General features: G+C 44.0%; 2 protein-coding genes across 2 annotated transcripts; one reads left to right on the forward strand and one right to left on the reverse strand.

The window, feature by feature from the left end:
* Positions 1-10,646: 10,646 nt before the first annotated feature.
* Positions 10,647-12,275, reverse strand: LOC123428501 (SKP1-interacting partner 15). The gene has a single exon (XM_045112722.1). The coding sequence runs from the start codon at positions 12,169-12,171 to the stop codon at positions 10,954-10,956; it is 1,218 nt and encodes a 405-aa protein (XP_044968657.1). The 5' UTR covers positions 12,172-12,275; the 3' UTR covers positions 10,647-10,953.
* A 19,603-nt stretch (positions 12,276-31,878) lies between these two features.
* LOC123431292 (vacuolar iron transporter homolog 5-like) lies at positions 31,879-33,204 on the forward strand. Its single transcript, XM_045115114.1, has one exon. The coding sequence runs from the start codon at positions 31,939-31,941 to the stop codon at positions 32,740-32,742; it is 804 nt and encodes a 267-aa protein (XP_044971049.1). The 5' UTR covers positions 31,879-31,938; the 3' UTR covers positions 32,743-33,204.
* Positions 33,205-72,089: the final 38,885 nt, after the last annotated feature.

Consider the following 72,089-nt stretch of genomic DNA (forward strand, 5'->3'; position numbering starts at 1 on the left):
AATTAAAGTTGCCATCCGAAAAGCAAAATAAAGCCAAAAAAAACTAGAGATTGCCATCCAAAAAGAAAGTCTTCATCCGTGTCACTAAACTTGTCTAAAAATGTTCGGAGTTGTCATATGCCACACGTGTGGCACTTGTCAGGGCCCTTTTTTTGCACCGGTGGTTGCATGTACTATATTGATGTTACAATATCACATATTACCGTTTCTTTTTTTAGTTGGTGAGAGTGCACGAGATAGATTTGTTATTATAGGCTGATTGTTGCTGATTAATTTGAAAACTCGTTGACTCGTTCAAAATCGTGAACCAAATCAAATTGAATACCTCAATCGAATAGGAGAGCTTGAAAATTAGGGAGCATAGTGAATTAAAATAATTGAATGAGAGAACTCTTTGATAAAATAATATATTGTCGACCAGTTAAAGTTGGATGACCTAATTTTAAATTGGAGACCTCAATTGACTTCATGGCCTTAAAAATCAGGAAGCATAGTGTATTAGTAGACCTCAATTGACTTCATGTTTTGACTCATTTACATCGGAAGTCATAGCAGTGAGATTTGGGATGAATCTTGCAAGTACTGTTGGGTGTAGCAAGATTAAAATTAATTCAGATAGTGTGGAGGTGGTCACAACATTACTTGTTGGACTTTCTTCTTCATTCGCTTCTGTCGTCTTCGAGGATTGTTATTTCATGTCTCTTGATTTTATCCATGTGGTCTATGAACATTGCAATAGAGAGAGAAGTAATGTCGCTCATGAACTAGCTAGGATTGTTAGGTTTTTAATCCGAACTTCTAGTTAGAATCTGCATCTGAGGTGGTAATTTCTTTTATTGTAACCCAGGCCACGATTGTCATGAGTGAATAAAGGAGGAGTTGATTGTCAAAGAAAAACTTACCATAGTATTTATGCCCCCATTGCAACTTAGGGACAATTATCTACTCCCTTCGTCACAATTTAGAAGGCATGCACGTATACCTAGATCGTAAATTTGATTTATATAAAATATATTATTTAACATAAAAATTATATCATTAGAAAATATAACATCTAAAGTTTCTAATGATATATTTTTTGTTATATATGCCTCTCATGAAGTTGGTCAAATTGACGACCTAGATACATGTGCCGGATTTGTAACCTAAGACGGAGGGAGTAGTTCAAACTAAAATAATAAATAAAATAAAACTTGTATGTTACGTCGAGTTGGCGTATGTACATAGGTAATTCCGGTGAAATCAAACTCGCGGAGTTGGCATATGCAGATAGATATCACACTATGTGGATAGAGCACACTAAGCTGGCGCACATGCACGATACATGATGCCTAGGTAATTCCAATGAAACTACCTCGTTGAGATAGATAATCCGAGTGAGCGCATTGTACCGATCTACCTAGCTATGGTGTTTACCTTTCATTTTCACCACACCTAGCTATGGCCGGGGCAGCTTTAATTGCTTTGTAATTACCACCACCGAGAAAGTGAAAGAGATCTTGTGATGCGGGATGAGATGAATGGAAAATGCGGGATGAGATGAATGAAAAAAAAAAGCAATGAAGCAATAGACCCGATTCGTAATAAGAACCGGGACTAATACCCCTCTTCCCTCGCCCCCAACCCCGTTACATGAAGGACTATTAGCCCGGTTCAGGGATGAACAACCGGGGTTATAATCCCTTTTTCTACAAGTGCAAGTGACGCGACGAAAGAGAAAGCCCGATTAACAATGCGAATTAACAGTCTCAATTAGCCTTTCTGACTTGTACATACACTAACTAATGTGCGTGCCGCCCCATGTACGCAACGCAGGCAGGCGTTAATAAACCGGCCATGACGGCGATGTGGAGCACTCTTGAGCATGAAAAGGTAGAGGCAAACGACCAATTAATCCGGGATTAGGTGTATGCAGGGTAGGGGGGGTCAAGTGGAGCCGGATCGGACGGGACATGCTGATCGGAAAGGATCCGCTGCCCAGTCATTTCGGATTAGTATATACATGTGCGCCACAATGCAAGCTCAAAGTATTCATTCACTCTGGACGCACCTATCCAGTACGAATTGACAAACGGGCCCAGCACAAATGGCAATGAATTGGCAACAACATATTAAGCATTGTTGAGAAAATCGTTAACCGGTAGCTGCTCGGTTGGTTGATGAGTAGGGAATTAATAAGCACTAAAATCAGTAGTTTAAGAGAAGAGTACCACTCCATCAGTTCCATACACCTAACATGGACCAGTTAAAACACTGTAGAAAAAGGATATCTGTACCAGTTAAAACATTGTAGTATTGTACTCCATCCGTCTCAAAATATAAGACATTTTGGTAGATGGGTTCAGGATGCAACCATGGGAGGGCGGGCCAGAAACAAGCAAAACATATATATATAGCTCAGCACGTTGCAACTAGAGAAAACTCGTTCCCTTGAACATCAACCCACCCACAGTGACGCAAGCGCACACGAACAATGGTCTCTGATAACTCGATCGATGCCGCAACTACTTTTAATTTGTTAGTAACCATCCACCACCAAAGCATTAGTTAAATTGGGAAATTAACAATAAACTGAAACCACCAACACTACTGCTCTCATCAAGTTCAACGCACCAGGCCCTCTTGTTCCGACCCATTACAAAAATGGTTGTAGCTAGCTGCAAGATTCAGTTTATAAATAGACTCACCTGGGCGGGCGCATGGCTGGCCTCGGTTCAGCAAAGTCAGGCGTGGCGTGAAACATATTCAAATGACACAACGCAGCGTCGTGATCACAACTTTGAAATGTCATGTTTGTTTACATTGCATGCTTTTGCACGCTTCCAGTTTTTTTATATATACAACCAGTACATACAGTTGTGCTTAAATAGTCCAAGTGTCGATTTGGTCTCGTAAATACTTGACTATCGAAAGATTGAAAAAACATCTCCTTGCTACCCAAACCGCAACAAGTTTGCCAGTAATTGACGGGTTTGCAAGATTAAAAAACACCCATGCATGGCAGAAGGAGGGGACCAAAAATGGAACGAAAAGTCACAACTATGTTGCTCCTCCTATATATTGACACCGTTTTTTTTTTTTTTGGTGAAAGTACCTCCTATTGACACTTTCTAGATGTAGCCGACCAACAAATGTACAGGAGATGCCTACTAGTGTTGGCGTATCTTCGAGCAAGTATAGTAAGATGATGTAGAAACAGGTTATAAGACTTAAAACATTATATTTTTACTGCATTAGAGGAGAGATAAGAGGAACGAGCTACCAGCTGCAACACTTACTCCTAGAGGCTTTTTGAAAGAGTGAGGTGGACTATATATCAATAAGGTAGTAATGTATGTTTATATCTAATTATTATACTTGTCCGAAAGTACCTTTCTACACCTAGGAACAAATTATCCTGATGTGAACAGTAAAAAAGCAAATAAAAAATTTGATTTTTTTGTGTAATACACTTTCACAAATGTTTCTTGTGCATGCAAAATTTCATCATGAAATCACATTGATGGAAATCGTGCCAAAAAAATAAATTCAGAGCTTCAAAATGCTTTTGTAAGTAACATTTTCAGATCATCAATTTTTTTTTACCACGCCTTCCACGAATGTCATTTTGCGATGAAATTTTACATGCATAACAAACATTTGTGAAAGTATGCCACAAAAGAAATTCAGAATTGTTTGAATATTTTTTGAATTTTTTGGTTTTACTGTTGACACCAGGAGCAAGTGTTGTTGGTTGTAGAAACTCCACGGCACTTGCCCGAAAGTACCTTTCTACACCCAGGAGCCGGCTATAAGTTTAACTATAAATAATGTAACAACAACATAAAGTCAGTGTTTGGCTATACTATTAAACATGCTCTTAGGATTATAGATGGTCGAAATCTTGAGCTCGGAGCTGTCGTCGTGGTAGACGCGTCCGTCGTCGCCGGGATTCAGTGCAAAGCTGCATGCACATGCCAACATGTCCCATCCATCCACCCGTCACAACGACTGCCATGATTAGAGCATGGTTAATAGTATAGCCAACTGCTGGCTATAAGTCATTTTATAGCTCATCTTATAGCTAGCTTGTATAATAGTTACCTCTAAAAGAGTACTATTTTTATTATATATGGCCCACCTTTCGTTCTCACAAAGCACCTAGGAGCACGTGCTAGAGTTAGCTCTTCACGAAGAGCCCGCTTCCCTTCTCTCTCCTCTTCTCTCTCATCCAACTCAGCAAAAATATAGTATTTTAATTCTTACAGCCTGCTGACTGTATCTTATTGTACTTGCTCTTAACGTGCCTCGTCGATGGTCGTTACGGTTGACATGACATGTGACGGGTCCCATAGAGGAGGAATTCTTGAAAGAGAAGAACGACCCAATGATGACAGCATCAAACGGAGACGGTGTGCAGGGACGTGCAACTAATTTCTTCACCCGCTTTAATGACGCAGACCGAAATATATAATTTTAAGTGGCAGAACTCGAATATGCAACTTCAGGCTCATAACAATTAACATGAGAAAAATTTCAGGCTTGTATGCATATCAGAGCTGAAATGATGCATGATTTTGTATCACAAAATTAAACAAATGATAAAGATGTAAAATGGGCTTAGAGTAGCCAAATTATCGTATATCCTTTAGCCGTAATACTAGCACAACAATCATGAGTTGCTATGGAGTCATCAAAAAGATGAGGAGTTAGTCATCAACCTAGGAGATGATCAAAAGACCCTAGTGCATGCGGTTGTTGCATGATTCACGATAAAAAAAAGAGCAAAAGTACCTAAGTGGCGTGCAAGTTTTAAAGTGAAACAACACTCTGAATTTTATAACATAGGAGAATGTGCATTAGCAAGTTAATTGCTCAAGGTTGTAGATTGGGTAGGGGAACAAGGTATATCACTACGTTGGAATACAGTTTTTTACTGTCATATGCTATGATATGGAACTTGGAAAGCTGGTTGTGAAGAGAAACTTGGAAAACTAGTTGTGAAGAGAAACTAAAATGAAGAACATTGATTTTGAGTTGGAGTCTTTTTCGCATTTGTTATTTGTGACTTCTACAAGACTTTTGGTTTAATGTCAAGTAGTAGTGCATTTGCTTATTGTGTTAGGACCCACATGTGAATAGAGCACAAATTATCTATATCTCTCTTGAATAGTTGATATTCCGTCATGTGGGGAGGATTGCATTTGTTATTGGAGGATGGACCCACATGTGAACTTACCACATGTGGGGAGGATTGCATTTGTTTGCTCTCTTATGCCATGATATGGAATTGGAGAATTAGTTGTGAAGAGAGATACTAAAACCAAGATCATGATTTTGGGTTGGAGCCGTTTTTTGCATTTGTTATTTGTACCTTCTACAAGTTTGTTGGTCTCATGTTAAAGTAGTAGTGCATTTATTTATTTGTGTTAGATTTCATGCTGTGAATAAAGCACAATGGCATATTTCTCTCCTCATCTTAAAAAGGGTTTATTTGTTTATGAAAGGTTGTTGGGCTTATTGAAGGTTGTTGGGACTACGTGCACACTCACAACCAACTTCAACATTTATAAGGAATAAGAAGAAGGAAATATATGGGTCCCTATATAAAGAAAATATAATGGCAAAGCTAAGCGACGAACTTTGCAAGCGGCCAATCTTGCGAACACGCTCTCTTGTCGGATTCATTGCATGAATCTTGGGTCAGGAATAGGAGACAAGTCAGATTTATTAACCTTTTCAAATGTTATAGAATTAAAACATTACCTGCATACCGCACACCACACCAAACCTGGCCAAACGGACCGTGCTTGCCGGGCCGGCCCGACTGCCCGCAGGCCAGGCACGACACGGGCCGGGCCAGGCACAGCCTAATCGTGCTCGGGCCAGGCACGAGCACGCCATGGGCCGTGCCTGGGCCGCAACCCCCAGCCCGCATGCCAGCCCGACACGACACGATTAGGTGGGGCGAGGCGACCAGCGATCCAGGATTCAGCGAGGCGGGGCGGGCGGGACGGGGCCAGGGGGCGTGGGAGTCTGGGAGATGGGGCCGACCAGCGATTTCAGGCGGGGCGGGCGGGAGTTGCGGGACCGCGGGAGGGGGGCGCGACCAGTGATTTCATTTTCAGGCAGGGCGGGCGGGAGTCGCGGGAGCGCGGGAGATTTGCGGGAGATGGGGCCGACGCAGGGCTCGAGGGAGTGGGACAGGCGCGCAGGGCTCGAGGCGCGGGCGAGAGGAAGGGGGGGTGGTTTTTTCAGGTTTTTTTTCCGTGACGGGAGTTGGCGTGCCGCGAGCCTAAACGTGCCGCGGACCGGCCCGATTCGGCAACGTGCCGTGCTTGGGCCTGGACCCCGGGCACGCGGGCCGGCACGACACGACCCGTATATTAATCGGGTCCAGGCGGGCCGTGCCATGCCTGACACGATTACGGTGGGCCGGGCCGTGCCGGGCCGGGCCGGCCCGTTTAGCCAGCTATGCACCACACACCGCACTCACTAGGTACGCGAGCCTCTACTAGGGAGACCATAGTTCAAATTTTGATCCCTCCTTTTTTTCTCCTCTCTTTTACGAGATGGAAAAAATATGTTTTTTCTGCTTAGATACATGGCATTTATTCTAACATAATTTAACAAGGTTTTTCTTATAATTTTTTGAAACTATGTCATATGGCAAATTTAAATATATTTTTCCTAACATTCACAAGTCAAGTTTGTTTTTGTACATGACAATTTTATTATTAATAGTATGACATTTTTTATTAGTAACAGGTGGCATGGAAGTGGCATTTTTGTCATTTGAGAGGATGCCATGGCAATTTGTATTACTAAGAGCATGTCATTTTAATTATTAAGAGGATGATATTTTTATTATTTAGAGGATGCCATTTTTAATAGCATGCCAGTTTTTATTGGGGCTTATCAGGATAAAAAAATAAATCTAGAGGATGACAGTTTTATAAAGTAGCATGGCAGTTACCACATTTCAGAGCATGGCATTTTATAAAATTTATAGGTTCATGTGTATTTTTTTTTGTTCATGGAATTTTCTATTTAGAGAGGAGGCAATTTAATTATGTTTATTTCGAGTAAAATGTATCTTTTTTTTTTTTTAGTAAAATGTATAATTTTTATGTTTTTTTAGGAGTAGGGGTAAAGCCTAACTTTATTAATCAAAAACCATAGATAGTGGGATACAATTTAAGTCATGTGGTTGGCCAAACCAAACATGACGACCTGGACCTAAAGAAAGGGAGAATATTGCTAACTTATGTGCGTGAACGTTGATCGCATGGCAAATGTTTCATGTAGAAAACCCAGGCTCGAGATGGACTTTGTTTTCTGCGGCCCATTAAGGCTTATCTGGGTTACAGCGAATACAGGACGACGACCTGTTTCTCGACCAAAAAAAAAAAAAAAACAGAGGAGGACCTTTTGTTCGCTTCTTTAGTTTCCGTAGCAAAGGAAAAGTTCGCTGCGAGCTGAGGTCAGCAACATATCAGGGTCCAAATATAAACATGTGATATTTTGCTTAAACATCCTTGAGCCTACAAGGGCCCCGTTCGAACCACGTAAAATCCACATGATTTTCAGATAACTGTCTTCCCGTAGGAACATTACTACCATCTTTCACTGCCACATGAAGAATGAATAGCATTCCACAGGAGTAGCAATTTTCACGGGAATCCTGTAATATACTCCAACCGCATGTTTTGCGCGGAAACCAGAGGTGAGCCGCGGGCTGGCAGCTGAAAAATAATTATGCTAGTTGAGTGCAGTTCAACCAAACATGTTAGTTATTTGATCATCATTGGTAAACAATGAACCCTAACCGTTAGATGCGCTCTGCTTCACTAACACAAGGTTTTTATTCCTGCACTTCAGGAGTCCCATGGTCTTTTTTTCTGTACAACCAGCTCCATTCCAATACATTTTCCTTTCCTCTGTTTTCTACAGCCATGGTCCGAAAAAGCCCTGAACGATAACACAGGGCACTACAAGAGCACATCTGAGAGGCAGTATATACATAGCAATTTGCGAAATAATAAGACAGACAATAGCACTAGATACCGAGCACGACCCACCCGTAACCCAATATTTGAGCTAGTAGTATAGAATTGTTAAACAAAAGCTGAACTATCATCAAATCTACTGCCTACAGATTATAAGTTTTGAACAGTACATGTATATCCAGTTGGGGCACTCAGGTGGGTTGACAATCCCTCTTGAAGCATCCACCTCCAGGCTCTTATGACTCGAATGCACGATTACCACAACAATTTCATCAAAGTATAGTGAACAATGACCACGGTTACCTAGTTAGTTCATATGTAGTGGGGTTCTTCATTCAGTACAACCCTCGCTGCCTAAATTAACCCGTCCATTTGACCATTTGACTAATCAAGTTGACATATATGTGACCCAGGTAACAAAATGTAGATCAAACAGCAGCAGCAGCAGTAGTTGATACCATTTTAAATCCGCACATAAAGATGGCATCATTAACAAACAATATCTACAACTTCAGAAACGTTGGTGAATACTTCTACGTCCATGTGGCTCATAACAAATTTAAACCTACTGCAGTTCCAAATAATCATGCGCATACACCACTAATATATCAAGTTGTCAACGTAACATGAACATGTGCTCAACGCACATAAAAAACAAGCAGACTAGTTACCAGTTAAACACACTCATGTTGTCCCTATAAATGCGACATTTTTATCATCTAAGCATAGAAAGGTCTACATCATTTGAATGTCTGAAACAAACTGACAAATGAAAGAATCAAGTTTGTATGCACATGACACTGTTTGGTGTATCAAAATGGATGATTCCATACCATACAATGCAGTCTCTATGGTTACCGGCAGTTAACAAGAAATATAGACGCAACAGTGTGCTTTGAGTACCAAAATGATTAAATCTTTTTCAGCATTAGTAAATATATGCCAGTTCACACAGGATACTATAGGAGTCAGAAGCACATCTAAAAGGCAGAATAAATAGCAATTATGAGCGCAAACAGGCTTGTTTATCAAGTACAGTTTTGGAAATAAGGCCAGTAATAATAGTAGAAACTATAAAGAGTAACCGACCATGCACTCGTAAATCAAATCCGAGCAAGTTGTGCATAAACTAAAAGCTTGACTAGCTTACTCAAAACTCAAAAACAGGAGTTCGTCAGTACCTACAGCTACAGGTAAGTTCTGAACAGTTATATGTCCACGGAGGGTGCTCTACAGTTCTACAGGTAGGTTAAGGACTTAAGGGGCATCTACCTCCTGGCTCCTATAGGTACAGCAGCAAGTAATTGTTACCACTCTAAATACGAAAATAAAGATGAAGCTAACAAACAGTACCTAAAAAATTGTGGAGAGAAGCAACCATAACATAACATGATCATATGCCCAACATACAAGAGGAAGAGCAGACTTGTTACCAGTTAAACACACTAATGTTGTTCCTATAAATGTGGCATTTTATCATCTAAACATAGAAAGGCCTACAACATTTTAATGTCTGAAACAAAGGACCGACAGATACCTTGAAACCATCAAGTACAACCAAAATTCAAGTTTACATGCTTGTGACAGGGTTTGGTGCATCGAAATGGATGATTCCATAACATACAATGTAGTCTCTATGGCTACAGAAAATTAAACAAGAAATATAGACACAAGAGTCGGCCTAGAGTACCCACACCGTTTTAGAGTCGAACGACTAGTCGACGAGTTGCAAATGCAGGGTCGCTAACCCAGAACGACTCGTCGACTCGAAAACCTTGAGTACCCAAATGATTATATCATTTTTAGCATAAGTAAATATATCCAAGAACAAAATATAAGCATGCAATATTTTGCTTAAACATCACTGAGTACATTAAATGGTAATAGTTCATACAGGGACTAAAAGAGCGCATCTAAAGGCAAAATAAATAGCAATTATGAACCCCAACAGGCTTGTTTATCAAGTTCAGATTTGGAAATAAGGACGATGATGACAATAGATAATGTCCATGCACTTGTAAACAAAAATTGAGCTAGTCATACATAGATTATATAACCTAAAAGCTAGACTAGCATCAACTCAAAACTCCCAAATAAGAGTTGTCCGGTGGCTAATCTACAGGTAAGTTTTGAACAGGTATTGGGATTTCCTACATGTAGTTTCAGAATCTCTATCAGGGCATCTACCTCAGGAATCCTATCACTCAAATGCATGACTACCACTGTTACGGCATCAAAGTATCGAACAATGACTACAGTTATGTAACTTCCAGTTAGTTCATATGCAGTGGCTCTGCAATCTGAGCGGCCAGTATAAACACTCGCTGCCTAAATTAACCCGATCATTTGATGAGTCATGTCTCAAATGAAAGTCCAATCAAGTTGACCTAGATGCAACACAGGCAACAAAATGCATATCACGGCACTAACAGGAAGTAATAGTTGATACCACTCTAGATACGAAAATAAAGATGGCATCACAGAAAAATATATACACAGCTTCCAAAATGGTAGCTGATAAAAAAAGTAAACCTGATCATCCAAATTTAAACCTATTAGACTACTAACAGTTCAAAGCATCCATCAGATGCACATCACTAATATATCAAGGTATCATGAGCATGTGGCCAACACACATAAATAATGCATACTACGTAGTTACCAGTTAAACACACTAAAATCGTGTTCCTATAAATGCGACATATAACATTTTATCGTCTAAACATAGAACAGTCTGCATCATTTCAATGTCTGAAACAACGAACCAACAGATCATTTCATGTTCATTAAGTACAACAACTGAAGTATTTCATCAAGCTAAGAACCAAGTACGATGTAAATAAAATGTATGGAGATATCAATTCCTCTTGAGGCAGTCGATGGATGTCCCGGATCAATGGAAAACCATTAGTTGATCGGATACGCACCAGTCTGGGATATCTTTTTTCCATCAGCCTTCACGGGGTCACGGCATTGCTGTGAACCCACCATCGAACACAAAGCCGCGGTATACACCATCGCCATATCCAGGAACACCGTCCACCCAGTCCCACTTGCCGCCGCTGCTCCCTACGTCGTCCTCCTCCCACATTGCCAGCTTCCCGCGAACGCGCTTTCCGCCAAACCACACCTTGCCATCACCCCCAAACACCTTTACCTTGTTGTTGCCCCCGGTAACAGGGGCGGGGGGCATGGCGCTTCCCTGCGCAGCAGCCTCGCAGAGGCCAGTGAAGCAGCGGTACATATTGGGGGGCATGCGGCCAGCCTCGTCCCACTCCATGGTGGCCAGATCCAGCCGGAGGATGAGCACCGTGGAGCAAGGCGCATCGAGGGCGAAGGACGACCTGAGACCGCCGATCATGAGGACGCGGCGGCCCCCCGCGCCGGGCAGCAGGCGGGGGCGCTTGAGGATCTCGAATACGTCGCCCCAGGAGGCGCGCTCGACGGGCGCCCAGCCGCCGGTGAGCCTGGCGAGCGGGCAGGAGAAGAGCTTCCACTGGCTGCGCCAGGGTGTGCCGACGTCGCAGAGCGCGAAGACGGCGCGGGCGCCGGCGGCCAGGATGGGGCTCCGCGGCTTGGAGGGGAGCGAGAGGGGGTGCTTCATCCACTTGCCAGATCCCTCGGACGGGGAGTAGGAGAGCGCGGCGAGCTCGGTGAGGACGAGCACGACGCCGCCGGGCCCCGCGAGGACGGTGCCGTGGCGCGCCCAGGCGGATCCGAGCGGGGGCAGCAGGCGGTAGGTGCCCGCCAGCGGGTTGCAGACGGCGAGCGCCTTGGGCGGGTGGGCTGCGGGCGACGACGTTGAGGAGGAGGAGGAAGGGAGGGGCGCGGGGGATGGGCCGGTCTCGATCCAGAGGTAGAGGAGCGAGCCGGAGGAGGCGACGGGGGAGAAGGCCTGGTGGGGGAGGAAGGAGGTGAAGGGGAGGCGGAGCCAGCAGCGGCGGTCGGGGTCGAAGGCGTGGAGGCATCCCCCGCCCTCCGGGCGAGGGTGGCGGAGCAGCAGCAGGCGGAGCGCCGGCAGCAGCGCGAGGAACGGCGCCGTGAGGGCCTCCCGGAAGAGGCGCGACACGGGGCGGCACGCCACGGCGTCCCGCAGCTGCAGCCGCAGCAGCACGTTGTGCAGCGCGTCGGACGGCAGGCGGTGGATCGGCGCCGCCGCCTCGTCGTCGTCGGAGCCGGCCATGTCCGGCGGCGCTGGGCGAGGCGGGTTGGAGAGGAGGAGCAGCAGATGGGGGACAAGAGTGGTATATTGGAAAAGAAATCCAGCGGGCGGAGGGGCACTCTCGTCATTTCGGATGGCGTGGCGTACGATACCGCGGGCGGGTCCATCGGTTCCAGAGCATGACAGTGGGCCCGCCGGGGCCTGCCTCCGTGCCGGGCCCACGGTCAGGGAGATGCGGGTGGACGCGGTGGTGCGTGGAATTGAGGAGCCGGTGGTGTGATCGGGCCCGTTACAGCTGCCGCGGGTACGTGGGGGTGCGTTTGGTGCAGTGGATGACGCGTGGGTCCGGGCGGTTGTGGGGCGTACGCGGCATGAGTGGGGTAGGCGTGAGGCCGGGTGAGAGGTGGTTAGCGGGCGGGAATGGAAGGCCGGGTGAGAGGTGGTTAGCGGGCGGGAATGGCGCGTGAACTGATGAAGCCACGCGATGACGCGCCTTTGCCTGCCCGGTGGGGCAAGAATCATTCGGTGGGCCCACGTGGCCGTTGAGATCGATAGGAAATACGAGTATGGCTCTTTATTCTTCTAAAAAATAATAGTTTTTTTCCTGACACATTAGAGAAACAATTATATAGCTACCTAATAATTATTCTCGCGGTATGTCATTAAAATTGGCCCTTAAATTACAATAAATATTACTCATCGATGTCATTTATAAGCGACACTCACTTCGTCCATATGCAAAAATCATCTTACGAAAATTAAATAATTTTAAAATACTTAGACATGCTGCATTAATTTTCACATCGTTTCTTATTTCTTAATATAAATGAAGTAATCAATCAATAAAAGATATATGACTTGTATGTTTTCAATAACTTGAGATTACTAAACACGACCTTAGTTTATTGCATGTAATAATATTAATTCTCAAATAGACATTAAGTAATCTCGTTTCCCCCTTCATCTTGATGAGGATGCACAACCTAAAATGACTAATAAATCGGTACGGACGGAATAAAAAAGTTTCACACAGAGTAATCCCTGCATGGGCTGGCCCATGCAAGGGGAACCTCCTATACCGCGCTCTGGACGCTCCGAGAAGATGCAACTCCCCAGTTTGTACTGGCTATGTTCGGACAGCCTCTTTTTTAACTTTTGTTTCTAATTTTTCCTCTTCATATTTTTTACTTTACATAACTTAGAAAATTTCAAAAGTTCTTAAATGGAAAAAAAATGAAAGTTTGCACATAAAATGTTCAATAAATCATAAAACGTTTGTGCATTCAAAAAATGTTCGTGACTTTTAAAAAATATTTTTTTAATTAAAAAAATGCTGCAATATTTTAAAAAAAAGTTCGGGAATTAAAAACTATTCATGATTTTTTTTAAATGATAATGAAATAGAACTAAAATTTCGCCAATTCAAAACAATCATCATTGTAATAATGTCCTAAAAGTTCAGAAATTGTTTGTGACTTACAAAATAGTTTATTCATTCAAAACATGATTTTTTTTCCATTTCAAAAATTGTTTGTTCAAATTAAAAATGTTCGTTAAATAAAAAATTTCCGTGAATTTCAAAAATTGTTCCACAAATTTCCAAGAAAATGTTCATCGATTCTAGAATGTTCACCAATTCAAGAAAATTGTCTATTTCACATTTTTTTAAATATATTTGCGAATAGTATTAAATGTTCATGAATTTAAAAATTATTATTGATTTTAGCAAATGTTTGAAAAATGGTATAAGTGTCGGTGAATTTGAAAGATGTCCATAATTTCAAATATATGCACGAGATTTAAAAAATGTTCATGATTTCCTAGAATTGAAAGAGATAGTGTTTCTCGATGATGCCGCAAAATGTGTTCATGGCCATTGTAGATTATGATTTATTTTCTCCATTGCAACACATGGACCCTTTTACTAATACTCCGAAAAGTAGTTGACACTCATTGCAGGCCCAGTTTCGTTCTTGCTAAAGGCCTCAAAGGGCATAGAGAGCGAGTCCACGGCGCAAAACTCTAACCGGGTCATCTCGTGATCCGGCGGATCTTTTTTTTTTACTTTTCATTTCATGTTCTTCTTCTTTGATTTTTCCCTAAAGTGGGGTTATTTATTTATTCGTCAACAACCAAGATGGAGTTCATATCGCCTTCTCCCAACCAACAGGGAGGTTGATGTTCTCTAAAGCAGGCCTCGTCGATAGAGAGATAAAACAAAGCATCGTGGTTCTCGTGCAGTGGGAAAGCACTTCTCGTGATGGCATGTGCCACAATGTTGGAGCTTCTAGCAACATGGATGGCCCAATCTGGTCCTTGTCTTGAAGTGATGAAAAAGTCGACAAGAAGAGGTTGAATGTTCCAATGTCCCACTAGTGGGGACGGGACCTTTAGCCCCGGCCCGTAAGGGGCTTTAGTCCTGGTTCACCAACCGGGACTAAAGGGACGGGACTAAAGGCCTAACCTTTAGTCCCGGCCCTGTTACAAGCCGGGACTAAAGGTGCTCCACGTGGGCGCCTCGTAGCGCCCCAGGGGCAGGCCCTTTAGTTCCGGTTCGTTACACGAACCAGGACTAAAGAGTTTCAGGGTTTAGGGTTTTTTTTGAATGAAATTATTTTAGAGTTTTAGGGTTTCAGATGCCTCGTTTGGTGTTCGGGAATTAGTTTTCATATAATTTAAATAGAAATAATTATGCATATATATATATAATATTAACTTATCTTACAAGCGAGTATATATATACAATTATATGGAGATCTGAATTATCGGGACTAGAACCCGTCTATTCGATTACATGGATGAACATCAGTAATGACCCCTAGCTACACTAAATCTTCATTTATCATCTATAGCTTCCGTCCTCAGAAAGGTCGCAAGCTCCTCTGCAACAGCAATCGCGCGTTGCTCTGGTAGGACCTTCGTCCTCATGACCGTGTATTATATAAGAAGAGGAGATGAATATGAATATCAATCATGATAACAAAGAATGACGGGTAAAAATAGAGGTGTGAATGTTCGTTACTTACGTCGAATCTGTGATCCTTGTGCTCAGAGATAATTGTGCGAATGGTCTCGCAAACATATTACAAGTGATTGTCGAACTTCATATGTATACCTCGTCGGACTTTATTATTTCTTCACCGGCTTCTCCATTAGTGGAGCTATCACCTTCTCCGTCATTGGACCTATCTCCTGCCCCATCGGCTTCATCTTCGTGTCGCTCGACCTCCATTCCATATCCGGAGGGGTTTAGATATGACGACGGAGATTCAGCTGGTTCAACGTCGGGGCCGTCTTTGATTATATCTTCGAGAAGTTCTTCATCTTCGAGGTTCCTGATATGTGGATCCATAGTTCTGCAAAAAACGGACATTTGATTAACTAATAAACTAACAAACTATATAAGAGGGGTTGGAAACTTCGAAGTGTCGTTTTATATAGGAGGACCTTTAGTCCCGGGTCTTGGCTAGAACCTAAACTTCGAAGTTCTATTAATTTTCTTGATAAAAATAAGCTATTAACACTTAAGCATATACAATAGCAAAATTAAACTATTAACACTTAAGCATATACAATAGCAAAATTAAGCAATAATCTAAGAAACACTATTAACACTTAAGCATATACACTATACAATAGCAAAATTAAATGACAAAAAATATATTTCTTCTTCTTGTAACCCTAAACTAATTTTTCCTCTTCTTCTATTTCTCCTCTTCTTCTACTTCTTCTTCTACTTCTACTTCTCCTCTTCTTCTACTACTTCTCCTCTTCTCTTCTTCTACTTCTTCTCTCGTCCTCTTCTAATTTTTTCTCTTCTTCTACTTCTACTCTTCTTTTATTTTTCCTCTTCTTCTCCTCTCCTCCTCTTCTTATTCTCCTTTTTCTTCTTTTCTTCTCCTCCTCTTCTTATTTTCCTTTTTCCTAATTCTATATATTACTAACCCTAATAATCTAGCACAAACCTAATAACAATAGGAATTAAATGATAAAAAAAAAAATTTCTTCTCCTTTTTCTTCCTTTCTTCTCCTTTTTCTTCCTTTCTTCCCTTTTTCTTCTTTTCTTCTCCTTTTTATTCTTTTCTTCTCCTTCCCTTTTTTGATCCTTTCTTCTCCTTTTTCTTCCTTTCTTCTCCTTTTTCTTTTTTTCTTCTTCTTTTTCTTCCTTTCTTCTCCTTTTTCTTCCTTTCTTCTCTTCTTTTCTTCTACTGGCCGGAGTGTTGGGGAGGAGGGGGCGGGGGGCTTACCGGCCGGAGGTGTCGACGGCGCGCGGCGAGGAGGGCGGCGTGCGGCGAGGAGGACGACGGCGACGGCGAGGAGGACAGCAGGCGGCGGCGAGCAGGACGGCGGGCAGCCTGGCGGCGTCGAGTTCGTCGGTGCCGCGCTGGGCAGGAGAGTCCGAGGAAGAAGAACGAAATGGTGATTTGGGTTGGAAATTTCCAACTCCCGCTTATATAGTAGGATATTTGGTCCCGGTTCTGGGCTCGAACCGGGACTAAAGACACCCTTTAGTCCCGGGTGGAGCCACGACCCGAGACTAAAGGCCATTTTTCGTCAGACCAAAAGGCGGGAAGCAGGGGCCTTTAGTCCCGGGTCGGGGCTCGAACCGGGACTAAAGGCTAGGCTATTAGTCCCGGTTTTAGACAAAAGCCGGGACTAAAGTGTTGCCTATATAAACCCTCGCCCCTGCCCACCATCTCCCCTGTTTTTTGGTTGTTGAAGTGTGACCATGCCATGCTCTTGCCACTCTAGTTCATGCACATGACGTGTTCGATGAAATGCCCGAGCCACTCTACTTAAGCTTTCTCCTCTCCAAGCTCGACCTCCAAGCTCCATTTCCCTTAATATTTGTCTAGGTTTGGCCGTGCACCAACTGCACAAGTGTTTTAAAAGGTTAGGTACTTCATCCTTTCATTTGTCACTGCTAGTGTAGCTCATTTGAAATGCTCAAATTAACTTCTTAGAGTATGCACATGCGTAGGGTGTCGTCCCGTGCCCGTCCTCACCATTGTCGATCGCCCCGCGCCGATCTCGTCGCGAGCACCACCGTGGTGAGTCTCTTGTTCTTATCTTCTTTTTAAAAGAAAAAAACTTACTTGTATGATTTAGATACATACTTGTATAAATTACTCACTTTCATTATTTTTTGTTATTATATAGTGTGATGGTTTTGGTATCCACCTCCGTCGGCCCTCGTCCTGTCTATGATTCGGATGTGGTATATATTATCTTTTATAACTATTTGTTTTATTTAGTGTTTATGACAATTATGACGACCAACGTGACATATATCTTTTAATCTAGGAGGTATGTGAACCGGAAATTCCAACCCACATAGAAATTCTTGTCGAGAAGTTAAATTTGGTTGAAAAAGAAAACAAATACTTGAAGAAAAAATTGAAAATAATTGAGGATAAGAATATGGAACTGGAGTTGCATGTCGCCGATGGCATCGATGATCGCAAGATGAAGATCGATGCGATGCGGTTGAAGATGGATGCAATGCGCTTGAAGATGGATGAAATGCGCTTGAAGATTAGGAATATTAGAAAATATGCCATTGATAAAGAGGCTTGGTATCATTATGCTGTTGGGTCAACTGTTACCTTAGTTGCGATTTTGATCGCATTTTTTGTTTTATTTAAATGTTTTACATAGTTGTATGTTGTTTTATGAGAGAACTTTATGTATTTAATTTTTGCAATAATAACATTTGATCACTGCTGTTCTTTGGCTTTAATGTGATGATGAACTTGTATTAATTTGGTCATATGTTCTGCAATGGTTTTTTGATATATTTAATTTCATAATAGAGATGAATCGCCAACGATAATATTTAATTTCATAATATGGTTTTTTGAACTTATTTGAACTCCATACTTTTTGTGTGTTCAAAATGCACCATTCAAAGGCACATCACAAAATTTCAACAATTTCTGACTTCACTTGGTATATTTCGTGCATTTACTTTTTTTTTAAAGTTGAGAGGCTACGACAAAAACTGGATGCACTTCGTGTACAAAACGGACAATCTCTCTCGAAGTATCAGGGTTTCGAACGAGAACTCATCTCTTACAAAGGTTTATTAAAATTCTTTTTGCGTATTTGAGAATTTGACAAAACTATGAAAATGAAAAGTGTTTGAAATTTAGTACATTCCATACATGCATTACATAAAGGGTTTAATACATTATTACATTATTGCACCAATATTCCCCTCTATTATTTCTGTTTTCTTCTGGGTCGTAGCCATGGAGAATCTTTATCATTCAGTAGGATGCTTGGGTCAGTTTTCACTTTGAAGGGCGGAATTTCATGAAACTTATTATAATCTTCTGACATGTCTGTCTTGTCATCTACTCCCACGATGTTTCTTTTCCCTGAAAGAACTATGTGGCGTTTTGGCTCATCGGACGATATCTTCTTTTGCTGATTTCTTTTTCTCGTTTTTGTAGACATGTCCTTCACATAGAAAACCTGAGCGACATCATTGGCTAGGACAAATGGTTCGTCCATGTACGCAAGATTGTTGAGATCCACTGTTGTAATGCCGTACTTTTGGTCTACAACTACCCTGCCTCCTGTCAGCTTCACCCATTTGCACCGAAACAAAGGGATCTTAAAAGTAGGTCCATAGTCAAGTTCCCATATCTCCTCTATGTACCCGTAATGTGTTCCCAAACAGTGCCCATTCTCGTCTGTTGCATCAAAGCGGACACCACTATTTTGGTTGATGCTCTTTTTATCTTGGGCAACCGTGTAAAATGTATTCCCATTTATCTCATACCCTTGGAAAATACATATAGTCGAAGATGGTGGCCTGGCCAAACAGTACAGCTCATCTCCAACGGTGTCGTCATTCATGAGATGTGTCTACAACCAACTGCCGAAAGTCTTCTCTTGTTCCCCTTTAATCCAAGAGTCAGCCTTCCCCGGGTTTTCGGAGCGTAGAATATTCTTGTGTCTCACGATATACGGAGCCACCACGGTGGAATTGTGTAGAACTGTGTAGTGTGCTTGAGAGAAAGAATGTCCGTCCATACATACTTTTGCTTTCCTTCCTAGTGTGCCTTTTCCTGTCAGCCTACCCTCATACCGAGATTCAGGAACACCAATCGGCTTAAGGTCAGGAAGAAAGTCCACATAAAACTCAATGACCTCCTCTGTTCCATAGCCCTAGGAGATGCTTCCTTCTGGCCTAGCACGGTTACGAACATATTTCTTTAAGAATCCCATGAACCTCTCGAAGGGGAACATATTGTGTAGAAACACAGGACCGAGAATTCTAATCTCTTTGACTAGGTGAACTAGGAGGTGTGTCATTATATTGAAGAAGGATGGCGGGAACAACAACTCAAAGCTGACCAGACATTGGACCACATCAATCTGTAACCCTATAGACTTTCTCGATCGATTACCTTCTGAGAAATTGCATTGAGGAATGCACATACCTTCACAATTGCCAGGCGAACATTTTCCGGTAAAATTCCCCTCAATGCAACCGGAAGCAATTGCGTCATAAGCACGTGGCAGTCATGAGACTTTAGGTTTTGGAATTTTTTGTCTTTCATATTTACGATTCCCTTTATATTCGACGAGAAGCCAGTCGGGACCTTGATACTGAAAAGGACTTCAAAGAAGATTTCCTTCTCTTCCTTAGTAAGAGCGTAGCTGGCACGCCCTTGAAACTGCCCTGGATGCATGCCATCTCTTCCTTTATGACGTTCCTGGTCCTCCCGTGCTTCCGGTGTATCTTTTGACTTCCCATACAAGCCCAGGAAGCCTAGAATGTTCACGCAGAGATTCTTCGTCAGGTGCATCACGTCGATTGCCGAGCGGACCTCATGGACTTCCCAGTACGGTAGCTCCCAAAATATAGATTTCTTCTTCCACATGGGTACGCGCTTATCAGGGCCGTTAGGAACAGGTTGGCTGCCAGGACCCTTTCCAAAGATTACTTTTAAATCTTTGACCATATCAAATACTTCAGCACCAGTACGGATGACAGGCTTCCCCCGGGGTTCTGCCTTGCCATTGAAATGCTTGCCTTTTTTCTTTAAGGGATGCTTGGGCGGAAGAAAACGACGATTGTACGGGTACACATTCTTCCTACATTTGTCCAGATATATACTTTCTGTCTGATCCAAACAGTGCGTGCATGCATTGTATCCCTTGTTTGACTGTCCTTAAATGTTACTAAGAGCAGGCCAATCATTGATGGTTACGAAAAGCAACGCTCGAAGGTCAAATTCCTCTTGTTTGTGCTCGTCCCACACACGTACACGTGGTTCGGCCCACAGCTGTAAAAGTTCATCAACTAATGGCCTTAGGTACACATCAATATCGTTGTCGGGTTGCTTTGGACCTTGGATAAGCACTGGCATCATAATGAACTTCCGCTTCATGCACAACCAAGGAGGAAAGTTGTAGATACATAGAGTAACGGGCCAGGTGCTGTGACTGCAACTCTGCTCCCCAAAAGGATTCGTGCCATCTGTATTCAAACCTAACCATAAGTTCCTTGCGTCAGCTGCAAATCTCGGGAACTCTCTCTCGATTTTTCTCCAATGCCGACCATCAGCGGTGTGCCTCAACTTATCGTCTTTCATACGATCTTCCATGTGCCATCGCAACAACTTTGCATGATCTTTATTTCTGAACAGACGTTTCAACCGTGGTATTATAGGAGCATACCACATCACCTTGGCAGGAACCCTCTTCCTGGGTGGCTCGCCCTCAATATCACCAGGGTCATCTTTTCTCATCTTATACTGCAATGCAGTGCATACCGGGCATTTATCCATATTCTCGTACTTCTCACCGCGGTAGAGGATGCAGTCATTAGGGCATGCATGTATCTTATGCACGTCTAATCCTAGAGGGCAGACAAGCTTCTTTGCTTCGTACGTGTTGGCGGGCAATTCGTTCTTTCTTGGAAGCATCTTCTTCATCAGTACCAGCAACTTTTCGAATGACGAGTCAGTCACACCGGTCTCTGCCTTCCACTTCAGCAATTCCAGTGTGCTACCCAGCTTCTTCTGGCCATCTTCACAAGTTGGATACAACAATTTGTTGTGGTCCTGTAACATCTGCTCGAACTGCAACCTCTCCTTTTCTGTGTCGCAACCTCGCCGTGCATCAAAAATGACCCGGCCAAGATCATCAGCGGGCTCATCTGGTTCCCGTTCTTCATCCTGATCTTCTTCTTCATTGTCTTCCATTGCGGTATCAGCATACTCAGGGAACATAGATCGATAGTTGTCATCATCGTTCTCTTCTTCTTCTTCATCGTCTTCCATCATAACCCCTCTTTCTCCGTGCTTGGTCCAAACATTATAGCCCGACATAAAACCGGACCGAAGCAGGTGGCTCTGAATGACTCTTGAGGAAGTGTAATCCTTCTCATTCCGACATTCAACACATGGACAAAATATAAAGCCACCACCATGCTTATTCGCATCGGCTGCATCTCGAAAAGAATGCACTCCTTCTCTGTAAGCGGTTGTGCATCGATCACCGTACATACATGGATGGCTCATCTGTGTTATACGACAGTATATCAAATATAATCACGATCCTAAAAATTAGTATCGCACGGTCTAAACGAGGAAATATAGTTGCTAACCTTTTAGAATAAGTAGAAATAAAGAGGAAGAGGTTTAAGCGTGGCTCGGGCATCTCATATCATAGTTGTGTTCGGTGAACTGAAGCGGCATCGCTCTAACACACATTTCAACAAACACCTCTAGTGCATCAAAAAAAAGTGGAGAGCTAGCACACACCCACAATCCTCCATCCAAGAAAAATGCAAGGAAGAGGGGAGAGGGGGGTTGTGCTATATATAGGCAGAGGACTTTTAGTCCCGGTTTGAAACACAAGCCGGGACTAAAGGTGGTGCACATGCGGGCTTCCCACCGCGTAGCCCTTTAGTCCCGGTTTAGGACACGAACCGGGACTAAAGGCTCCTTACGGGTCGGGACTAAAGCCTCGAGGGAGGCATTGAGAATTGGGGCGACGTGGCCGGGCCTAGAGGCAGGCCGGGACTAAAGGGTCCCGGCCAAAGGCCCGTTTTCCACTAGTGTCCATGACTCAAAATGGTTTTCACCGTGTGTAGCAACATATACAAGAGTTTTTATGATACACAAAAAAGAAACATTCCGGCAAGCTAGAGTGTGACCGTGTGAGGTGCAAGAAGCATTGCCTGAGCCTCTGCCGGCAACACGAAGATAACAGGAGAGAAACTGTGAGGTGCAAGAAGCATTGCCCAAGCCCCATCCTGCAACGAGAATATAACAAATGAGAAACTGTGCGAGCTGCAAGAAGCATCACCCGAGCCCCGTCCTGCAACACAAAGATACCAAATGAGAAAATCGATTGGATGAAGAAGTGGTACAAACTTTTTTAGTTAGAATCCAAGGGTACCGATAACCCCCGTCTGGATAGACTTAATGGTCGCGTCTAAAAATGCACATGGGCCCACATGAGAAAGAAAGTAAAGAAACAACAAGGACATGATTGGGGATATCTTGTAAGGATACCTTTGAAGCTACACAAAGAAGAGATTTGGTGGCACAATATGTGTTCATGAAGGGCCAAGATTTTTTGTTGAAGGGGAAATCATTACGATATTCCAGATGAATGAAAGTAAGGAGAATTAGTTTTTAGTTTATTAATTGAAAGGATAAAGCAATACATTGATAACTGAAACCTTGTCATATTCCTTGAGACCCCCTAAAGTTGCCTAAAGACTAGTGATTAGTAATGGTGACAAAGATACTAATGAAATGTATTCATGGATAAATTTTATGAAATGATCATGCAAAACTTTACATGCTAATGACCTAACAACTGAGTTGCATTCAATTCCGTCAAAAGCGTTAGCTAAATCTACTTTCAACAAAACAAAAGTTTTATGCCTCCATGATGAAAACTGAATGGAGTATGTAATTAATCTGTGAGACAACAATGATATTATTCATATATTCTATCATCTCAAATAAAGGCTTGCTAAATTTCCTAGTCAATAATGACATTATTCGTATATTCCATGTGAATAAATCTCAAAGATAATTTGTACAATTTGGTGGTCACAGCAAGGTGACAAACAACGTATCTATTGCGTGAGCATGAAAAATAGCGAGACCTAAGAAGGAGAGGGTTAGGTTTGTGAGAGATTTACTGTTTCAACATGGCATTATTAGCATAACAAGTATAGAGGATCCTTCAGTCTCCAACCTTACTTTTTGTCAAGTCATCCAAGCCAAGTATCTCCCACTAGGGGGTATTCTGGATGTCATCCAAGCTAAATGCAAAGTATTTATAAAAGGTTTCAAAGCAGGCATGATCTTGGGTCAGGGGGCACATATTAATCTCTCCCTAATAATAAAGCGTCGATCGCTTCTGTCGTACGTCGTCGGCGTTTTTGCAAAAAGGCCCCTATGTTTCTTGAATGCCAAGAGGATTTTTCCGATAGCTAATGCTTGTCAAAGGACATAATCTCCAAAGTAAAGTAAGGGAGCTCATTGATCCTAAAACATAGAAGGAGGCGTTGACTTAGTCTACCAAACATTCTTTATCGCTCAGTTGGTGCTAGAAATTCCTATCTACAAGTATGCAAAGGATAATAATGCGTGGCACTTAGGAGATGACCATGGTCAATGGAAGCAGCTTACGCAATTGTGAGAAAACACGGTAGATCTGGAGCAACATTTGGAAAATGGAGTGTCCGGCCAATGTATGCCACTCATGTGATGTTTCTGCTGGAATGGTCACCCAATGCACATCAATATTGCTCGGTGAGGTGTTGAACTCAAAACGCATTGTGTGGTATGCTATCGGCTCTTTGAAGATGTGAATCATTTTTTCTTCTGCCCATAAGTGAATCATCGATGGAGAGCTTCCCAAATGTAAGAGGTGCATTGCAACCTCGCGTTATGCCAAGGCCCACTCGAAGTGATGGACAAGATAATCAAGATCCCTAAATCATAGAAATTGATTATTGTATACATGCTTTGGAGCTGGGGGTGGCAAGAATCATTGAGGGTCTCTAAAGAACTAGGATGATTTCATGAGTCATCTCCTAAACCATGTTTAGGAATGGGATGCAACACACACAAAGCAAGATAACACATGTTGTCCCATGAGCCCATAGGTGGGTGAAGCCAGGCAATGATGTGATCGGAATTCACATCAAGAGTGCATTTAGCTAGGGAAGAAGACAATGATGAGTAGGGTAGCCTTGCAAGGGACATTGATGGGGCGTGTTGATTGTTGCATCCAACACATTGAGGAGGCCGGCGAGGCTCATCAAACTGAAGCAATAACAGCAATAGAAGCCCAAAACATTGCGAAGCAGATGGGCACAAAAAAGTCGTCTTTGAGACGGGTTGCATCACCCTCAAGCAAGAGACTAATGGTGATGGTTTTGATCGTGCACCTATGGGATCCCTATTCAAGGAAGCAAGGTTCCACTTAAGCCTAGATTCCATTAACTCTACCATGTAATAACGTCACACCCTATTGGTAAGCTATATGAGAACGGTCTTAGATGCTAAAAAATACACCACGTAAGAAATGCTAAAAGGAAAGATGATTGTAGGGGGAAGCCTGGGAAAGACCAAAGTCACACCCTATGCCCTAGGTGCTACCTTGGCCTGCTCCTCCATGCAACATGACGACACTATCAGTGGATGGTTTTTTTTGGAGGAGGATGGTACGACAATGCTTGAGATGATCCTTCGAAGACTTGATGGCTTAGTTGTGTTCTCAGCGTATCACTACTTGTTTAACTACATTGATGCTCTCGAAACAGAGTTTCATGCGTTGATGATGAGCATGGCACTCGCTCGTCGGCATAGAGTTCAGTATGATTCTTCGCCCACCCTATCTCGCATTTCCAAGTCTAGTTTAGATCGATCGGTTTATGGTCATTTAGTGGTTGATAGTAAGTCCCTTATGATTGGTATATTGTTTATTCCCCAGAAACTTCATAGATCTCAGAATAGTATTGTAGGTTGCGTCGCAAGTTATAGTCGCTCTAGACGAGATACGGCTATGTGGCTCGATAGAGGACCCCCATGTATCGAGGAACTCTTGCCAAAGGATTGTGACGCTTATTGGAATAAACTACTATTGATCTCGCAAAAAAGGACCTAAATCAAGTTACAATTCCATATTTGCTCCATTTATTAAAGTAACCTTCAAGGTTATAAGCTCTAACATGGAATAGTTTATTGCAGGAGCTAAATCAAGAAAATTGGACGCCTTTTGGAAGTCTTTCTTCTAGCAGCCACTCATCTCAAATTTTAAGGTCCTTTCAGATTTAAACATGGTAAGTTGAGTGATAGACATAATAGGGACATGGTCACTAAAAATGGTATGTAAATCAACACTAAAGTATTAAGAAAGACATTGCACCACTCTGTGTTGGCAATAGAACGATCAAGATGCTCGTAAATAGGATAAGAGGAAACATGCATGGTACACCAGGTGTAAGTTGGACCATGATATACACCATATCTCTTAAGCCATATCGTCTTACATAAATAGAGATTCAAATTAGTCATGATTTGATTGGCCTTGTGTACTATGATGGTTGCTCTTCTTTAAGTGGTCAATGTAATACCGAAACCACCCATGCAGTTAACCCGGTCTACTAGGAGAAGAAGACACAAACCTTTTGATATGGCTCCAAATTCCCCTAGTTCTATGGTGGTTAGAATCTCCATAAACACAAACTAGGGAAAACAAAAGCCAAAGTTAGTATTTACAACCGACACTAGGACTACATTCTAACTAGAGTAACTTATTTCTAGTTTGACATCAATAATAAATTAGCTAAATCCTTGAAAATTCCTCTCGTGCCTTGCATCCCATAAGAAAGGACCCCTCCCCTTCCTAGATGTAGGCATCATGCTCTAACAGATGTTGTATGCATCATGTTCTCAGTCAACGCACAGGCAAGCGATGGGGGCATTGGAAGATGGGATTGGTAACATCGCCGGGAAGGTTAAGGGGTTAGGGTTTATAGCAAGGTTGTAACCCTGACTAGAGGTGAATTGCCAATGTACTGTAATTTAATGCAGTGTGTCGAGGCCAAGCACATGAAGAGAGGATAACCAATGGGAAGAAGAAAATATGTAGGTTGTCAATCTGGATTTTAGAGTGTTGACATGGAAGAGAACATAACGTCGATCCAATGTGAGAAATGCACGCAGAGAGATAAATAAAGGCGGGCGAGAGTCAAGGTTTAAATAGTCAACCACTCATTTTTTTCCAAAAAGGAGGATAACCCTGGGCCTCTGCATCAGAACGATGCATGCAGCCATATATTATTAATAAGGTAAAATCCAGCAGCCGAACACCATGGACCCAGAAATAAAATGGAAAACAAACCCTTAAGCCATATACCTCGCGACATAACCTCCCCAAATAGCCACTAATCCCTATGATACAAGACAGTAAATAATCATAAAATACACAACTCATAGAGTACGCCCTCAAGAAGGATTTTCCGCACGTGCACCGATGATGGCGAGTCCACCACAAGGTCGAACTCTGGATTCTCATCCTCAAAGGCCAAGCTTCAATCCACCACCTTCAGCAATGACACGACACAGGCGTGCGACAACATAGTCTGATCAAAGATCTTGTGTTCCCACCAGAGTACATAAACTCGCCGCTGAAGCCGCCTGTACCATCCACCCTTATCCGTCTACCGACAACTCGATAGCGCCTGCCTCCCGCTACTGTCGCAGCACCTTCGATCCGACAACAACGGGCTAAACATGACACCACCGCAAGAGCTAGCGTGCATCACGTGCCGGTAGCAAGCATGACTTGGCGTCTCCATATAAGACGCTGTGCGTAGCATCCGCCGATAGCGCATCGACCGGTGGCTTCACCTGCCCGCGACAGGCACTGCCCGACAACTTAGAATGAGGCACATGTATCACCTGTCGAGCCGCATTGAACCCGATCTGTTGATGGAAGGGACGTCCCATACTGCCACCAGCCTCAGAAGGCCGTCACCACCTCAAGATCCAGATTCCAAATCGCCCACACGATCCCAGAGTCCACCACCGTTGATGAAGAGGGGCTACCGCCCAGATTCCGGGCGCTACAAGGAGCACTCACCGTCCACTCATGATATCAAAATCAGTAGTTTTAGAAATTGATTAATAAACTATTAACTTCTCAAACAATGCTACATGTGGCCAAGAGTGGGAATTTATCTTGCGGATCAAATGCAGATCAACGTTTGGGTAATATCGTAATTCTAGGAAAAGATGACACGTTCCTTAATTAACTCATGCGCACAATCTAGCGGATTGAACTTGGTAAACCTGCTAGTGCTGGTTAGTTGATCAACCACTTGGTTAAATTAGTTGACGGGCTGTTGGAAGAAGCCAAGGGGTGATCAGGTGAGTGCAGTCATGTAACTAAAGGGCAAAAGCCAAGTGTTAAGCGTGCTTGTGTAAAAGGTTAAAGGTCAAAGCCAAGTTAGTAGTTCGTTAGTCATATCTCTTCTACCATATGGACGACAACCCATTAATCCTGCAGTCAAACTTATCTAGCTTGGGGTATTAATCCAAAAAAGTAATTGCTGACTGAAAAAAAGTCCAATAATAAGTATGATTTGATACATTTTGAGCGCATTTGATACATATATTTTTCCTATATACTCAAATCACTACTAATTAACAATATAGTACTCCCAATGATCCAAAATAAGCGTCGTGCACTAAAATCGCGACAATTTTTTTTATCAGGGATTACTAATCAACGTCTGAACATTTAAAGTCAAAGTTGCTTGTTGGGTCGCATACCTGTCTAAAACATCATTTATTTTAGAACATAAGTGACACATGCGGATGGTCGATGGACATAAGAGAACATATGTTATGGGTAGCCGGCACACACACACAAATTGGCAACGAAAGATTGGGAAAAGGGAGGGACCAAATCATGAAGGGAGAAAGAGAGACGAAAGCTGGGAGAGAAAAAGAAAGAAAGGCAGAAAGAAAGCGAGGCCACTCGCTAAAGCAAGATCATATCGACGGAGATAACATAAAAAGAGATTAGGAGGCGTGTGGAGTGCATGCTTATCCCGCACTCCCATCCAATTTTTTCTCTCTCGATCTTCTTCCCAAACGCAAACGCAAATGCCAGCTTCTCTCTTGTTCATCATATACACTCATGGTGCATGCCGATTCAGCACTCACTCCAACTGCAAATAATTTGTTTCTTTTTCTGGCTATCAGACTTGTGCCACCATGCATGCATCGAGTACGTGTACCTAATATGTTGACTTGTGTGCTTGTTTAATTACTTATTATTAGTTATTACAGTGCATGGCCTGCTTTTTCGGGGGAACAATTTCTCTCCTGCTTTTGTTGTGCTGCGATCAGAAATTTGTTTTGCTTGCAGAGCCGGGATGCTGTGTGTTTGTTCCTAGACTAGACTAGATAGCTCTCTTGTCATCTTCCCTTCAAAGTTTCTGTCTGCTCAAAGCACCGTGCCTTTTATTATTTCTCCTTCTTCTTTTTGTTTGTGGATGGGAAAAGAAGGAGAACAGTGTCCACGAGAGGGATGCATGTATGCAAATTAGATTCCTCCAGATCTACTACTTGAACGTTAGTGTTTATTTACACTCACATACACTCATTTCTATGAAAACACTTAGTTTTTAATCTCTTCATTTTTATCTTGCATCCCAAGATAACGCGGTTTTCTTTCTTCACCTCCCTCTTTTTATATTCTAAATGACGATTATTACCTGTTTTTCGAACTGACAAGATGCGGAGTATAAACGTGGCGTTTCGATCGATTCGTGATATATTTGATTCTTGACAAGCAAAGACACAAGATAGAGTAAACGTCTAGCTAGCCGCCTAGCTAAGCTACAAGATGCCATTGCAAATCAAGCAGAGAAAGACAGAGATGCTTGTGGAGTTGCTCCTCTTTTCATTTCTGTCTGTTGCTACGTGGTGCACGCAGTTCCATCGGCAAAGCGTTTTTAGTAAGTGATTTGCAGCTCAGAGCCTGAGATGATACGGTTCCATCATGATAAGGAGAATCAGCTACGTCACGGCAGGTACGTTGGCTTTACACAAGGAAAAAAAAAACACACTTGCTATATATAGCCGGCCACATGAATATGTCCATTGCTAGCTAGCGACAACATCGATCCCATCATGAAATAAATGCCATTCAGCCACTTCCATCGGTTGCAACCACATTCTGTAGCTTTTCTCCCGTATATACAAAAACCGCAAGCGATTATTTTCCAACTAAATAAAATTTTCAGCTTTTCTTTTGTGTATGTAATTGTTTTTTTTAATAAACGCAATACAAAAGTAGACACTCACATACACATGCACACACACTCATTCCTATGAAATCGATGAGGTCGTCATAGACGCCTGCTTGGAGTTGACGGGCACATCATACTGTTGAAACAATAGCAACCTACAGTAAATCCATGGAATATGGGAGCACTTGTGGCAAGTCTAAAACTTGAAACCAAATCGGGTATTCCATTCACAACGGACCTTACCATCTAAGTTATGCTTGAATAGTACTAACTGATCTTTTTGGTTGTATGCCTGAATCCTGATTGAGACCCGAGGTAAATTTTTTTAGGAAAAGAGGTTAAGACCTTCGGCCTCAGCATCAATCGATGCATATATACAACCATTTTTGTTACTTATTCAACAAAGATCTGACAAGAACATACATCAAGCCACCCGAAGCTCCCACGCACACCTATAAAACACGATAATGTGGATCGCTCTCACTTTTCATATCTAAAATAGGTGTCGTTGCCGATCCATCCACATAACGTATCGGAACTAATAGTTGGCGCAGCACACCTAAAGCGTACACCACATGCACACGTTTTAGAAGCCGCCATCATCATCGAGCCGCTGACCCATCTTCAGGAGAGAGATCTGCATCATCCTTGCCAGTACGGTCATCCGTCGACGCCACCACGACGCCCAACGACGCCACCTCCCTGCGCTCGTTCATCCAGACGCGAAGACTCTGTAAGACCTGTCGTGCGTAGCACCTGTCGAACATGCATGACAAAGCGTAGCACCTGTAGGCCAGGCATGACCTGGCATCACCACCGAAGCTCCATGCAGGACGAAGACACTCCACCTCCCGCCTCTGTCTTCCAGCGCTGCTCCACAAACGATGCTCCCTAGAGAGGAACGACACCGCAATGCCCGGCCCCATCATCCGATCTGGAAAACCAGATCCTAGGGTTTCCCCCGGAGCAGCACTAGTGGATCGACAGTAGTTACAGGACGAAGCCTTCATCAATGTAACGGCGCAGAACGCCGCCATCGTCCGCCGTCGGCTTAGTTTTCACTGGCAACTATCTCTCCCTGACTCGCAGCCGGGACTAGATGACAGATCGGAGATCCGATCACCCTGCCTCAGGCCGACCACCTCCGACGTAGGAGATGACCACCACCGCCATAATCCTCGTGATGCGATGCAGACCCGGAGTGCCTCCGCGAGCCGTCGCCGAAGCCGACGAGATGCGGCGGATTGAGGACGAGATGCAGCCGCCCGCCTGGACCCGAAGGTCGTAGAACGAGCCCGGGACGCATCCCGACCGCCGCTGCCGTCTTCTCCTACCGACCCCGCCGGCTGCAGCAGAGTTCCCCCGCCGTGCCCCGGCCCGCCATCCTCATCGTAAGGGGTCCAGGTTTGGCCGCCGCCGCCTTAGATCCCGGGACGCGAGAGGAAGTCCGCCGCCGCCGCGCCACAGGGCTTTCACCCGGCGACGTTGCCGGCGGCGGCAGAGTGAGGGAAATGTGCGGGGTCGAGGGGAGTTAGGTGGAGACAGCCCGGTGAGGCCCGAGGTAATGAAAGCTTCCATTTTCTGTTAAAAAAACGCGAATAATTTGTTGCAATTAAAATTGTGTAGCTTTTCTTTTGTCTATGTATTATTTAATTGTTGAACTATATCAATGTATGTGCCTTCAAGTTGTAGGCAAACTATATGTGTTGAAGTACTTTGATGTTGGTTTCTAGTGAAAGGCGGTTGTGTGATGCCTCCTATTGCTTGAAAAAAAAATGCATGGCTAGCAAATGTATATATTCAGGAGCATCATCGCCATTCCATTGAACACTGACGTACTAGATACAAAAGAGGCAGTGAGTAGTGACATACATATCTGCATGCACTGCCGGAAAGCTAGCTGCCAGCCCACTAGGCCAGCACAAATTTGTCAAACAGGAAAACCTCCACCTCTCCCCGTAACAGAAACTCTAAAGCCTGACCCTCTCCTAGCTACATCTTTTACGACGCATATGCATGACGGCAATAATAATACCGATCGACACATATGCATGCAAAGGAAAAAAAATCCAATGGCCGATCGTCGTGCCATGTTCCCTTGTCGATCCACTACGGAGTGAGCTCGATCGCCAACAAGCTCTTGAGAAATTAGACGTCGTTGGTGTAACCATGCATGCATACGTTGCACCAGACGAGGCAGCTAGCGAAGATAATTAAGCAGCAGCTGTTTGTGTGTGTGTGTGTGTGTGTGGTTGTATGAGGTGATGGATCGATGTACACTCAGCAAGCACGATGGAGCTGGGAATGGACGGGTTAATAATCTAGGCATAGGTGTGTGGTCGATCGTGGTGGCCACGCGCGCCCGCCCCACACCGGATGTCGTCAAAAGAGAAGAGAGAAAGAATGGCATGGCGGCATGTACGCACTAGCCACACAGTCCCGGAGCGGCATGAAAGCTGGGAGCCCCAGCACTAATGCCAGCAAAAGGCAGGGGGAGAGCGGCATGCCCACACGCCACGCCCTCCGCACCTGCTCGACCCATCGATCCGCTAGCTATAAAGCACGCCACCGGAGCGTGTGTCCTCCACACTACTGCCAGCCTGCTTGCTTGCTTCCTACCAGCTGCCTCCCGCCATCTCCATCGATCACTTGCTGCCATGGCCGTGAACGACACCAAGCTGGCCGACGCCGAGAACCCGGGCACGATGTGCCGCGCCATCGACTCCGACTCCGACGTCGACTTCGCCGGCCGCGCCAACTGGCTGCGCGCGGCGGTGCTGGGCGCCAACGACGGGCTGGTGTCCACGGCGTCGCTCATGCTGGGCGTGGGCGCCGTGAAGCACGAGGTGCGCGCCATGGTGATCTCCGGGTTCGCGGGCCTGCTGGCGGGGGCCTGCAGCATGGCCATCGGGGAGTTCGTGTCCGTCTGCTCCCAGCGCGACGTGGAGATCGCGCAGCTCGACCGCGACGGCAAGCGCGGCGGCGACGAGGAGAGGGCGCTGCCCAGCCCGATCCAGGCGGCGGCGGCCTCGGCCCTCGCCTTCTCCGTGGGCGCGCTGCTGCCGCTGCTGGCGGCCGGGTTCATCGTCGGCTACAAGCTGCGGGTGGCCGTGGTGGTGGCCGTGGCGACGCTGGCGCTGGCGGCGTTCGGGGTCGTCGGGGCCGTGCTGGGGAGGGCGCCCGTGGTGAGGTCCTCCGCCCGGGTCGTCGTCGGCGGGCTGGCCGCCATGGGGCTCACCTTCGGCCTCATGCGGCTCTTCCGGGCCAGCGGCATATGACGTGCGCGCATGCGGTCGATGGACGAGTTTTTTCTTGTTGATCGTCGTCTCGTCCATGCATGCTTTCCCCGTGACCCTACGTACGTACGTGGTGCCAACGTCTTCTTCCCCGGCCGGCCGGCTGATGACCTGACGTCCGTGCATGGAATGTGCATGCCCCGCCGTCCGTGTGCGTCTCTCTTCTTCCCTAGTTGATTCTCTGCTGCTTAATTCTCACTCTCTCTCTATACTGCTATCACTAGTCTTTGCATCATGCATGCATGCCACGCTGATGTAACATTGGCCAGCTGCTGCTGCATGCATGCTATAGTAGTATTTTTACTCGTGCCATATTATTGTAAGGTTACCAGTAGCACGTACCTACTAGTACTTGATTGGGAGGTGGAAGAAGGTGACAAGGTTGTTGCAAGAAAGGCAAGCTATATATATGTAAGCTAATTATTAATTTGAGTTTCCATGCAAGTCAAGCCGTGTCATGGATATGTTCATTGTTCAAGTAATCTTGATTGATTAATTAGCTATATATATCTTGAGAACAATATCAGCAGTGTGGCAGCGCAGGCAAAGAATCAGGTTGTACATATGCTACTAATTAATCTGAGTTTTCTTCTAGTACAAGTCAAGCCAGTCGTGCATGTATGTTGAAGCTAGCTTGATTGATATATATGTCCGGAGACTTGAGTAACAGTATAATTATAGCGGCGTGACAATGCAGAGACAAAGAATCACGAGTCCACTCGACTCGGTCGCTGGGAGTGAGTCACTCCGCACCACACCGTAGATAGATATGATCGATGCACCCTTGTCAAATTAAAGCATGCATATACTCCATCAATTCTTAAATATATGTTTTTTCAAAGATTTCATTACGGACTACTCCCTCCGTTCCTAAATATAAGTCTTTAAAGATGTTTCTTTAGTTGATTAAATACGGATGTATATAGGCATATTTTAAAGTGTAGATTCACTCATTTTACTTCGTATGTAGACCCCTAGTGAAATATCTTAAAAGACTTATATTTAGGAACGGAGGGAGTACGTTTGAAGTAAAATAAATAGATTCATGCACTAAAATATCTCTACATGCATCAATATATACTCCATCCGTTCCTAAATATAAGTCTTTGTAGAGATTTCACTAGTGGACTACATACGGATGTATATAGACATAATTTAGAGTGTACATTCAATCATTTTGTTTCGTATGTAGATACATAGTGAAATCGCTTAAAAGACTTATATTTAGGAACGAAGGGAGTAGTTCGTAATATTTTAAAAAAAGACATATATTTTGAAACGGAAAGAGTAATTCACAGTTTGACACACAGCTACCTAGCTAGAGCTAGAGCTAGGATATTATGTCAAGCTTCTTGTCCATTTCCATCCCTTTTTTCTGGACGTCCACTAAGTCGGGTCCGAGCTTAACAAAAAAACCTACTACCTGTGTTCCTAAATACTTGTTGCTGGAGATAACTAGACTGATTCTCTCCAACAACAAGTATTATGGTATAGAGGGAGTATTGCTACGTACCCATCACTGTCACGCACAAGTGGAGAGGTAGCTAGCAACTTTTGGAGAGCGTCAACATCGCCACATATAACAGAAACCGCGCCCCCTTCAACTACTTTTTTTTTGGCTGAAACTTCAATATTAGACAAGTTTGATCCTTAAAATTTCCTTCTTTTTTCGGAATGAAGCTTTTGATATATTCATCACTGTCAAGGAAGTACAAATAATACTAGAAGTAAAAAATAGATCATCTCCAGACTCCAGGTATCTAGACCACCTAATGACGACTACACACACGGGAGTTGACCGAACATGCGTCGCCGTAATCGTCTCCATCACCGGAGTCGGACAAACCTTGTTATACTAGACGATCAGAAAGTCATCATGTTAAGACCCTACATGACCAGCACATTAGAACAACATTGAAGAGAATCATAGATTGGAAGTATTCGACCTGAAGACACACAAAGACCAATGAACGAATACAAGATCTAAGAGCATCTACATACGGATTTACCAAATCTAACCACAAAACGCCCTTAGACGCGTCGGGCGTGTCCATTTTGAGCCCTTAATTAATTGTCTGTCTATACAGTTACACTCTTTATTTTCTTCCTCATATGTCCAATGAGTTGCACATGATTGATGGAGATCGAAAGAGAGAAGGAAAAGAAATAATAAAGAAAAAAAAAGGTAGTCTGGGGTGGGCCGCGTCCTACGTGGCGGACTGACCGGACGCGTCCGTGAGCCCTCATATCCTCCCTACATTTGTCCATAATATGAGGATTCACGGACAATCCGTATAGGTATGATATGAGGGGTCCGATTCAATTGGATCATTTGTTTCCTTCTATCTCTCATATTCGGTCACTGCCCGGTCACATCCGTGGGGGAGGATTTGAGGATGCCGGTTCTACATGCTCTAATAAGATCCGCAGAAAACACACACCGACCAAATTTCGCGAAATCCATCGAAGACTCATGTCCTCATGACTTCCAACAATGCTAGACGCATTGTCGGGACGGGGCTAGGTGGGAAGAACTTTTTCCATCTTCAGAAAGGCGCCTCCTCAGGACACACACCTACCAACTAAAAACACACCTAAAACGGAGCAGGATCCCTCCCGCCGGCAAGAGTCAAGATCCATGACAACTCCATGGCCCTAAGGCCACAGAAGACGAGGTAGACCAGCGGGGGTGTCAAAGGAAAGTAGGGAACTCTAATTGCATGTTCGACTGGCGAGCGAGACAAAGGGGTAGGAGGTGTTGTATCTCCTTTTTCGACCCTCACATTTCTATACTACAAAGGTTCCTCCCTCAGCCTATTCAAAGTTGCACAAGTGGTGACATGATACGAGGAGGAAAAGCATAAACTTTAGAAATTTTGAAGGGAAAATAAAGATGTGAGGAGAATCTTTATTTATTTATGTTCCCGCAAATAGTACTTCTACATGATTTTTTAAACATTTGACAAGATTTTTAAGTGATAGGGACATTTTTTAGAAATAACACAAATATTTTTCTTAGTATGTTATGAATATTTTTATCAAAATATGATAATAAAATTTTAAATTCCATCAACTTTCCTTAAAATTTCGTAAACATTTTGTTAAATGCTTAAACACTTTTTAAACCTGTGATTGTGAATTGGTTATGGATACTTTTTGTATATGTCATTGGCATTTTTCGTAAATTGCACAAACATTTGTTTACATCGCACAATTATTTTATAAAAATAGCATGAACATTTTTAAGTGTGTATATTTATTTTGATTTGTATATATTTTAAAAGTCATGATTTTTTATTAAAATACATGAAATGTTTATTAAGTTTTGTGTTTTTTTGTAAATACACATGTGCCATTTTATTATTTTTTGTAAATATGTTTATAAACATTTTCCCTTAGAATTGGGAAATATTAGCAAAAAGGAGATACGGTCCGACTACTAACCTGACACAACATGTAGCTGGGCTGACTTACAAGTACGGGATAGCATTAAGCCTGGCCTGCCCGAGCCAACATAAGCGGAAGCAATAACCGCAAAATCATGATGTTGCGGAGAGATGCGGCGGCGCCGGACGGCGGCGGGCAAGACGTGGTGGAACAGAGCCCTCCGCCGTCCAAGATTCGCAAGCTGGACGGTCTCATAAGTACTGTTTAACATGTGATCAACTTGGTGCACAACAATTCTCCAGAATGTTGTGACAAAAGAATGATATGAAGTGTGGTACTATGCGTGGTCCTTGCTGGTTAGGAGCGTAGCCGTATACCCTTTGACAGGATGGCTAGCCGCCAGCCAGCAGGAGGACACCTGTCGCATCGATCCTTATGATGTGACGGGGGCCTTCGATTAAAGGCGAAAGTACCTCAACACGGGTACGATGGAGAAGCATACACATGGCTACAGTGGTGGCGACTGTACCTCTGATCGGTGCCGCCTACGACCCGTCAACCGTTTACAGTACCCGCACGCCACCACCCACTCCATTACCTGGTCCGGCGTGGCTACAGTGAAAACGGTCGTACCACTAACCTGTGCCGGATCTCGCAAGACGACGGCCATCGTACCACTTGCGCCCTGAGTGGGGAGCACGCACCAATCCCGCAGGTCAGTCGGCGGGTCCCAGGGCCTGATGGGACCTTGCAGCCGACGGGCCCCTCCAGCGACAAGACTAATCATCAGTGGTCCCTCTGGCCAGCCGGAGAGGCTGCCAGCCCCCCCCCCCATATTGTACCTAATATTCATTTTGTAGGCCGGGGGGTTCGTCTATAAAACCCCCCTCCATGCAGAGGGTCGGCCATTCTTACACACACACCAGGGTCGGCCATTCTGATGCACGGCGAGGTTGCGACACAGAAAAGGAGAGGTTGCAGTTCGAGCAGATGTTACAGGACCACAACAAATTGTTGTACCCAACTTGTGAAGATGGCCAGAAGAAGCTGGGTAGCACACTGGAATTGCTGAAGTGGAAGGCAGAGACCGGTGTGACTGACTCGTCATTCGAAAAGTTGCTGGTACTGATGAAGAAGATGCTTCCAAGAAAGAACGAATTGCCCGCCAGCACGTACGAAGCAAAGAAGCTTGTCTGCCCTCTAGGATTAGACGTGCAGAAGATACATGCATGCCCTAATGACTGCATCCTCTACCGCGGTGAGAACTACGAGAATATGGATAAATGCCCGGTATGCACTGCATTGCGGTATAAGATCAGAAAAGATGACCCTGGTGATATTGAGGGCGAGCCACCCAGGAAGAGGGTTCCTGCCAAGGTGATGTGGTATGCTCCTATAATACCACGGTTGAAACGTCTGTTCAGAAATAAAGATCATGCAAAGTTGTTGCGATGGCACATGGAAGATCGTATGAAAGACGATAAGTTGAGGCACACCGCTGATGGTCAGCAATGGAGAAAAATCGAGAGAGAGTTCCCGAGATTTGCAGCTGAAGCAAGGAACTTATGGTTAGGTCTGAGTACAGATGGCATGAATCCTTTTGGGGAGGAGAGTTGCAGTCACAGCACCTGGCCCGTTACTCTATGTATCTATAACCTTCCTCCTTGGTTGTGCATGAAGCGGAAGTTTATTATGATGCCAGTGCTTATCCAAGGTCCAAAGCAACCCGACAACGATATTGATGTGTACCTAAGGCCATTAGTTGATGAACTTTTACAGCTGTGGGCCGAACCAGGTGTACGTGTGTGGGACGAGCACAAACAAGAGGAATTTGACCTTCGAGCATTGCTTTTCGTAACCATCAATGATTGGCCTGCTCTTAGAAACATTTCAGGACAGTCAAACAAGGGATACAATGCATGCACGCACTGTTTGGATCAGACAGAAAGTATATATCTGGACAAATGTAGGAAGAATGTGTACCCGTACAATCGTCGTTTTCTTCCGCCCAAGCATCCCTTAAAGAAAAAAAGGCAAGCATTTCAATGGCAAGGCAGAACCCCGGGGGAAGCCTGTCATCCGTACTGGTGCTGAAGTATTTGATATGGTCAAAGATTTAAAAGTAATCTTTGGAAAGGGTCCTGGCAGCCAACCTGTTCCTAACGGCCCTGATAAGCGCGTACCCATGTGGAAGAAGAAATCTATATTTTGGGAGCTACCCTACTGGGAAGTCCATGAGGTCCGCTCGGCAATCGACGTGATGCACCTGACGAATAATCTCTGCGTGAATATTCTAGGCTTCCTGGGCTTGTATGGAAAGTCAAAAGATACACCGGAAGCACGGGAGGACCAGGAACGTCATAAAGGAAGAGATGACATGCATCCAGGGCAGTTTCAAGGGCGTGCCAGCTACGCTCTTACTAAGGAAGAGAAGGAAATCTTCTTTGAAGTCCTTTTCAGTATCAAGGTCCCGACTGGCTTCTCGTCGAATATAAAGGGAATCGTAAATATGAAAGACAAAAAATTCCAAAACCTAAAGTCTCATGACTGCCACGTGCTTATGACACAATTGCTTCCGGTTGCATTGAGGGGAATTCTACCGGAAAATGTTCGCCTGGCAATTGTGAAGGTATGTGCATTCCTCAATGCAATTTCTCAGAAGGTAATCGATCGAGAAAGTCTATCAGGGTTACAGATTGATGTGGTCCAATGTATGGTCAGCTTTGAGTTGTTGTTCCCGCCATCCTTCTTCAATATAATGACACACCTCCTAGTTCACCTAGTCGAAGAGATTAGAATTCTCGGTCCTGTGTTTCTACACAATATGTTCCCCTTCGAGAGGTTCATGGGAGTCTTAAAGAAATATGTTCGTAACCGTGCTAGGCCAGAAGGAAGCATCTCCAAGGGCTATGGAACAGAGGAGGTCATTGAGTTTTGTGTGGACTTTCTTCCTGACCTTAAGCCGATTGGTGTTCCTGAATCTCGGTATGAGGGTAGGCTGACAGGAAAAGGCACACTATGAAGGAAAGCAAAAGTATGTATGGACGGACATTCTTTCTCTCAAGCACACTACACAGTTCTACACAATTCCACCGTGGTGGCTCCGTATATCGTGAGACACAAGAATATTCTACGCTCCGAAAACCCGGGGAAGGCTGACTCTTGGATTAAAGGGGAACACGAGAAGGCTTTCGGCAGTTGGTTGCAGACACATCTCATGAATGACGACACCGTTGGAGATGAGTTGTACTGTTTGGCCAGGCCACCATCTTCGACTATAAGTACTTTCCAAGGGTATGAGATAAATGGAAATACATTTTACACGGTTGCCCAAGATAAAAAGAGCACCAACCAAAATAGTGGTGTCCGCTTTGATGCAACAGACGAGAATGGGCACTGTTTGGAAACATATTACGGGTACATAGAGGAGATATGGGAACTTGACTATGGACCTACTTTTATGATCCCTTTATTTCGGTGCAAATGGGTGAAGCTGACAGGAGGCGGGTTAGTTGTAGACCAAAAGTACGGCATGACAACAGTGGATCTTAACAATCTTGCGTACAAGGACGAACCATTTGTCCTAGCCAATGATGTCGCTCAGGTTTTCTATGTGAAGGACATGTCTACATTAACGAGAAAAAGAAATCAGCAAAAGAAGATATCATCCGATGAGCCAAAACGCCACATAGTTCTTTCAGGGAAAAGAAACATTGGGAGTAGATGACAAGACAGACATGTCAGAAGATTATAATAAGTTTCATGAAATTCCGCCCTTCAAAGTAAAAACTGACCCAAGCATCCTACTGAATGATGAAGATTCTCCATGGCTACGACCCAGAAGAAAACAGAAATAATAGATAGGAATATTGGTGCAATAATGTAATAATGTATTAAACCTTTTATGTAATGCATGTATGGAACGTACTAAATTTCAAACACTTTTCATTTCATATTATCCATGTAAGAGATGAGTTCTCGTTCGAAACCCTGATACTTCGAGAGAGATTGTCCGTTTTGTAAACGAAGTGCATCCAGTTTTTGTCGTAGCCCTCTCAACTTTTTAGCACATGCTATGTGGGTGAAATGATGATAGCATGCCAACTTTCAACATTTTCAGAGTTCATTTGTAGTGCTTTTCAATTTCAGGGTCAACTAGCTCAAAACAAATAAGTAAATCCACGAAATATACCAAATGAAGTCAGAAATTGTTGAAATTTTGTGCTGTGCCTTTGAATGGTCCATTTTGAACACACAAAAAGTATGGAGTTCAAATAAGTTCACAAAAATGAAATCCCTTTGTAAGAGATGAGTTCTCGTTCGAAACCCTGATACTTCGAAAGAGATTGTCCGTTTTGTACACGAAGTGCATCCAGTTTTGTCGTAGCCCTCTCAACTTTTTAACACATGCTATGTGGGTGAAATGATGATAGCATGCCAACTTTCAACATTTTCAGAGTTCATTTGTAGTGCTTCTCAATATCAGGGTCAACTAGCTCAAAAAAAAAAGTAAATCCACGAAATATACCAAATGAAGTCAAAAAGTATGGAGTTCAAAAAACCATATTATGAAATTAAATATTATTATTGGCGATTCACCTCTATTATGGAATCAAATATATCAAAAAACCATTGCAGAACGTATGACCAAATTAATACAAGTTCATCATCACATTAAAGCCAAAGAACAGTAGTGATCAAATGTTATTATTGCAAAAAATAAATACATAAAGTTCTCTCATAAAACAACATATAACTATGTAAAACATTTAAATGCAACAACAAACGCGATCAAAATCGCAACTAAGGTAACAATTGACCCAACAACATAATGATACCAAGCCTCTTTATCAATGGCATATTTTCTAATATTCCTAATCTTCAAGCGCATTTCATCCATCTTCAAGCGCATTGCATCCATCTTCAACCGCATCGCATCGATCTTCATCTTGCGATCATCGATGACATCGGCGACATGCAACTCCAGTTCCATATTCTTGTCCTCAATTATTTTCAATTTTTTCTTCAAGTATTTGTTTTCTTTTTCAACCAAATTTAACTTCTCGACAAGAATTTTTATGTGGGTTGGAATTTCCGGTTCACATACCTCCTAGATTAAAAAAATATATGTCATAATTGTCATAAAAACTAAATAAAACAAATAGTTATAAAAGATAATATATACCACATCCGAATCATAGACAGGACGAGGGCCGACAGAGGCGAATACCAAAACCATCGCACTATATAATAACAAAAAATAATTAAAGTGAGTAATTTATACAAGTATGTATGTAAATCATACAAGTAAGATTTTTTTTAATTTTAAAAAGAAGATAAGAACAAGAGGCTCACCACGGTGGTGCTCGCTGTTGGTGCACGCCAAACCTAGACAAATATTAAGGAAAATGGAGCTTGGAGGTCGAGCTTGGAGAGGAGAAAACTTAAGTAGAGTGGCTCGGGCATTTCATCGAACACGTCATGTGCATGAACTAGAGTGGCAAGAGCATGGCATGGTCACAGTTCAACAACCAAAAAACAGGGGATATGGTGGGCAGGGGCGAGGGTTTATATAGGCAAAACTTTAGTCCCGGTTCTTTCCACGCCCCGGGACTAAAGGCCCCTGCTTCCCGCCTTCTGGTCAGCCGAAAAAGGGCCTTTAGTCCCGGATCGTGGCTCCACCCGGGACTAAAGGGGTGTATTTAGTCCCGGTTCGAGCCACGCCCCGGGACTAAAGGCTCCTGCTTCCCGCCTTCTGGTCAGCCGAAAAAGGGCCTTTAGTCCCGGTTCGTGGCTCCACCCGGGACTAAAGGGTCTTTAGTCCCGGATCGAGCCACGAACGGGACTAAAGATCCACCTGTATAAGCGGGAGTTAAAAAATTTCGAACCCAAATCGTCCATTTCTCTTCTTCTTCCTCTCGTTCTACTGCCCGGCGTGGCAAGCGACGAACTCGACGACGCCGTCAGGCTGTCCGTCGTGCTGCTCGCCGCCGCCTGCCGTCCTCCTCGCCGTCGCCGTCGTCCTGCTCGCCGTCGCCGTCCTGCTCACCGCGCGCCGTCCTCCTCGCCGCGCGCCGCCCCGTCCTCCTCGCCGCGCGCCGCTATCCTCCTCGCCGCTCGCCGCGCGCCGTCGACACCTCCGGCCGGTAAGCCCCACGCCCCCTCCTCCCCAACACTCCGGCCAGCACAGGCAAAGAAGAAAAAGGAGAAGAAAGGAAGAAAAAGGAGAAGAAAGGAAGAAAAAGGAGAAGAAAGGAAGAAAAATAGAAGAAAGGAAGAAAAAGGAGAAGAAAGGAAAAAAAGGAGAAGAAAGGAAGAAAAAGGAGAATAAGAAGAGGAGGAGAAGAAAAGAAGAAAAAGGAGAATAAGAAGAGGAGGAGATGAGAAGAAGAGGAAAAATAGAAGAAGAGGAGAGGAGAAGTAGTAGAAGAAGAGGAGAAGTAGAAGTAGAAGAAGAAGTAGAAGAAGAGGACAAATAGAAGAAGAGGAAAAATTAGTTTAGGGTTACAAGAAGAAGAACTATTTTTTTGTCATTTAATTTTGCTATTGTATAGTGTATATGCTTAAGTGTTAATAGTGTTTCTTAGATTATTGCTTAATTTTGCTATTGTATATGCTTAAGTGTTAATAGTTTAATTTTTCTATTGTATATGCTTAAGTGTTAATAGTTTATTTTTAGCAAGAAAATTAATAGAACTAGTTTAATTTTGCTATTGCATATGGTTAAGTGTCCGGGACTGGGCTTCGCCCGGCTGGTATTTTAGAGTTTAGGTTCTAGCCAAGACCCGGTACTAAAGGTCCTCCTATATAAAACGAGCCTTCGCAGTTTCCAACCCCTCTTATATAGTTTGTTAGTTTATTAGTTAATCAAATGTCCGTTTTTTGCAGAACTATGGATCCACATATCAGGAACCTCGAAGAGGAAGAACTTCTCGAACATATAATCAAAGACGGCCCCGACGTTGAACCAGCTGAATCTCCGACGTCATATCTAAACGACTCCGGATATGGAATGGAGGTCGAGCGACACGAAGATGAAGCCGATGGGGCAGGAGATAGGTCCAATGATGGAGAAGGTGATAGCTCCACTGATGGAGAAGCCGGTGAAGAAATAATAAAGTCCGGCGAGGTATACATAGGAAGTTCGACAATCACTTGTAATATGTGAAAAATATTGGAGATAGCTCTATATTGTATACATATACATTCATTTGACGAATGTTTCTCCCTCTTAGGCCTCCACATCGAGCAAATCTACGAAACGAGGCCCGACTAGAAAGTTGGATGCACGGACGCATTACACCTTTGAGGTGATAATGCCTACGGGTGAACCCAAGCTTCCTAAGAATGCTGCTGACACATTCAAGAAGCAATGCGGAGTTCTCGTTAGGGATCACGTCCCGATCAGCGTTCGGGAGTGGAACAAGCGCAAAGGGGCAGCCGATAGTGACTATGTCGCCGAAAGGTACAAAGATAATCTTTGGAATGATCTCATGTCACATTTCAACCTGCCAGAATGTGAGAATGAAGACGCCGCAGACAAACTGAGGGCCAAAGTCAAGCATTGGACTCTAAAGAAGATGGCCGAACTGTTCCGTAGCTAGAAGAAGAAGTTATGGAAAAACTATCTGAAGACAAAGAAAGTGCCAGTATTCGAGGGGTATCTAGCCAAGCAGGCGAATCACTGGAAGGAATTTCAAGAGTACAAGGAGTCAGAAGATGCCGAGGCATTATCAGAAAAGAGAGTAAGAAATTGGTTCCTTGCGCATGGTGGGTCGTACGACGAAAAAACAGGGGACCTCATCTGCAATGACAATCTTAGGATACCCAGGGAGAATTGGAAAAGGATAGTGAAAGAAATTAAGGAGGGACAAAGAAAGTTCACTGCAGATGGAGATAAAGATTTGCTCACACTGGTCCTCGGCAATGACGAACATGGAGGACGAACGCGAGGCTTCGGTCCATCTTACCCGTGGTGGCTTGGGTTTGCCACAGACCAAGACACTTACGGAAGCCGAGAGAGAGCAAAGAAGCGGCAACAGGATGAGGAGAATGACAAGTTCAACCAGTTGCTTGCCAGGATTAACGAGCAACAGAAGCAGATTGATGAGCTTAGAGGAGTACCGCGCCAGGAAGATCCTGCACTTGATATTACCGGCGCCCCATCTAAGCGGAAAAGGAGCGTGGCTGAATTTGAGGCCCCGCCCGCCGATGAACGAAGAATGATAGAGGGCGGTCCCGGCTACCCCGTGGATGGAATCAAGGATTCAACATCATGTGAACTTCATCAGAAATTCAAGAACATATCCATGAAGGTGGCCGTCGGACAAGCTTTACCTTCTGGCCCTAATGCACGCTGGCATGGCCGTGAGATTCCAGCTGGCTTTGCTAAAGTCGGGGTGGATGAAATCATGACGGGGTTTAATGATATGGAGCTCGACATAGCTGGACCCAAAGATGAGAGGACACTCGGAGAAGTACTGGGTGGAGTCATCCTATGGGACAAGAACTACATCAAGCTTCCAGGCTCGGCCCCAAGGACAACACCGCCTCCGAGTCATCGCAGGTCACCTACACCTCCATTACCTCCAAGCCCTCCACATGACGTCGGCCAGCACAACAGGAGTCCATCTCGATCACCGCCGCCGGACTTGGGTCGTCCGTCTCCGCCGCTGCCCGCTCCGGATAAAAATCCTGAGCCTGCCACGGATACAAAGCCGGAGCGTGCCACCAAGAACGCTTCGCCGCTGCCCGCTCCGGATACAAATCCTGAGCCTGCCACGGATACAAAGCGGGAGCGTGCCACCAAGAACGCTCCGCCGCCGCCCGCTCCGAATACAAACCCTGAGCCTGCCACGGATACAAAGCGGGAGCGTGCCACCAAGAACGCTCCGTCGCCGCCCGCTCCGGATACAAACCCTGAGCCTGCCATGGATACAAAGCGGGAGCGTGCCACCAAGAACGCAACGTCGCCGCCCGCTCCGGATACAAAGCCTGAGCCTGCCACGGATACAAAGCGGGAGCGTGCCACCAAGAACGCTCCGCCGCCGCCCACTCCGGATACAAAGCCTGAGCCTGCCACGGATACAAAGCGGGAGCGTGCCACCAAGAACGCTCCGCCGCCGCCCGCTCCGGATACAAAGCCTGAGCCTGCCACGGATACAAAGCGGGAGCGTGCCACTAAGAACGCTCCGCCGCCGCCCGCTCCGGATACAAAGCCTGAGCCTGCCACGGATACAAAGCGGGAGCATGCCACCAAGAACGCAACGCCGCCGCCCGCTCCGGATACAAAGCCCGAGCCTGCCACGGATACAAAGCGGGAGCGTGCCACCAAGAACGCTCCGCCGACGATTCCTAAGCCACAGAGCACCCCAAAGCGCAAACGGTCGCCCCTCCCAAAGGTACGTCATGCTAATCTTCCTATCGGACCTTATGATCGTACCCCCGAGGAAAACGCCAGGATAGCAAAGGAACATCATGATGCGCAGATGAAAAAGAAGGAACCCGAGCCCCGCCCGGAATACACCTAGAAGCAAATAGCATTTGCAAAATACTTCACGACCCTTCCATCATAGTATTACTTATACCATAAGCCTGATGACTATACACACACATTGCAGAAGGAAGTGAAAAAGAGAAGATCTCGATCACCGCCGCCGGACTTGGGTCGTCCATCTCCGCCGCCGCCCGCTCCGGATACTAAGCGGGAGCGTGCCACCAAGAACGCTCCGCCGACGATTCCTAAGCCACAGAGCACCCCAAAGCGCAAACGGTCGCCCCTCCCAAAGGTACGTCTGCTAATCTTCCTATCAGACCTTATGACTTACACCATAAGCCTGATGACTATACACGCACATTGCAGAAGGAAGTGAAAAAGAGTAGTTCAACTACAAGCAAGAAAAAATCAGACGTTCCTCAGCTTGGACAACAGGCCAAATAGTCGATCCCACCCCTCAAGGTGTTAACCGAGAATGTTCCCCCTCCGGTGCAGGGGCTAGCTTTAGAAACAACAAAGGAGTTGGCGGCTCAATGTGGTATCTCGGTTGAAGAATTGCTGTCTTCCCAAGACGACAAGATACCCAAGGCTGTGGTAGCCCCTAAGCCAAAGTTTGTCATGGGTGAGCCTTTGGTCAGCAAAGATGATCTTCCAACAAATATGCGTTACTTGCATACATGGTACTTAAGTGAATCAAAGAAGGGGAGAACGATGATCGTGCTGAGTGTGCCACGGGAGTACTACGGCCGCCCCGAAGAAATCCATATCGACTATGATGAACTCTTCCAGATGTACAATGCCGACGCCCTCGACAAATCGCTTATGAGTTGCTATTGTCTGTAAGTTTTTTAATTCGTTGTCTACATATAACTTGTTTAGTTATTTCAATTCATTGTCTATATATAACTTGTACTCTATTATGCAGAATGAAGATTCTGGATTGTAAAAGTAAGAGCATCATAAATATTGGGTTTATTGACCCAGATAAAATACATATAACGACGCTAACTAATTATCCCAAGGAGACGGAGGAAAACCTTCTAAGGTTTCTAACAGATCAAAATTTCTGTGACCACATACTGTTTCCATACAACTTCAAGTGAGGGTCTTTACTCTGTTGTGTCCATTCACTTATAAGTGTAATTGATAAGTTACACACACACACACACACACACACACACACACACACACACACACACACACACACACATATATATATATATATATATATATATACATGTGCAGCTTCCATTGGATTCTGTTGAACATTCAAATTGATAAGGGAAGAATTGATGCCTTCGACCCATTATCGAGACCCTTGGAACAGTTCCAAAGCCTGCAGGACATGCTCCAAGGGTAATTTTAATCATCCTTGCGCTCTATCGGTCTCTTTCGATGATTTTCTAATATATCAATTAATGAAAAACTTAGCAAATCATTATCCTTGTCGGGCAGGGTTTGGAAGCGGTTCAAGTGCGTGACTCCCGGTAAATTTACTGAGAAGCTGACCTTTAGAGCGGCTCATGTAAGTAGTAGTATGATATACTTCTATTAATTTTCAATACATTTATGATGCTAGATTATTATTTTGATTATATATATTCTATTCTCGTAAAGTGCGACCAGCAGCCACGGGGAACGCATCTATGCGGATACTATGTTTGCGAGACCATTCGCACGTTTACCTCTGAGCTCAAGGAGCACAGATTCGACGTAAGCAATGAACATTCACACCTCTATTTTTACCCGTCATTCTTTGTTATCATGATTGATATTCATATTCATCTCCTCTTCTTATATAGCACACGGCCATGAGGACGAAGGTCCTACCAGAGCAACGCGCGATTGCTGTTGCAGAGGAGCTTGCGGGATTTCTGAGAACGGAAGCTATAGATGACAAATGACGATTGAGTGTAAATAGGGGCCATTACTGATGTTCGTCCATGTAATCGAATAGACGGGCTCTAGTCCCGATAATTCAGATCTGCATATAATTGTATATATATGCTCGCTTGTAAGATAAGTTAATCTTATATATATATATACACGCATAATTATTTCTATTTAAATTATATGAAAACTAATTCCCGAACACCAAACAAGGCATCACGTTAATCTCCCGAACACCTAAACCCTAAAACCTTAAAACCCAAAAATAATTTTCATTAAAAAAAAACCCCAAAAACCGGCAAAATCTGAAAATCTTTAGTCCCGGACCGTGTAACGAAGCGGGACTAAAGGGCCTGCCCCTGGGGAGCTACGAGGCGCCCACGTGGAGCACCTTTAGTCCCGGCGTGTAATAGGACCGGGACGAAAAGGTTAGGCCTTTAGTCCCGGTTGGTGAACCGGGACTAAAGCCCCTTACGGGCCGGGGCTATAGGCCCTGTCCCCACTAGTGACACACCCATACAGAAGAGGCAGATAGCGAGCCTGCTGCTCCATCTTCCTCCTCCGTCGAACAGCTCAAGGACCATCTTACAGTTCTCTTAGTTCATCAACCACTCCGGCAGAACTAGGGGTATTATCTCCCACGGAGAGCCCTGAACCTGGGTACCTCGTGCGTCTTGCATTGCTAGTTATCAATCTCGTTTCCAGAGCCCGCCGGTGTCCCTTCGGTCCCAACCACTCTCGATAAGCCTACCCATGAACTGTCGGTTTCATGAACTATGCAGAATGTGTTTAACATGTGATCAACTTGGTGCACAGCAATGCTGCAGAATGTGTTCATGAGCAACTTAACATGGCTGCATACTGCGTACAACTGATGCCATGTCACCAGTGAAACACATTCCATATTTCTATTGACTGGGCAGAGGTTTTAAGCAAGATAATAAAACAAAACTGAGTGTTTTGCTGCAACTCAAGTTCCCAGCATATTATTCTAGACTAGGGAGAGTAACAAGAGTGCAAAGTTCTGGTAAACGGGAGCATTGGAGGATTTTATTTCAAAAGATTCAAAAATGATATTTCTATGTTTCAAAAAAATTCAAAAATAAATATATGAAAACTTATAGTACATATTTGTAGTGGATCTATAAAATTTCGTTCAATTTTTTTCTCTTATTCCAAGCTGCACAGGAATGATAAATTTCCGGCCCAAGAACAACAAAAAGGGCCCTTTTTCATTTGTGTTTTTGTTTTTTATGTATACGCTACATATTAAAGTATTTTGTTATGAACTTTTTTCTCAACGTATTATATATGTATTTGCGTATGTATAATATTTTTTGACTTTTTTTATGATGTGAAAATATGTTTTTTTGAAGTCCTTCCTGAAGCTTGGGCTCCATTTGCACTTTTCGAAGTAACATGGCATATCAACAAAATATTCCAGACTCTTTGCATAATGTGCCTGCTTAAAAGTCGAACCAGAAATTTATTATAACAGTCGTGAGCTTAGCAAAAGACACCCGTGTGCCCCCCGCGTCGCCCTCCCCGAGCGAGGCGACCGGGGCGGTTCCCCCCTCCCCCCTTCCCGCGAACCGCAACCCCCCTTCCCCCTCGTCGCTGCCGTCGGCGGGCGCGGCCAGGCGTTGCCTGCGCGGCGCCCCGCAGTCCGGCGGTGGCGGCTCCCCCTTCTTCCCCCGTTGCTGGACCTCGGCTCGGGCGAGCGGTCCTAGCGGCGGAGCCCTTCGGTCGGCGGCGTTCCGGCGCGGATCTGGACGGCGATGGTGAAGAGGTGTTGCCCCTTGGCGGTGGTGACGACCCATGGCTTGCGGTGGCCGGCGGCGCCCGGCTGGCTCAAATCTAGGCCCTATGGGGCCGATCTGGGTCGGGGCGGGCCTGCTGGGGGGATGCAGTGGGTTGTTCTCCGGTGGTTCTAGCGAGCTCCTTGCGACAGGGACGGCGGCTGCTGTGCCGCGACTGCTGCAGCTTGGCGGCGGAGCTTCATGGGCCCGTTCTGGGCTCGGCCGAATATTTGGTTTGGTGTGCCTCTGCTGCTATGCTCGGTCTGCTACCGCCTAAGCCGGTGGAGGTTGTTCCCTTCCTCGTGGCTGCGGTGCTGTCGGTCCTTGTCTACGAGTGTCTCGTTTGGATCCGTCCGACCTCGCTTCGTTGACTGTGGTGAGATGACGGCGGTGTCCTCGTGACTGTGTTGGCGCATGTTGGTGAGCGGTGGGTGTGGTGCATCCGAAGGTTGGTCCTGGGTGGCGGGTGCGAAGGGTCGGGAGAAATCCATGTCGAGTCTTGCCGACACCAACGCGGTGACGCCTGCGGGCGTCGCCATCCTTCTTGATGGGAGTTGGGTGACCCTCTCCCCCCACTACCCTCGTGTACCGGGAGAAATCCTAGGATTCGTTCGGGCAGCAGCGTCTTCATAGTCGCATTCCTTCTTAAAGGTGGTGCTTGGTACACGGCAACTCGATGGCTTTGGAGCGTGGTGGTTATCTTCGGTGGGCACAACGGTCGCGGGGTGCCGTAGCTTTCATTGATCCGGCGTTGTTGGCATTTTTTTTCTCTTGTATTTTTTTTTTGGACGTGCTTGTGTTGTTAGCTCCGGCTTTGATCGGAATGTTGTATCGGTTGGTTGCTATATCTATAAAACAGGGCGAAAGTCTATTTCAAGCTTAACAGTCAAGCCAGAAATACTTCCCACAGCAAGACTTACACGTTAAAGCAGTAACGAAAGTAGAAACACGTCAACAGGTGACATATAAAACAAGAGTCGATATACACATGGTCGAAATTTTACATAGCAAATCGACACAGCAATAGGTCCACATCTTACATAGCTGATCAAATACTTGAACAGACAAAATACTACTGGCAAACCATTGAAATATATAGATATAACAGGTATACTACTTCATAACATTCACGTCTGAGCGCCATCAAACATATATCCCTCTCACAGAATAACCTTGTTGGTCCGAAGAATAGCTGACCAAGCAATGGTAATCTTGACAGTAGAGCCGGCAAGGTCACATTCATGTTCACTTATGCCACAATACTGAGGCTTGACCACGAAATCAGCTTGCGCAGAAACTTTAGGAGGAGAATTTGAGTAGGCTTCTATGAAAACTTTTAAGGTTTCTTCCAATTCTTCAGAATCGTCACTCGCTGTCCCTAATTCAACGGAAACAACATTCCTTGCCAGATCAAGGTAACCATCTTCTTCGTCTATTGGCATCTTCCCACCATCACAATAACGAGAATCCAGCAACACAACTTGGTTGAGCGGGGCAGTGCCTTGGCCTCCATGAGGTGGTGAGGAGCAAGCAACTCGGCCTCCATGAATGAAAGGAGCTGTATTGCCTTTAACAAAGCCACCGACACGCAAGAAAGTTGCTTGGACTGATCCACAGTACAGTTGCTTCAGGCTTAACTCTGTTGTGCAAAGACGGTTCTTCAAGGTAAGAGTATATAAACCATTATCGGTATGATAGCCACTGTACTGGCATCTTTTAGTGATCAACACTCTGTCTTCAGACTCTGTTGGGCCTTTAAGTTTTAGTTGGACTTCGAGGTAAACAGGGTCCTTAGCCAAAATTGCACGAGATGGGCCAGTCAAGCACAAGAAGGGTTTCTGCAGGCATCATCATTACACATGCTTAATCGCAACGAACCAATGGATCAACAAACTATGACTTCATGAGACAATGAGGAGATAAAAAGGAAAATTAATAGAATACGGCAGGCGCTTACTTCTTGGGTGATCTCTTGTAAGTTCTCCCTTTCCCGCAAGAAGAGAATGTTGCGTCTTCGATCCACATTGTCTCGTGCGGCGACGATGCCGTACACTTTGAGTGGCCATTCCAGGAGTGGCCATTTCAGGTCCAAATCGATGTTGGCAATTTTCAAAGACAAGATCTGCAAGGTGGTCCCGTAGGTAACAAGATGGTGTCGGATCTGTTTGGGCGTGTAGTGTGTAAAGTGCATGGGGCTCACAAGGGCTGCACAGTTTTGTCAACAGAAATAAGTTAGTATACATGATCCTAATAAACCATGAATCGGTACTTGCTACAAGGAAGGAATCTGCTGGTTGGCAAATAGAGAACGAAGAAACAAACACTGCTGTGTGATTAACTAGGAGTGTTTGGCCATATCTTACTGGTGAATTCAATGTGTTCAACTAAAGATGTCAAGCCTTGACAGTAGCCCTCGAAGTCATTCATGTCAAACTCCATCTGCTTCCTGGCCTTCTCCTTATTATCCATCTTCTCAAAATCCTGCCTGGACTTGAGCCTCTTCTCCCTCTCCTCTGAAGAAGTCAGCACCTTCTCATAAGGGTATTTGTGCCGGAAAGGGGTCAGTTCCAATTTGAGCTTGGACATGTCACGGCGCACATCAGCTAGCTGCTTCAAGATGCCGTCGATCCCCGACTGTGGCGCCTTGTCTTCATCTTTCGTCTCCTTGCTGCTGCTGCTGCTGCACAGTGGGGCTGATGGTATGATCCTGTAATTCATAAAAGCGACCATCTCGTCCATCTGCGCACAGAGCTCCTTGATTTCCTGCTCAGAGATGATGGAGCTTGATTCGCCTAGGTCCATCTGGACCTCCCCCTCCGTCGGGGCCATCTTGTTCTCGATCTGCTGATTTGATTTGCCTCCGTTCATCGTGTCCTTGTGAAGCTCCTTTTCCGGGGTCATCTCTGTACCCACATGCCCTTCTCTGGCAGCCATCGACTCAATGTCAGGTTTGTCCTCATGTTTACCGAGTACTTGATCAGAATCCGTCCGCTCACCGATCTTGCCGTCCCTGGTAGTGGTAGCCATGGCCTCAGTATGATCCTGAGCGACAATTGAACTCGTACCTGGAGCGCCCAGCTTGCGGATTTTGAACGGCGGAGGGCTCCGCGCGTCTTCCCCGCCGCCAACCGCCGTCGCAGTTCTTGTGGGGGAGGGGGTGGGGTCGTTGAGATTGCTATACTCGCCGCCGCCAGCCATCGCAGTTGGGTGTTCACTCCTGATATTCACCGCCGTGCACGTGTGCCTCAAAAAAACTTCAAGCCACAGACACGTCAGCTAAACGGCGCACGCACAGAGGGGTCACCTAATTGGGCCGGCCCAGATTTTTTTATCTAAAAAATCTGATAATTTCCTTTTTGTTTTTGTTTCTTTATTTCCTTTTCTGCTTATTTACTTTCTTTTTTATCTTTTAGCTCTTTTTTCTTTCCTTTTCGAATTTTAAGTAGAATTGTTTTTTGGATTCAAAGTTTTTTTTAAATAAGAAAAATTATTAATTTATAAACAAAGTTTGAAAAACGACAATTTTTTTAAAATTTATAGCATTTTCTAAAAGCAAGATAGTTTTTGAAATTTTAGAACAATTTCCAAACAAAACTTAGTTTATGAATTGAAGAAAATTTTGATATATTGAACATTTTTTTAAATACCTTACATTTAAAAAATTACCATAAACTTCTTTTGAAAATTTCGGATTTATTCTAAAGTTATGAATGCTTTTGAAAAATAACAACTATTTGAAATTTAGAACATTTTTTTAAAAAGCACAAATATTTTTTGAATTTCAAAAAAAAATCGAACATGAACTTATTTAAAAAAAGATAAAATAACCTTGAAAAAAGGAAAAAAAACAAATGTAAAATAGAAAAAGAAAAAAAATAATAAAAGACCGATTCAGGGAACCTTCAAAACCGATGGCTAAGCGTACTAGGCCGGCCCAAAAATCGCCCGGGGGTATGCAGAACCTCAACTCCGTGCCACAGAATGCAGCGAATAGCATATTAGTATTGTCCCAGTAAATCGTTTCATCCGGGAAAGGCGTACAAAGTCGTGCTTTAAATTACAACAGATTAGAAAATTATGAAATAAAAATAAAAATTACAAAGAACCGGTGGCGTGCTTGGGCTGACCCGGTTACTTAACTGTTATGTGATGCTGACAGGCGAGCCTTACCTAGCTGCCATGGAATATTTTTCAAAATCTATGAACATTTGTAAAAGTATGTGAATTTTTTTCAAAATTAATGGATTTTTCTCATAAATCAGTGACTCTTTTTTGAAAGTTTGTATTTTTTTCAAAGTTGATGAATTTATTTTCGAATATGACTGAACTTTTCTTTGTTTACTGTTTTTCGAAATAGATGATCTTTTTTTTCAAACTCGATTATAATTTTTAATTTCTCCAATGGATGAACATTTTTTATATAATTTTCGTATAACTTTTTTTAGTTTCACAATTTTTGCCATAAGTATTAAACAATCGGTCGGGCTTTTTTCTACTAGGCTAACAACAAAGAAACAAAAAACAAAAACTGTAGCCGAGCGAGCGAAGGCATGCAACTGGATCCAAAAGGGGAGGGGGGAAGCAATGTCCGCTGCTGGGCCACGGCGCACTTGGAGGGCGCAAATGGCGCCATATAGATTTTGGGCGCTCAAGCTGGATATGATGAAGGTTTAAGATAGATTAGAGTGGTCTTATTTGCAGGCAGTTAGGGCTTGTTTGGGACTGCTTCACTCCATCAAAATCAGCTCCGCTTCATCAAATCCACTGTAGAGCAGTTTTATATAGGAGTTGCAACCATTTCAAGAGAATGTTTGACTCTCCTTTAACTCCAGCTTCACGAATGGAAAATTTGGTGAAAAGGATCTATTTGATTGGATGAGAGGTAAGAAACGAAGGGGTATCCACTTACTGGTGGCAGTGGTGGGTAATTTTCTTCCAACTCCAGCTTCTATAATTCTATGGAGCACCTCCTAGGAGCTTCACAAAAAAACAAGGAGTTGGACCCCAGATTTTAGATTTTTTGCGGAGCGTTATATCGTGGAGCTAGCCCGTTTGGCTTACGTTTTCTAGAGCGGAGCTAAATTTTCTGAAGCAGAGCAGTCCCAAACAGGCCCTAAGCTCCACATGGGTATTAGTCCCCGCTTCACTGAAACTGTTATGAGGTGTGTATCGTCGCCTCGTCGGTTTCTTTCTCTGTTGTATTTAATGGTGGATGTTTGGATGTTTTTAGGCCGACACGTGGCTTACAGGTTTTGTGCGTCATGACAGAAACATGCATGGCTGACACCTCAGAATGTTATATTTCCGGTGCAACAGAGGACACTTGATGCCATTCTATTTTGAGTTGCCACATGTCCAGGTGCGTATGGGCCTTAGGTGATAAGGAGCTTTTTGAGCATGCATGTGATATCAAACCCAGGCCGAAGATGCACGGCCATGGTTATTTTGGCTCTTTGACACTACAGAGTAACAAGACCTTGCTCGCGTTTTAGTCACCATGTCGGCCATTTGGTGGGCAAGAAGAAAGGCTATCCATGAAAACAAATTTCAGTTTCCTTTATCTACAAATGTGTTTCATTAGAAGATACCTGGAAGAATAAGAAATCGCTACGGTGCGCACACAGGCGGTTCCTGCAGCGAGTGCCCGGGCTCGGAGATGGCTGCCACCAGCAGGTGAAGCCGTAAAACTGAATGTTGATGGTGGTATCTCAAGTCTTGTAGAGAAGGGAGTGGCGCTGCAATATGTCGGGACAAGACATGTCATTTTCTTGGGGCTTCGGTGGTGGTTTTCGATGGCCTGGTCGACCCGGCAAGTTTGAAGGCCTAAGCGTGTAGCGAGGCTGTTACCCTCGCACATGACCTAAATCTTAAGAATCTGATCGTTGCTTCAGATTGCTTGGAAGTCATTTCCAATATCAAGAGTTGAGCTTGCCAGCTTATGCACCTATTCTGAAGGAGATTGAAGGTCAGTTCTTTTCACCTCATAATTCTTAAGAAACATAATTCTGTCAAACCGCCCACATAATCGTCTAGCCACATAATTGTTTGTCCAGTTCTTTTCTGCAATTATAGCATGTAGACTGTAGTTGTTGGGGGAGTTGTATGTTGAAATGTCTGAAACACCCCTAGATTGAAATGGAGAAGGAGCGGCGGCGTCGTAGGGTGGCGGCCCGACGGCGCAAGAGCGGGATGGTCGGGCGGGGAGGCGTCAAGATGTGGCGGTCCGGCAGGAAGAAGAGGGGAGAAGGGGCGGCGGCGGTGTAGGGTGGCATCCTGGCAACGCAGGAACAGGGTGGCCGGGTGGGGAGGCGTCGAGATGTGGCGGCCTGATGGGCTGAAGAGGAGGAGAAGGGTCGGTGGCGGCGCAGAAGTAGGGTGGCCGGGTGAGGAGGCGTCGAGATGTGGCGGCCCGGCGGCATAGGGTGGTGGCCCGACGGTGCAGGAGCAGGGTGGTCGGGCGGGAAGGCGTCGAGATGTGGTGGCCTGGCGGGATGGAGAGGAGGATAAGGGGCAGCGGCGGCGCAGGGTGGTGGCCCGGCTGCGCAGGCCTAGGGTGGCCTATCTGGGGAGGCGGTGACGAAGGGTGGCGGGGATCTAACGGCTGACGGCGGCACTGGTGTGGGGGGAACGAAACGGGAGGCTCTGTTTTGGCCGTGTTGAGGTCTGCCCCGAGTGAAAATTTGAACGTAATATCGTCATTCAATAGGGGTAGCAGTTCAAAACGAAAGGTTTTTTTTTTGAGGGGCAGGTTCTCATAATACTGAAATGCACTAGTAATTCTGGTAATTCTTAGATAATCCCTGGGAAAGAAATGAGTTCTTTTGCGATTATAACTTTTCAGAATTAAGTCAAAAAAACTGGCCCACTCGTCAGCGAAAGGAGCTGCGTCTATTTTTATGAGCCGCCATGTGTGGCTAGGGGTTTGACTGTGAATAAAGTCCCTAGTTCCTTAAAAAAAGAGCTCCCATGCACAAGAAAACTTTGCTTATAATCCTCAAAGAAAAAAACAAATATAGTCCCCGTCAAATTTTCTTTCTTTTTCCATTCAACAATCGGGTCGATTATTGTTCCTTTTTTCCATTCAACATGTGAATGTGATGCATGCTGAAGAATTTGGAGATCTTTGTTAAGTAGAATTACGAGTCCGTGCTTAATTCAACACAAGTATGATACCGCGCGCAACGCACACAGGCCGGTTAATTACTGGCGTCCGAGTCGGACCGGAGAAGCTCTAATCGGCTGGCTACGTACTCTTGTTATTAAGGACAGTCAAACTGTACCTAATCCCTACCCTCTCAGTGATTAGACGTTTTTGACCATTGAATTTCGCTAATTAGGAGTTTCTGGCTGTTGGATTACGCCCTTCCTGAAATTGATCCACGCAGTCTTTTTTATTTAGCCCGTCTGTCCTGTGGGCTGCTGCTCCAAGGGCCGAAACCAAGGCCTGTGGTGCATTGGGCCTTACAGCAGCCCATTCGAAGGAGTCCCGTTGCTCGACTTCGCAAACCCGACCGGTGCAGACCATCCGTTCGCTAATCCTCCTGAACCCATCCCTCCCATCTTGCGTTGACTCAAGCAGCAGAGAGGACCGTCGGTGCGGTCGGTTCCATCGAGGGATCGAACGATTCGGCTCCCTCCGGTGGATCCCAGCGACGTACACCTGAAATGAGGATGGCGGCGCGTGGGAGGAGATGTAGCTGAGGCAAGCGGATCCGGAATGCAGCCGAGGCGAGCTGATCCGGCGCTGGAAGGGATACAACCGAGGCGGCCGGATCCAGCGCTTGAGATCCAACAGAGGGAGGGCGAGTTTGCCGGACGGCGTTTGGCCGCGCATCTCGCCGAAACCCGACCTCATGCAGCCGCGCGCACCGCGGCTCATCAGCTCACATGCAGTGCTTCCATGCCATCTCGGTGGTCGGGCCTCCCCTTGCAGGTGCGAGGAGGAACAGTCATATGACCGGTGTTTCTCCCTACGGCGGTGACATTTTTTATATCAGGTGAGCCACACCATGCATGACATGTTTTGTAAGTCTTCCCTTTGGGTGAGGCAAGAAGTAAGCTGGATTTTAGTAGCACTTTCTGGATACATCTTATTACGTAACATGGTTCTCATAATCAAGGAAGCCACCACTCATGAGGATTAGCTATGTTGTGTTTATGTTGCTAGACGTACACATCAGGAATTGCAAACTAACTTAACATTACAATTTCACCTTTGTGAGTACATAACATCCGCATAAGAAAGCTGAAAGTTCAGGAGGGGACAAATATATTTTGGTGATCAATTAGTTTAGAAATCTGTAAACCCCTTTCTTCATGGAAACTATGACATTCTATCCTAGACACAAGGTCCAAAACTCCCATGTTCCAATGTAAACATAGAGAAAATCGGATATTTGCCACTTGGGATATTTGGCTTCGCAAAAATGCCACTATCAAGATGGGCTTCGCAAAATTACCATCCAGACCGTGGACAGTTTGATTACCATGCCATCATCCCTTTTCGACTGATTTCGGTTTTCTTTTTCCATTTACAAGCAGTGAAAAAGACCATAGTGCCCATAGCTATGTACATGTACTGGTTTTAGGGACTAGCGTACATGTACTTGATCGCATACTGTAGGCAGTACGGTTGGCGTTTTGCAGCCAGCCGAGGACACCACGCGCAGCTGCCAATCGCCTGAATGCCAGTTTGATGCTGGTTGCCTCTACGCCGCATGCGTCCGACCGACAGACCCATACACGCACGACGGGATTACATGGGACGACTTTGCACAACTGATCTTCCAAACAGCCGGTGCCGCAGACATGGATAATTTGCTGATGCATAACACCACAAACTCTGTGCACTAGCATGTTATTAGAACTCCGGCTAGCCACCGGCAGCTTCTTCACGGACACCGGTTAGAGGAACTCTGGCTAGCCGATGGCAGCTTCTCCATGGACACGTAGAACGAGCGCATGCCAGTTTTATTGGGGAAGTTCAGAATCCCACCACAAGGTTTCATCTCTCAATTATGTATCCCTTGCTCCGTCAGATCTAGCAGCATGAATTTCATATATTTTGATTCAGAAGGAATGTAGTATTCCCATTCTAACGACGGAGTGCGGCATGAGTGGCGACGCGAGCATGTAGCCCTCATCCCGATACATAATGAGCTAGCTACACGGGCATTGCAGTCCTTTTCATTACTTCTAAATTGGAATAGAAGACGAAAATTAGTCAAAGAAGGATAATGGCATGGTAATCAACGTGTCTACGGTGTGGGTGGCAATTTTGCGAAGCCCATCTTGATGATGGCATTTTTACGAAGCCAGATATTCAAAGTGGAAAATATCCAATTTTCTCTGTAAACATATGACCAATCAGAAGTCGTTTAGTATTGAAGTGTTCGTCAGTACTCACCTCCGTGGCCTTCCTTTGCAATGACATGCAGATCATCAAATCCTGATTTGTTCATCCTCGCAAGGCTCTCATTGTCAGAGTGCTTGAAAAACTCGATGACGATGTTGATGAACCCTTTCTCGGCTATGATGAGCAGCATGGTCTCTCACCTTGTTGGGCTTGTCGACCACGGCAACATGGATCTCCGCTACCTCGCTGTCAAACTCCTCCTGAGTGCTGGTCATATGCATGTCGATTTCGGTGATGATTCTTGTGATCCCCAATTGACAAGCAATGTCAAAAACCATCAATATACTTCTCTGTAACTATGTCCAATTCTCATTTCGCAGGCCTGATATAGAGGAACTAAAGTTGAAGCTATATGAGTATATTAATCAGATCTCGAACTTTCAACAAATGGTTCAAGGGCTGGCATCAAGCTATACTGATTTGCAGTATTTCACTACTGCACACTACTTCAATGCCTGTTGTGATTACAGTTTTGGTTATTTTCGTGATTATGATGGATTGAATGTTACACCGAAAGCTAATTATCCCAGCCAACCGATATTAAGTTGTTGCGTGGTCATCATCTAGGGTGCTCTAAGTTTACAGTGCCAAATCATTGCCATTAGTAGGTACTTAATTATTGGAATGATTCATCTGACATGAAAAACGCTACACAATTGGTCATGTATGTTCACTTTGGTATCTTATGGTTTCTTGGATCCTCATGGCACATCAATTGTGAGGTAAAATACTTTTCAGAGTTATTATGTTTCCTGTTTACACATTGTCTGATTGTACATGTTTATTATGTATATCTATTGTATAAAAATATGACATAGCCTGTTTCATTAAATATTGGTTCTTACTTCTTGATTCATTTGAATATGTAATAAAATACGCAGAGGGTGTCGACTTTGCATATTATCTAATATAAAGGCATGTGTTGATAAAAAATTGTTTAGGATGAGGGAAGGGAGTATTATTTTCTATAGGCTTGGTTTTTGGACATGCAACATGTTTTCTTCTTTATTTTTTTCTTGAATGGTCATCTTGAATCAATAGTCCATATTTCTTTTTTGTGATAATTTATTATCTACATCCATGGATACTTTAACTTACGAAAACATGGGGATTTTAGAACATATGCAAGTGAATGATGGTATGCAAATTTGCATTATAGTGATTCTAAAACATTGGTCTTTAGTTATTATCTATAAGCCATCTTTATAAAAGCATCATTGTTTAGTTGTTATCCTGATATTACACACTGTTGCATTCTTTTTGGTAGATGACCCGAAGAGCAACTGCTAACCATCAAGATGTATGTAAATTGTTATACATACCAGATAAGATTGTCTAGCGATACTACGCTGATATATTTTCCTATATTTAATGCTTAGAACAAGATATACTGAATATGCTGATCTCAACTAATCATTTAGCCCAAGTTTGCTCCTTATACTTGTTCTATTGTATAGATTACGTTTATATATATATATATATATATATATATATATATATATATATATATATATATATATATGTTTTGAAGCAGCATACCACGCTAATCATTTGCAAATGTCTACTCCTTCTACGAGAAACACCTGATAATTATGTTTTCACCTTATATATATTCTGGTGGCAAAGATTTCAATCATGCACGTGCCTTTGTTTGTTAATATAGAAGTATCATGTCAATATAATTGCTGAGATTGAAAATAAGATATTGTGTATAAAGAATTTGAATAAAATCTTAATTGTGATTTTAGAATTACTGTAGTTTATGCTCTCACTCTTACACGCTTAAATCAACCTGATGGTGGTTAATGGTTCTACAAGTTTCTTCACTAGGCACGCTGGAGTGAATCACACTGAAGTACATGAAACTACAGGACATAGGTTCAGCATTATCACGCGTTCTTCATTAGTTATTTCCATGTTTTTTTGCTTTATACAAAATGAATAATACATGTATTCTATATAAAATGGCTTAGCTGATTATTTTTTGATGCGAGCAAGCCACTATTCCGGCTATAAAACTCCTTTTTTTATATAATCCTGTTGACTATTTTATACCTTTATAGAACACCACTCTTCTTGAGGTGATCAAGACGCCCTTTTATTAAGCATCTATTCACATTAGCTTCACCATTCATTATCTATCGGATCAGTTACCTTTTTTTGCATTCTCTGTTGCAAACCAAAACTATTAAAGTTCAGTTAAAAAGATATTAAAGTTCACTTCATCGGTCATTGACTAATACCATACCCTACTAGCCATGATGGTATTCCCTTATAAAGTACGACATTCGAGTAAAAAGAAACACTCTGTTCGTTGAGAGCAACTAAAATTCTCCCTTTAGATAAAATTACCTTTATTTGATTACTGATTGACCAATACCACACTATTTTTTTTATATCTAAATTTTATGCTTCATACCTTGATAAATTTACATAAACCTATGATTCTATCTGAAAAACGGACAGGCGCGGCAACGCACACTGTTCATAAATACAAGGGTCAACAAAGTTACAAAAGCTAATACAAAACCTACAGGGGTTCCGATCCTACATAAATCTCTATAATTAAGGCCTCACTAAAAACGTTCTACATCCACATCAATACGGAAAAACTGCTTCTACAAAATAATTAAGGCCTCAACAGGCCCCATATCAGCCCAAGTTAAATAATGGACACAAATAAAAAACTACTATTATGTGGCCCATAACAAGCCAAATGTTTTTTATAAATAAAACAAATAAAATGCTTCCACATAAACATTGCAAACCACAAGAAAATAAATTTTATAATACAAATATATTAATACTAATTTCATCCTAAATTCATAATAGACGAACGCAGCAACGCGCGTCTTTCACGATCTAGTATATACTACAGTACGTACAAGGAGTAGATGGAGCAAGCCACCGATCAAGGCGAGACGCAACCAGAAGCTAAGCCACGCCATGGGCGGGGTCCTGTCCATCTCGACGATCAACAACTACGCCGCGCATCGTAGGTGTGGGTTAGCAGCTCCAACTCATGGCACCGCCGATTGGTCTGGCCTGCCGGAGGATCTGCTGCTGACGGTCATGGCGTCTCTCGATGTCCCCAGCATTGTCCGGTCCGGCGCCGTGTGCACGTCATGGCACCACGTCTACAAGACCTTCCGCCGCCTCCGCCTCCCCACGCCGAAGCAGGCCCCTTGCCTGCTCTACGCCTGCGACGAGTACGGCGCCGACGACGCCGCCGCCCTGTACTGCCCCTCCAGCAACGCCACGTTCCGCGTCCCCTTCCCACGTCCGCCGGACGAGAGACGGGGCTTCGTCTCCTCCTGTCACGGCTGGGTTTCGACAATCTGCCACTGGAGGAGCTTCTATCACCACGACCAGAAGCGTGCTCGGATGGCTCGACTCAAGAACAGACTTCTCCACCCATCACCCACCTGGGCGTTTCACTCCGGGTATAACCGGGTTGCCGTATCCTCCGCCGCCGACCTCACCAAATGCACCGTCTTAATCGTGCACACGCCGGATGAGTGGAGGCTCTCCTTCGCTAGGCCGGGTGACAAGCACTGGACATTGCTCCCCGGCCTATGCTCCCAACACGTTCTGTACAATGACAAGGACGGCTTGTTCTATGCCCTAGGTCTTGATAGTTCGGTTTCTACTATAGATCTCAATGGGACGTCTTCGCCCATTGTCACTGTGATCATGCGTGGTGTGTCAGCTTGGGACTACCCTACCAAGTATCTCGCATTCTCGCCATCAGGTGAACTCATGCAAATATGGAGGATCTACAACTGCGCAAATATTCCAATCAAATATATGCTCGATGAAGATGCTGTAGATTTTGCTCAAGAACAAGACAATGACAACGACGATGACCAAAATAACGACCCCGGTAATCCAGAGCCAGATGATAATGATGATGACGGCGGCAACGATCATGATGGTGATGACGGCAACAATGACGAGGGTGATGATCACGATGATCCAGAGACAGATGATGAGGACCAAGACAACAGTGATGGAACAACCAACAAGCAGCTCCTGATTTTCAAGGTTGACATTGGCACACAGAAGCTGGTGGAGCTAAGGGACATTGGAGACCACGCACTATTCCTCGGCTACAACAATGCCATGTTTTTGCCGACCAAAGACTTTCCGGCATTCAAACCAAACTGTGCTTACCTCACGCACGACTCTTTTGACTACAAACCAACATTACCAACAGACCTCGGTATTTGGAACCTCAAGGAGAGGAGTATGCAGAAACTCCGGGATGCATGGCCATGCATGTATTCTTGGCTAGATTTACCAACCCCGATTTGGATCACACCAAGGTTTTAGCAACCGTACTGTTAAGCATATATAACAACATAGACGGGGTGTGAAATCTTGTTACCTTGGCGACATGTCTAGCAAAAATGATTTTTTTTTGCTGGTTGTAAAAGTTGACATGTTAATTGTATGAGTTTGTCATACAATTTCTCGATAGGTCTTCCCTACTATAAATATTTTATTTTAAGAATCTTGCACTTGAACTTACAAAACTAGACACATTTAGTCCCTATCCTGATGGGTTAATACCTTCTAAGCGGTATGAAGACCCAATATAACATAGCCCATGGGGCCCTAACCACAGAACGCCCCAATAATCCACAAGGAAGAAATTGAATCAGACATTATTAACCAACAACTTCACTCAGACGATCCAACCCACTCCCTAGTCAATTGGTTGGAAGAAGTTGAACTGACACGACGCATATCCAATAGTTGTAAGCTAGTTATTGGTAAACTTTGTCATCTAGAATATATGATGATGCGGTAACAAATAAATGAAGAGATAAAGGAAAGTTGTATGTAGATTAACCAACAGTTCTTGCACAAGCTCTAAGGTTAAATAGAGAGCAATTGCATTTATTTTCTCTTCTCTTATTGGATAATTTAGATGCAACCATTAGAGTAGTTATATGATCCCTTGTTGGTTGATGGCATGGACAATTTTACCAACAAGACTACATACAAACTATTGAAGATGTCCTAACATGGATAATTTTACCAACAAAACTGCATACAAACTATTGAAGATGCCCTCATACGACATTGTAATTACTGAACCGAGCGTTACTAGTATTAATGTATCAGTTACCCTTTATAATAGCTAATAATAATGATTGAGATATAAGCTGCCCCCTCGTCATGGACAATGATTGAGATAATATTACTAGTATTTATTGAAGATGTCCTAACATTGTAATTATTGAAGATGCCCTCATACGACATTGTAATTCCTCCTATATGAAGAGAAACAAGAGCTCCTAGAGCACATGACGTAGGGCTTGGTACTCTTCCGGAAGGGGCCCGAACCTGTCAAAACTCTCTGCGTCATGCTTGCGCCTACCCCTCTCTCATATTGCCAGATTCATGGCCACGACATATCCCGACTCAATATGGTATTTCTCCGATGACGCGCCATGGTTTTCACCAAAGCTAACACTAGAGAATCAAAATTAACATCTAATTTTTGTTGCGTCAATTTTTTTATCGTCCGTTGTAAGCATATATCCATCTATCCATTATTTATTCCATTATATACTAAAAGTAAAGGGTATAAAATTGAAAATTATGCTAGAAAATCCCAAAATAGACATATCTCCCCTCGATTTTCAGTCGAAGGCCAAGATAGGAGTAATAAGTACCCACCCATGCTATCCTCTCTAACAGTAAACTAAATTTCTCACAAAGTCTATATATGAGACGCCATCATCCACTTAATGGCGTCAACATTCCTGGCGCTTATATTTTTTTCGCAAAGGGCGCTTTATTACTCATAAAATTTAAGCATTACACTCAGTCTCTGCATAACCAAGATGCACACAGCCAAACAAGGTCCTCTAACACAATCAAAAAATAAAAAAGGCGAAATACAAGGAAACATGTAGAGTATGTATAACGCCAAAAGCGGAGGGGCACTAATCCTAAGATCCTGCTGTCACCCATGTTGGATAAAAGTATCCCTCGCCGTAGCCTCCAATCGTGTACACACCTCCGTAAACTGGCCTCAATTCTCCACCCGTTGTAGAGTGGACCATAAACAAAGAATTGCGGTACATCTGTAGATAACCTGCACAAAGAAGTACTTTTATCGTTAAAAATCTTATCATTTCTACATAGCCAAAGTGACCAAATGACGACAAGTAATCCCACCCTTAGAAGAGTTCTAAACCTATGATCAATCTCATGTAACCAATTGCCAAAAACATTGGCAACACTACATGGAAAATACAAGCTAGAAACTATTTGGATGATTGATCATATAGAACGAGCCAATTTGCATTGGAAGAATAAATGTTTCATTATCTCATCGTGATGAAAAAAGAAAAATTGCGGATTCCCATGTAAATTCCTATTAATAATGTTATCTTTAGTAAGAATGACTACACGACAAAGATATCATGCAAAAAATATATTCTTAAGAGGTATCTTCATCTTCGAGTTCTTCTTGTTATTATTAACTCGCATATCAGACTGGATTAAAGGTCTATACATAGATTCCACTGAGAATTGTTCATTCCCATGGAGGTTCCATCGGAATATATTAGACCCACGTGACGATTGCACCGTGGATAATTGTTGGAGCAGGATATTCCACGATTGGAGTTTGGGTCCAATTAAATCTCTTCTGGACATCACATTTGGTGGAAATGGTTCCATTACCGTGGCGATAGTATCACCCTTGTGACCCACAATGTTCTATGGAACGGGATATTGTTCCCGGGATGTGGCATTTCCTAGCCACTTGTCCTTCCAGAATCTAATTTCCGATCCGTCCTTAATTGAGAAGGATCCATATCATCAGAAATATTTCTTCGTAGCCATTAGATCCGCCCAAAAGTGTGAATCCCGCCCAAAAGTGTGAATCCCCAGGCTTCTAGTATACTTGAGATACAGTCTTGGAACCCACATAATTCCTCCGTAGGAGGGGGTTTGCCATACACCATCTTCCGTTATTAACTTAAACAACCATTTGCCGAGGAGGGGCCTATTCATAATGTCAAGGTCATGAATGCCCAATCCTCCTTGGTCTTTGGGATGGACACACGTCAAGGTCATGAATGCCCAATCCACCTAGATGATTACTGCTGACCCACAAGTATAGGGGATCAATCATAGTCCTTTCGATAAGTAAGAGTGTGGAACCCAACGAGGAGCAGAAGGCTCTGATAAACGGATTTCAGCAAGGTAATAAGTGCAAGCACTGAAAGTAGCGGTAACAAGTGATTGTGTAGCGAGGTGAAACGTAGCAAGCAAAAAAGTAACAAGTAACAAGTAGTAGCAACGGTGCAGCAAGTGGCCTAATCCCTTTTGTATCAAGGGACAAGCCTGAACAAAGTTTTATAGGAGGAAAAACGCTCCCGAGGACACACGAGAATTTCTGTCATGCTAGTTTCATCATGTTCATATGATTCGCGTTCGTTACTTTGATAGTTTGCTATGTGGGTGGACCGGCGCTTGGGTACTGCCCTTACTTGGACAAGCATCCCACTTATGATTAACCTCTCTCGCAAGCATACGCAACTACAAAAGAAGAATTAAGACAAAGTCTAACCATAGCATTAAACTAGTGGATCCAAATCAGCCCCTTACGAAGCAACGCATAGACTGGGGTTTAAGCTTCTGTCACTCCAGCAACCCATCATCTACTTACTACTTCCCAATGCCTTCGTCTAGGCCCAAATATGGTGAAGTGTTATGTAGTCGACGTTCACATAACACCACTAGAGGAAAAGACAACATACATCATATCAAAATACCGAACGAATATCAAATTCACATGACTATTATTAACATGACTTATCCCATGTCCTCAGGAACAAAAGTAACTACTCACAAAACATAATCATAATCATGATCATAGGTGTAATGAATAGCATCAAGGATCTGAACATAAACTCTTCCACCAAGTAATCCAACTAGCATCAACTACAAAGAGTAATCAACACTACTAGCAACCTTACAAGTACCAATCGGAGTTGCGAGACGGAGATTGGTTACAAGAGATGAACTAGGGATTGGAGAGGGGATGGTGCTGATGAAGATGTTGATGAAGATGCCTCCCCTCCGACGAGAGGAGTGTTGGTGATGACGATGGCGACGATTTCCCCCTCCGGGAGGGAAGTTTCCCCGGCAGGATCGTCCTGCCGGAGCTCTAGATTGGATCTGCTCAAGTTTCGCCTCGTGGCGGCGGCGAAACCACGAAAAAGCTCTCCTTCGATTTTTTTTCTGGACCAAGACGCTTCATATAGCAAAAGAGGGGGCTAGTGGGCCATCGGGGAGCCCACAAGCCCCCACTCCGCCACCAGGGGGTGGCGGTGTCAGGGCTTGTGGCGCCCTGGCAGCCCCCTCCGGTAGTTCTTTCGCCCAGTATTTTTTATATAATCCCAAAAAAATCCACGTAACTTTTCACGGCATTTGGAGATGTGCAGAATAGTGGACTAAGATTTGCTCCTTTTCCAGTCCAGAATTCCAGCTGCCTGAATTCTCCATCTTCAAATAAACCTTGTAAAATAAGAGAGAAAAGGCATAAATATGGTACCACAAGTAATATAACAGCCCAAAAAGCAATAAATATCAACATGAAAGCATGATGCAAAATGGACGTATCAACTCCCCCAAGCTTAGACCTCGCTTGTCCTCAAGCAAGAACCAAGTTCCATAAACATGTCCACATGTTGAGGGACGAAGGTGTCGATAAAACACAATACAGACATGAGGGCATCATGATCACACATAGGACAACAATACATCATAAATATTCTTATGGGAAAGTAACAATTCCTTCACAAAGCAAAGCATGAAGCAAAAACCTTACCGAGAAGTAACCAACAATAGTCCAAAGTCATTGAAGCAATTGCAATTTATCATAACATCAGAAAGAGTCAAATAAGAGCTTGTAAGGCAAACCCACATACTCAATCATCTCTTTTGTTTTCCACAATTGTTACAACTCACGTGGTACTCATGGTGTCAAAGTTTCAGCTGGACACAGAGAAAGATAGGGGCTTATAGTTTTGCCTCCCAACCATTTATCTCAAGGGTAAAGTCAACAACAATAAAGCATAAGTACTCAACTCCAAGTTGATATATGAATATAGATCTTTCCCAAACATGTGACGGTAGCCAAGACAAAGGAAAAAAATAGGGAATTGGTGATGATCACCATCACTCTTACAAGGGCAAAAGGTAAAGGTACAAGATAGGCCCTTCGCAGAGGGAAGCAGAGGTTGTCATGCGCTTTTGAGGTTTGAATGCGTGTCCTCTTAGTGCGGAGGAACGTCACTTTATATTGCCTCCTGTGATAAAGAACTTTATTATGCAGTTTGTCGCTTTTATGTCTTCCTCATCACAGGTTCGTACAAAGTTTATTTTCCACACACTAATAGATCATACATATTAGAGAGCAATTTTTATTGCTTGCACCAATGACAACTTACTTGAAGGATCTTATTCAATCCATAGGTAGGTATGGTGGACTCTCATGGCAAAACTGGGTTGGAGGTTTATGGATGCACAAGTAGTATCTCTACTTGGTGCGGGAGTTTTGGCTAATATGAGGTGGAAGCAATCGTCACATGCTAAGGGATCTCTAATCATATAACATTGTTTGGAACCAAGCAAACACAATTCATTATGTTATCTTCCTTGTCCAACATCTACTCCTAAGCATGTAATAGTTTGGTGAGTGCTCACAATTGTAAAAAGTGTCTAAGATGATATATTTATATGTGAACCTCTCTTTCCTTATTACTTCTTATTAATTGCAACAATGACTGAGGTCTATGTTGATTTATTCTCAACAAGTTTCAATCATCATACGTGTCATAAGTGAAGTTATCACTTTCCATAAGATCGTCTCATGATCTTTCATGCTATCGTTCTTTTCATACTTTTGATCATGGCACAAAGCAAAGCCCTTGACTAAGATACTCTTTATTATATAGCTTGTAAGCTCGAATACATCGGGAGAGAGACAAAAGCAAAAGACTCAAACTAAAAGCTAAAGACTTATTCCTCTAAGGGAAGAAATAAAAACTGAAAAGGAAAGAACTAAAACAAAGGTAAAATCAAAAAATATAAAGGTGATACGATATCAGGGTAACTCCCCCAAGCTTGGCAGAAGCCAAGGGGATTGCCCATACCAATGCTTAGTTGTCTTCCTTTGGCAGTGATGGTGGTGGAGCTGTTGAAGCAGTCTTGAGCTTGTCTAATTTCCACTTGAGCAAAAAGTTCTGCTCCCTTGAATCGTCATTTTCCTCCTCAAGCTTCAACACTCTATGGCAAAGCTCCTGCTTACTCTCCTGCAAGAAACAAGAGGGGATAAATATGGTCTCAGGCTTCCTCCTGGAGTTGGGTAGGCTTGACTTCTTGAACTCCACATGGATGTTTGCAGGTTGAGGTAGAGGAGTCTCCTCTTCATCGGAACTCGTTTGCTCCTTCCCTTTGGGCTCATAGTCCTCTTACTCATCAGTGGTCCAGCCATATGGTTCCAAGTCCCCATAGACCTTGGGGTTAGCAAGGTAGTCAACCACATAGTTCTCTCCCTCTGAATCTTGAGAAGACATCTTGACCTAGATCTGCGGCAAAACAAGCTCGAAACGAAAACAGAGGAAAACTGCGTGATACGGAGATCAAAACCTTCGGGCGACTATATATTGATTTTTTTTCTAGGCCAGAAGGAGTCCTCCGCAAGAAAACGTAGTCCGGGAGGCACACGAGGTGCCCACAAGCTCGCCCTCCGCCACCAGGGGGGTAGGGGGCGGTGGCAGGGCTTGTGGCCGCCTCGTTCGCTCTCCGGACTGCTTTTTATTTTTCTAATTTTCCAAAAATTCCGAAACGGAAGAAATTTCCTATTGGAAAAGCATCGGAGTCCAATTTCTTACCGAAACAGATACATCTTCGTTTTCAAGGTCTGAAACAGGCTGATAAACATCCCTTATGTACTCCTCTGGAGTTATGACATTGATGATATTGGTCTCAACATTTATGGGAGTACCAGAGATGTAATGCTTGTTTCTTTGCCCATTTACCACTCTAGGAAAATTTCCTTCCGTGTTATTGATTTTGATGGCACCGGAACGATATACTTCCCCGATAACATAGGGACATTCCCATTTAGAGAGAAGCTTGCCTGCGAAGAATCTTAAACGAGAATTGTATAGCAGGACATAATCACCTACATTGAATTCTCGCTTCTGTATTCGTTTGTCGTGCCATCTCTTAACCTTTTCCTTGAACAACCTGGCATTCTCATATGCATGGGCTCTCCATTCATCTAACGAGCTGATAGCAAACAACCGCTTCTCACTGGTAAGTTTGAAATCAAAGTTGAGCTCTTTGATTGCCCAATAAGCTTTGTGTTCCAGCTCAAGAGGTAAATGACAGGCTTTACCGTAAACCATCTTATACGGTGACATGCCCATGGGATTCTTATAAGCAGTCCTATAAGCCCATAGTGCATCGTCAAGTTTGCTAGACCAGTTCTTTCGAGATCTATTGACGGTCTTTTGTAGGATCAACTTGATCTCCCTATTACTCAACTCCACTTGACCACTAGACTGAGGATGATAAGGGGATGCAACTCTATGGTTGACATCATACTTAGCTAGCATCTTGCGGAAAACACCATGAATGAAGTGTGAACCGCCATGAGTCATCAAGTATCTAGGGACTCCAAATCTTGGGAATATGACTTCTTTAAGCATCTTAATAGAGGTGTGGTGATCAACATTTTTAGTGGGGATAGCCTCTACCCACTTAGTAACGTAATCCACAGCAACTAAGATGTGAGTGTACCCATTAGAACTCGGGAAGGGTCCCATATAATCAAAGCCCCAGACATCAAATGGTTCAATGACAAGTGAATAGTTCATAGGCATTTCCTGACGCTTACTGATATTCCCTATTCTTTAGCATTCGTCGCAAGACAAGACAAGACAAACTTACGGGCATCCTTGAAGAGAGTGGGCCAATAGAAACCTGATTGCAATACCTTATGGGCAGTTCTATCTCTAGCATGGTGTCCTCCATAGGCTTCGGAATGACACTTCTACAAGATCTGTCCCTGTTCATGTTCAGGCACACAACGTCTAATAACACCATCTACTCCTTCCTTATAAAGGTGAGGATCATCCCAAAAGTAGTGTCTCAAATCAAAGAAGAATTTTTTCTTTTGCTGATAGGTGAAACTGGGTGGTATGTATTTGGCTACAATATAGTTTGCATAATCGGCATACCACGGTGCACCATGTGAAGTGCGGATGATATTTAATTGCTCATCAGGAAAGCTATCATCAATAGGTAGTGGGTCATCAAGGACATTCTCTAACCTAGACAAGTTATCTGCTACAGGGTTATCAGCACCCTTTCGGTCAACGAAGTGCAAATCAAATTCCTGTAGCAGGAGAACCCATCTGATCAGCCTAGGCTTAGCGTCCTTCTTCTCCATAAGGTACTTAATAGCAGCATGATCAGAGTGAATAGTGACTTTGGAGTCAACTATATATGATCTGAACTTTTCACATGCAAACACGACTACTAAAAATTCCTTCTTCGTAGTGGCATAGTTTCTTTGGGCACTGTCTAGAGTTTTACTAGTGTAGTGAATGACATTCAACTTCTTGTCAACTCTTTGTCCTAGAACAGCACCAACAGCATAATCACTAGCGTCGCACATGATTTCAAAGGGCAAGTTCCAGTCAGGTGGTTGAACAATAGGTGCGGTTATCAAAGCCTTCTTAAGTATTTCGAAGGCTTCCTCACAATCCTCATCAAAAACAAAAGGATCATCCTTCTGCAAGAGGATGGTAAGAGGCCTAGAAATCTTAGAGAAGTCTTTAATGAACCTTCTATAGAAACCAGCATGGCCTAGAAAACTTCGTATACCTCTGATATCTGTGGGGCAAGGCATTTTCTCAATTGCATCAACCTTAGCCTTATCAACTTCAATGCCTCTTTCAGAGATCTTGTGTCCTAAGACGATACCTTCATTAACCATAAAGTGGCACTTCTCCCAATTCAAGACGAGGTTGGTTTCTTCGCATCTCTGTAAGACTCGATCAAGGTTGCTGAGGCAATCATCAAAGGAAGACCCGTAAACGGAGAAGTCATCCATGAAAACCTTGACAATATTTTCACAAAAGTCAGAGAATATAGCCATCATACATCTTTGGAAGGTGGCAGGTGCATTGCATAAATTAAAAGGCATACGTCTATAGGCAAAGGTACCAAAAGGGCAGGTAAAAGTGGTTTTCTCTTGATCAGATTGTGCAACAGGTATTTGCGAGAAACCTGAATAACC

This window comes from Hordeum vulgare, chromosome 2H (assembly GCF_904849725.1).
Source record: "Hordeum vulgare subsp. vulgare chromosome 2H, MorexV3_pseudomolecules_assembly, whole genome shotgun sequence".
NCBI lineage: Eukaryota > Viridiplantae > Streptophyta > Magnoliopsida > Poales > Poaceae > Hordeum > Hordeum vulgare.

Excerpts from the sequence above, each read along its gene's own strand:
- LOC123428501 (XM_045112722.1), bottom strand. The coding sequence starts at position 12,171 with ATGGCCGGCTCCGACGACGACGAGGCGGCGGCGCCGATCCACCGCCTG.
- LOC123431292 (XM_045115114.1), top strand. The coding sequence starts at position 31,939 with ATGCCAGCAAAAGGCAGGGGGAGAGCGGCATGCCCACACGCCACGCCC.